Genomic DNA, 60,948 nt, shown 5'->3' with positions numbered 1-60,948 from the left:
AAAGATAAAAATGCCCTGTTCCACATTGTGATGTCATGTAGTGGTAGTTTTCAAGTTTAAAGTTTTTTAACAGCTACCTTCAACCTTTAGTTCAATAGAGATCATCAATTCCTGGGCCGAAATCATCCAAATGATGTGTATAGAGTTTAAAAAACACATTGGAGCATTACCATATAACATCACAAGGTGGAGTGCAGCATAATATGGGCCTTTAAAAGATTTTATATTTGTTAAAATTGTAACTATGGTCAAGGTTAGGATCAGTCTCCAAGAAATTAATTTTACTCAGTGTAATGTCCCCAGAAGCATAGAAACCCAGCATGTGTGTACCTAGCTGGACAGAACACATGGAGGATGTCTTTCTTTGCTGGTGTCCCTCCCCACTTCAACCTCCATCCGTCCGGGTAGATAAGACCTTTAATGGACAATGACGTGAATTTAGTGAGCGAGGGCAAACAGCACTGGAGATCCTCTACAAAATAAAACCAAACAATAACTCATTAATTATTATTAGTGTTTCGAAAATTACAAGAGAAATTAAGTACAATCACATACTTTATTTGATATGTATTAAATGTATAGTAACTAAGTAATGTTGTGCTTATTTTGACACCGTTCAAATTTACAGTGTTTTATTTTGAAAATCAGAATCCGTTCTACTTCCGGTGACGCTTTGCTTACTTGACGCCATGGTTACCCACGTTAGGTGCTCAAACAGATCGACGAGCTGACCACAAAGTCTTGCACTCCGAGGAGAGAACAGCCCATGCACGCCAGTAGGACAAAACAACACGGGTGATTGTAACTTGCAGGCTTCATCTCGGGATTCCAACATCAAGGAAGCCATTATTTTTTCTAGAATATTGATTTGGATCGGAACAAGTCCCTCTTTCCCACTGACTGACTGCCCGCTCGCTGGTCACTGCTGAAGGAGTCGTCCAAGTATGGTGAACTTTGTCCTTAGCACTTACCAACTTTTATCTCAGGGTATGTGGAGTAGTTTGCTATCCAGTCTTCGCTTTCACATAAGAAGACTATTTATTTAAAATATGACAAGAGTAAATGAGTTGCTAACGTGTTATAAATTAGCTTTTGTCGCGTTTTTGCTAGAGGCGACTTGTCAGGTGCACCAATGCTTCGTGCAAGTAACCGAACAACGACTTTGAGGTTCATTTGAAAAGTAGTGCACTTTTCGAAGCATTTTTAACATTAATTGCTCATTGTGACTTTTCTTTTTGTGGTAGAAGAATATTTGTTTGATTTTTTTCTTGGGTGTCTTTGTGAGCACTTCGAGTCACCAATGTTAACGGAAAGCCCAAAAGCTTCTCTATGACAAATCTGGACTCGCGCCTAATTTCAACATGGAAGCTTACCTCTGAAGACTCAATTTCGACAGGGAAACTTTATTTTAGTCTTTCAACGGCAGCTTTTTGTAAAGAAGGCAGCATAACCAGGAGTTAAACGGGCTCAGAAGTAGACGACAGCGGTCGTAGTGAAGTGACTGAAGCACGACCGGGGAAGCGCCTCTGCCATGGCCCTCTGCTCACGAGACAGCTGCCTCTGGTTGCTCTGGAGACGGAGCCTCCTCGTGCTCTGGCTGTGCGCGGCTGTGGGAGCGCGCGGGACGGAGGATGACAGCACGTTCAACGCGGAAGTAAGTAAACAATATTCACATAAAAAACAAAACGATACTCACATTGTAATAATGCATTATGTACAATGTAAAAATGTCATCTTATTTATTCTATGTATAAAGGACTCTGATTAAGTGGGCAGAAATACAGGGTTTCCAATCTACAACCAGATTATCATGTTCCCTCCCTGTTTCCAATGGCATTATTGCCAAGCATGTACAATTGTTGTACTAGCAGATTGTTCTTGCATAGCTAGTTAATTAAATAATAATATTATAACATAATAAGTTGCCCACAGGCATACACATTTATTTTGATATGATTTCTATAATTACAGACACACCCTGATTATTTCAAAACCATCCCACATTTCTCATCAATCAAGGCAAGGCAAGGCAAGTTTATTTGTATAGCACAATTCATACACAAAGTATTCATTCACAGAATAAGAAGGACATTAAAATCACACAAATCAAAACATCACAAATAATCATCATAAAATTAACATTAAAACAGAAGAGTGCAGAATAAAAACCTTTCAATCAAATGCCCTCACAATTTGCCAAATAGTGAAACAAATAATCAGACCATGTCTGCAACATTATATTGCAACTCGCAATTCAGAAGACTGTGCATTAATACTGACAAATGCAGGGGGTCATTGTCTTAAAAAGGGGTTCTGATGCAGAATTGACTTTTTGAGCTTCCTGCTATGTTATAACCTTGTTCCCTCATTAAACATGCCAGATGCTTATTTGAGTATTTTAGCAATCCTGCCCAGGCCCTATTCGAACCCTTCTTGAGGTACAAACATACCAAATGCGCATTGCAAGAGCTATTTCAATGTCAACTCTATGTAGAGGTGTGTTGACCCATGACTAAAGCGCTGTGGCGTGGGTCACACGGGCAGTGCCTGGCATTTTCCAAGTTTTGGGTGAATAGAGCATCGTGCAAGGGGCGAATGGCTATTGACGAGCGAACAACAAGTGTGAAGCATACTGTATAAAGTGAACTAATTGAGAGGAACGTCATGTCAAATGAAGCTTATCAAGGCTAGTTGTTACAAGGGCAAATTTGAAGCCAAGTTCCGACTGCGAGTATCATAGCAACCAAGGAGCCAATCCAGAGCAAGGCTGTTGAAGATAACGTCCCTTTCTGCCAACACCACTGGTTTAGCAGGGAGCCGGCGCTTAGAAATGCCGTCAATCATACATGTTGCTAATGGTAGCGGGAGCAACCTCGGGGAAAGAAGGTGCCTTATTTGTCTGTTATTAATATTCATATTTTGATTTACGGACAAAATTGCAAAATAAAAACAACAGGATCATGTAGAGCGGGTTAATATAAACATGAACGGAGGGGTGACAATTTTTCAATGTCAAGTGAATTGGAGCCAGAAATGTGTCACTACCACAAATGTACGTGTGATTACAAAACACTTAAACCGCTGTACAAAGTGAGAGCTTTCTATCACTGAAGGGTCACCTCAGGATATCCTAACTAAACTAACGTAACTCTGGCCAGATATCATCCATCAGACCAAGCTAATTGAATCACCTATAACTATTTATATTTCAGGAATAAGAAGAACAATTAACTCCTCCGGATGCTTGTCTGTCTGCTTGTTTGTTTTGAGAGTCCATTCAGGAGATAACAGAAATGGGTTGTTTTAATAGCTTTGGGGTGGTGATTAGTGATGGTGTTTTGTTTGTGTGTTTTGGTGGTCTGCAGGAGACTGCTGAGGCAGAAGTTACAAAACCCTCTGACCATGGTCCGCCAGGTTACAACACATTCTGCAGGGTATTAGCATAGCTGTGGTGTGTGGCCCCTGCTTGTGTGTGCTAATAGCTTTACACTTTATGGCACTAATGGATGCTCTATTGTTCTGAATGTGTTGAATTATGAGGCAGTGATTTTGTAAGGGGGAGACAGCTGATTATCTAGTAAAAAGTGCTTATTCTTTACTAAAATGGTATTCTGCTTTATGGCACTGAGGAGGTTGTAAAGGTATGGGAATCATTTTGGAGATAACTGGTAGTTAAGGTAATTCTGTGTCTTTCAGCAGTCTAGAATCAAAATCATTCTTTCAAAGGTTTTTTAGATCCGGTAGAAAAAATAATACAATTCTGAATGATGTTTTAAACAATAACTTAATTTGGCATTTCTTTTATAAAACTTTGTATCTGTTGTACTTATTATGCACCAATCCAGCTTTTTCTGTTCTGATAGCTATGTTGATACTTTGGCTTTAAGTATTTGCCAATACCCGATATCAACTGATACCACTGCAGAGACTGCAAATATTATTTATTCCCTTTAAACACAAAATACGTTTGGTAAACATGTGTTTTGTATCTGTTATTTATCATTTAGTAACTACAGAACAAATATTCCAAGGTGGTTTGGGCCAACCTTGTCCAGTAAATTACCTTATTTATTTATTTTTTTAAATCTGATAATAGGCCAAATTATATCGACTCAACTGATATTTTGGAACCGATATCCATTTTCAATACCAGTGCCGATATCCGATACAAATAACATTTTTATACAAGTCTTAACATTATGAAATGTTCTGCGTCAACATTTGCCAGGAGGAAGTCTTATTACATCACTTTTACAATCACTACACCCTCTATGTCATCTCTATGTGACTTGGCCAAGCAAAATAGTTGACACAAAAGGATCTAAGTCATTATCACACTATCAGTGAAAAACTTTGAATTGGCCAAGGCTAACTGACTTTATGGTTTTAAATTAGTGGAATTAAGCCCGCCACACACAGCAGGATCATTTGCCTGATTTAGGACACGATTTGCTTCTCCCTAACTTCAGGGAGGCATGACCTGACTTTGGATCTTCGTGCACAATTCTGAATCTGCTGCGCTCCTCATGTCAGTGCGATTCTGAGCTGCTCTTTCATATCGTAACCACATAACATCAGCAGCTCTATGGTAACAGCCAATAAGACAGAGCACCGGGGCAGACGGAATGACAGACATAGAGGCGCAAGATACAGAGTCAGGAAATAGCGAAAATAATTAAATGACTTTATCACTCTCATAAAATTGTAAAGTTAAACTGCAGCTTTCTCATCTATATTATACATTAGAATTTGTCCTCCGCAAATAATGACACCTAGTCTACAAAACAGCACTATAAATCCAGATTGAAGACTTACTCGCCCCTATAACTGCTAGCCTCAATGAAAAGTCAGACAGGAACGTCTGTTACCTTCTTTACGTGTTTTGATTATTTCCTATTCCCTTCCTCAGTAGTGTCATGTGATGGTGTAGTGATGTGTCTTGTAGGCTGCTTTACCTACCACTGTTGAGTGTGGCTTCAACCGAAGTTTTTGTGAACAGAGATACTACGTCACGGGATATGAACATTTCATCGGGTTTAATGGTGATGTGCTTTAGGGCCTCTGCCAGTTGCTTTGACTTCTTACGTTCCTGATCTCTGAGTCCGAGTAATGGTTTGATTATTTGATTACATATAAGTGAATAAAAGTAAAAAAAAAACAGGCACAAATACACACAATACCAAAAAAAAAAATTGCAATAATCACACTGCCATACATCAAGGGGGTCACAAAACACATACAGAGAACCATGAAGAAACACAACATTAATATTCTGGTCAAAACCTCTGCAAGGACCTGTCCAAGGAGAGTAAATAATGATGAGGGAGCATACACCTTATCACACATATGGGATGCAGTCCTGGAGAAGATGTCAGACAGTAGGGGGCGTATGCTTCCCCCTCCTGGAAAACCAAGTAAAGCAGCCTACGAGACACATTACTATCACATCTGGAAGTAACTGAAACATGTAAAGCAGGTAAACAAACGCTCTTGTCTGACAAAAAGAATCGGCAGTTCTAAGTTTAACATTGAAGATAGAATGAACCTTTAGCAAAGCACATTCTGCTTCTGTGCATTAAAAGCATTTATCTGAACTATTGCACCACATTTCACTAATAATAACACCATTTTTGCATCTAAATTTGAAGTGCAATGCTCTGATCTTTGGAACATTTTGGAGTGTCAAAACGAGTTGCTTTACTGTAGACAGGATACAGCTGATGCAAGGTGCGCTCACAACTTTTAACTTGTGGTGCGCAGTCTCTCCGCCGCCATATCTTGCTGCAGTCTTTGCACTCGAAGGATCATAAGATTAAAAATCACATATGGTTCTCTTCATGTCTTTTTGACGCACATTTAAAAAGACTGAAAAATCGTGTCGTGTGTGGCAGGCTCAAGATGACACAATGTGACAGGATCAAATATAACCAGACTGATCTCACAGTTTATACAAGCTTAACACCTAATGACAGTGAGCCAATCAATGTTTTATAAAGCCCAATATGCAACTGTATAATGGCATCGGAAATATACTCTTCTTTGCAGCAACAATATAGGAATTTCTATAACAGTTCCACCTCCTTTTGATAGTGGCACCCCTTTTATTCACTGTCTAAATACGGAGGTCATTAAGATTAGTGGGGAAATTGATAATTGCGATTATTCTGGTCACAATAAAATCATAGGGCCTAAAAAATAATACTAATCGTGAGAATTTATAAGCAAAAACAAGCCATTTAAATTCAATATACTCCCAAAAAGGTGAATTAAAATGTTTTGACTATTTAAGTCTCGCTTACTTTACTCTATCAATCAAAAGTTTTATTTCTTAAAGCTGGTCACATACAAAAGGAATGGTAATGTATTAAGACAATTTGAATGATTAGCAATTTCACTGTTGTTTTGGTCATGCTGTTAATAATTTTGAAAAGTGTATCACAATACTAAAACTCGAATTTCAATGCTAAGGAATAGACTCCATACTCAATATTCCATTACCACTATACTAGTAAAAACATTTTTATTTAGACAATAGAATGTGATTTTCAACATTAAATCATAGTACTTTCTTTTATATTACCACGCCTTAGTCCTTCAGTTGTCGAGTTATGTTCCATAGTGGTCAGTGGGCATATACTAGTCTATGTGGTCTTGTACTTGTCGTGATACAGCTCAAGAACATTCAAAAGCTGTTCAGGAAAGGTTCATTTCTGTCCCGTGAATGTGATTTGAATACTTGCTCAAATGAGCGTCTAGTTTCAATATTAGTTTTAATTATCGATTAGTATTTGATTTTCGGTATTTTTGACAACCCTAATTGTGAATAATCATTAAATTGTGATGTTTCTTCTCACAATAAGCGTAACAGCAGACTTAACATTACTTTATTACAAAACAAAAAGAAAACAAAAGAAACAATGAAAAGTTAAAGTCAGTGTGTAAATCTCAGCTGTATGTGCATGTGATGGCTGAATATGACAGCTGTTCTCTAACTGGGACACTCACACGCTGGGCCCGGCACTCCGAGGCATCTGACAAAGTACAATGGGCTCTCTTGTCTGCAAAAGGAGCACTGGTGAGAGGAAAAAAAAAATCCAAACCAAAAAAAGAAGTTGTGAATAAGCGAGAGGAGAACACAGGAAGAAACATGATAAGCAAGGTAGCGCCGGGAGGAAGCGGAGTAGTAGAGTGCAGAAGCGGCAGCCTGTAAGTTAAAGATAGTATTAAAAGAGAAGGCACCGTACGACATAGAACTGACTTAACTTCATGCGTCTATAGTGTCCATGTAATCTTCATCATGCCGGCTCTTGGTATTCCATCTGCTGTTCCCTGATTGGCTGTCAACAAGTCCACAGGAAACAATGCAGGGATAGAAACCAGACATTTTAAGACAGAGATTGCTAAATTGTTCAGGAAAGTCAATATGAAACCTATATAGTTTCATAATCACAGTACATTTTTGCCATCAAGACTAGACCAAGCTCAAATCAGGACTAAACCAGGTCTAAAGATTGAGGCATTTTAAATGTTGAATGTGGAAATGTGGATTGTGATGTTTTGAAATGGGAGAATGCATGGTTTGATTGTAAATGGATGGATGTTTGGATATATTTTACCATGCCACGGAGGGACTGCAGATGGAAACTCTAAATCTGGTGTAAAGCAGTGGATTGGTCATGTAATTAGAAAACATTCCCAGTTAAACCTGATTTACCTGGTTCAGTTCTGTTAGGCCTATCACAATAAAAAAAATTAGAAGCTTGATATATTGCTACAGAATATCGCGATAAACGATAATCTTGAAACTACTTGATGCCACTGACACAATAATAATAAAACTAGATACTCCCCGTAAACGTTCTTTTTAATGTCATAAGTTACTTAAACATCTACAGCTCCAATCTTGCATTACAATGAAGTAACAAGAATCTCCTCACATGTTCAAAGAAAAATTACACAATAAATTTTAAGTCCCAAAATATATTGTTCCAGCTATCATTTATTGAACGATAGGTCGACGTAGTAGTTATTGTGACAGGCCTAGTTCTTGTATTTTCCTGGTTTAATGGTATGATATACAGTAGTTCAGTGATAAACTACATAGCAATTTACAGCCCCCTCCCCCATTATTACTTGCTGTTTGAGCCCTGTTTTATGAGCTAATCAGTGCTGTGTGGATTTATTTTTCTACAATCAAAACAAGATATTATTTCTGAAATGTCTTTACTGATTCACATTTACCTTACCCAGATCTCCTGACTTAGAGGGGGGCACGTTGGCTGCAGACCAAGCCTCAGAATAAAAGCTCTGTTAGTACCTTGGCTGACATTGTATTGGACACACACACACAAACACACACATTCACTTCTGGCAGCTTTTACTACTTCTTGTATATAGCTGGGTCCACTCTTGGCAGGTAAGCTCAAGGACTCTCTGAAAGGCTATTTAATAGACGAGGTAACGTACACACATCCTGTGCATAACTCTTGTCCAAGTCTGAGATGTTGTTTAGTATGCGGCCCAGCTGATGAGAGAAGGGTGAGATGACCGCTCACTCTTCTAGATGAAGGTTCCAAGGTGGTAGGAGACTACATATTTATTCATAGAAGGACTGTAGATAACCAACGGCTAAATCACAAATGTGCTAACTGTTCTACTTCAGTTTTGTATTGTTGAGCTGAATGATTTGGGGAAATTATCTTATGAGAGCTTTCCAGAATATTCCATCGCAACAAGACTTTCCATTTAAATTCAGGATTCTGTTCACAATACACATTTTGAACATGTCCAGGGCTATTGGTGTTTGAGAGAAGACAGAGATATAAACTGCTAAATAAATACAATCTTGAGGTCAGGGTGAGCTTTTCTTTTGGAAATGTACTCTAGTCACTTTTGATTAGTGTTTCTCAAAGTGTGGTACAGGTACAAGCTCCTTGTGGTGGTACCGTAGACTGTATAAAGAAGTGGACTAAGTGAGTGTGACGTCATCCATAGCGTTTGGCTCTAGTCAAATGAAGCTCATCCAGGCTAGCAGTTATAGAGTCGAATTTGGAGCCAGGTTCCATATTTGAATTATATTATAGTATTATAGCAACCAAAGCCAACACTTTTTTGAAGTGGTACTTGATTTGAAAAGTTTGATTTATTGTTTATATCCGATTGTCTTGTTCTTAAGACACATTGATACAACAGGACAAAGTATATAATCCATTAGTTACATAGTCTTATCAGGCAGAGTTAAAAACATTGCCATTATCATAGCTAAACATTGACAGTTTATTGATTGAAGTATGTTCACGTTGAATGACCGGTGCATTATTATAATGTTTATCCTTTTTATCTCAGTCAGAGAAGGGTCAGGGTCATGTCCTGTTGTGCCTTAACTCGGCCTCTTCCTGCTCCTCCAAAAAAACACAACTGATGCAACCACCATATCCACAAGCAGCGGGGAACCAGCCAACTACTCAACGAAATATATTTGAAATCGTTAGAACTTGCATGCAGATCTTACGATGCATTTTATCTGAGAATACTTTGAACATAACTATGAAAAGAGACTTTAATATTTAGGCAGTCCAGTTTTGTAAGATGTTAGAAATAAATATGATTCTTTCTTTCTTACCTCAAGGATGGAAACCTTTGTTTAGTGACAAAAAGGATCAGTACATTCATTTTTAAATCACTAAATCTTTTTTTAGCCACAGTCATCTGTAATGTTTTGCATATTGATTTAGCAGATGATTGGCCAGATGTTTTCACCATAAAATCTAGTCTATGATTAAATTATAAAACCATAGACATATATAACAACATGCATTTATTTTATTTAAAGCCACAGAATGTAAAAAAGAAGACTAAAATAAAAAAGTGTACATTTTGCTCGTGTTTATTGCATAAAAGTTTACAACATAGAAAAACAGGCATCCTTACTCGGAGCAGGCTTGCATCCACAAACTTTCCTGCTTGTTTCTGTGGAAATGTTATTTCTTTGGCTATAATCTTCCAATTTATTGCCTGGGAAGAGTCTAAAGGATTAAATAAGCTTTTTCAAAATTAGAAAACACCTCAGTAGCTTATTGTGGAACTTTTTTTTGTAATTGTGTCTGGCTGAAAGGAACTCAAAAGCAGTTTGTTTTCATGGTCTCTTAGGGAGTGGTTAAGTAAATAAAGCTTTTTATCAAGTTAAGGTTCTATTGTAGAAGATGGGCGTGAGCTGTTGCACTGAGCACACATAGATGAACACAGGCTTGGACAGGCACACAGGGAGCCAATAGTGAAGGCATATCCCATATCTTAGGCAACCTCAGAGGAAAGTGCACGGTGCTCAAGGAGTAGTGGGTATTGGATTTCTACATAACAGGTGGGATAGACTCTGCGTCATCTGTGATTGGGTCAAGTTGCACATTTTCACCCACAAGTCTGTCAGTAGGTCTCAGGCCTCACTGAATGCAATGACCTAACACATGCTATAATTTGACTACCTCAAATATTCTCATGCAATTTTTGCAATAACCATGTTTGCTAAGGCAGCCCACATGGATAAAAAGGTGTGATCACAACATCACAAAATATTTAATTGCAATTTTTCTTACAGGAATTGTGAGTTATGCTTAAATAAGAGGATTCTGTTCAAAGTTTACATTTTAAACATGTCCAGAAGAATTGACAAAACAATTGAATTATGAACTAATACAAGAATCACATTTCAGAACATGTTTGTACAGATCTCAACTACTGGGTTAGCAGTTTTTATGCAGAATAAGACAGAATATTTTCTTGTTTATGAAGGAAAATGTGCTGCTTAAAAAGTGCAGCTGTTGTGATCTGTTGTGTTCATTCAAATTGGTATTTCAGTTTGATTGCAATTGTTCTTGCAGCCCTGTCACGTGGTATAACATTTTGTAAATAGATTTCACACTATGGTTGATTATGTCCTATTCAGTACTATCTACAGTGTTAAATGCATTTTGTACCTGATTGTCCACAGGCATGGCTGAGGATGTATGGTTACCTGCCCCAGGCCAGCAGGCAGATGTCCACCATGCGGTCAGCTCAAATCCTCTCCAGTGCTGTCAGTGACATGCAGAGATTCTATGGCCTGGAGGTGACTGGCCAAATGGATGCCCAAACAATAGAGTAAGCAACTACATAATAGGATTTGTGCAATAGCAATTTGGTTCAAATGGTTCATTAGACATTGTTTAGTCTGTATGTAAAAGTTTTCAGACTATGATGAAGCCAGTCTCATGTATTCGTTAAAGTTCATGGATTATCCCATTGGACAGTGTATCTTGTAAACATGAAAAACACAGGTGAGGGGGAAGGAGGGGCAGGGTCTGGAGGTATGAGTAGTGCGTGATGTCACTAACTACATGAAATTGTAGTGGCAACTGGAGGCAGCACACACTAAGTTTTTGACCAGAAAGCTGCAAATTTACCTAATATGTGCTAAAAAGGACTATAATAATGAGGATAATGCTAGTAAAACACCATGTACATAGGTAAGTAGTGAAAAAAATTGATTTAGTGTTTAATTCCACTTTTACGTTGGCATTTTCTTTTACAAAATGACATGAGATACATGTTAAATCATAGCTCAGCGTTTATTGCAATATTTAATACTAGTAAATGGATTCCTTTTTTTTTATATCTAAAAGCAAAATCCACCATCCAAGTGTCACTGCTCTTGGTGAGGCTGTCTGTTTTTCTTGTCAGATTATTAAATTACATCATGAGCATAGCAACCAAAAAACATACTATCTCTTGGGTAATTTATTCCTTACCACGCTCTTTGCTTCCTGTTTTTGACTTTTCTAATTCCTTTAGGGCAATGAGAAGACCTCGATGTGGTGTGCCTGACAAATTTGGAGGCCAGATAAAAACCAATGTGCGGAGGAAACGCTATGCCCTCACTGGACATAAATGGAACAAAAGTCACCTCACATACAGGTAGATTTCAAAATAACGTTGCCTAATGGAGGGATGGGAGGAATTTAAATTGGTCATATAAATCTTCAATGTATTTTTGTTACCATAGTATCCAGAACTATACTCCGAAAATTGGAGAATACAACTCATTTGAGGCCATCCGGCGAGCTTTTAAGGTCTGGGAGAAGGTCACGCCACTAACCTTTGACGAAATCCCCTACCAGGAGATCAAATATGGCCGTCGCAAGGAGCCTGACATCATGATCTTCTTTGCTTCGGGTTTCCACGGTGACAGCTCTCCTTTTGATGGAGAGGGAGGTTTCCTGGCACATGCTTATTTCCCTGGTCCTGGAATGGGGGGAGATACTCACTTTGATTCAGATGAACCCTGGACAATAGGAAATCAAAATTTACAAGGTGAGTGCGGGATTGTATAATGGGAAGTATTTATAGTGCTGCTGCTGTGTGACTTTTGACTGACACAACTTTAGGAATAACATAATGACTGTGAGTTTCCATAAGGAGGTTATTTTTCTGACAAGCATTGCAATTGTGATTCGATTTGCAAGTTATGTTTTGTTAATAGTTTCTGTTCAAGTTCATAATTTAAACACGTCCAGAAGAACTGACAAAAATATTGAAATATGAACTGCTAAACTATTACAAGAATGACATTTCAGAACATGTTTTATGCAAAATAAGTCAGAATATTTAGTTGTTTTTGGAGGTGGTACTTTAAAAATTACAGCATTTACGATTTGCTAATTGCATTCATTTAAATTGCGACTCAGATTCAATTAATCCTTCACCCATAGACATCTCAACTCATCTCTGACTTCCTTGCACTGAAATGCACACATTTGTAATATTTGTCACATATTTTGTTCTGGATTATTTCTCTGGAAACTTCAAATCATACCAAAACCTCATGATCATTATTACTGCTGTATTGGTTGATGTCGGGGTGGGCGATATCGAAAAATAAGAATGTCTTATTTCCAGGTTATCAGATGTTTTTGCAACCAGAAATGTGCTACAATATGCCTAGAAATGCATCGAGTGAAGTATCAGATAAATGCTGACTGCAAAATAGCAGAGAAATATAAATTTGTAACAGTTTGAAATATGACATTGCAGTCATTATTATATTATATTTATGTATTTATTTTGGATAGCTTGAGATGCATCATCTTTTCTCTTATTCTGCCTATTTAGTTTTATATTATCTTGTTGACACATCCCCTCCCCGAACCGCCACCTTAACGTGGTGGAGGGGTTTGAGCACCCGAATGATCCTGGGAGCTATGTTGTCGGGGGCTTCATGCCCCTGGTAGGGTCACCCATGGCAAACAGGTCCTGGGAGACGGGTCTGACTAAGAGCGGTTCAGAAGCCCATCATGAAGAGGAAAACAACGAGGCCGTTTACGTCGCCCAGACTGGCGTTACCGGGGCCCCACCCTGGAGCCAGGCCTGGGGTGGGTGCTTGGCAGCGAGCGCCTGGTGGCCGGGCCTTTACCCATGGGGCCTGGCCGGGCCCAGCCCGAAGGAACGACGTGGGGCCGTCCTCCCGTGGACCCACCACCTGCAAGAGGAGCCATGAGGGGCGGGTGCAGAGAGATCTGGGCGGCAGTTGAAGGCGGGGACCTTGACGACCGGATCTCTGGACATGGAGACTAGCTCTGGGGACATGGAATGTCACCAGAACCCGAGTGGTGTTTTGTTATTGGACTTCTGTGCTAGTCACAGTTCTCCACCTCTACTCTCCATCGGGTCCTTGAGGTTTCATGGGAGTTTGCCCAACCAGTCCACATGTGTTTTGTGGATCTGGAGAAGGCAATCGACCGTGTCCCTCGTGGTGTCCTTTGGGGGGTGCTCTGGGAGTATGGGGTCCGGGGCTCTTTGCGAAGGGCTGTCCGGTCCCTGTATGACCGGAGCAGGAGCTGTGTTCGCATTGCCGGCAGTAAGTCAGACCTGTTCCTGGTGCATGTTGGACTCCGCCAGGGCTGCCCTTTGTCACTGGTTCTGTCCATTATATTTATGGACAGAATTTCTAGGCGCAGCCAGGGGCCGGAGGGGGTCTGGTTTGGGAACCACAGGATTTCATCTCTGCTGTTTGCAGAAGATGTTGTCCTGATGGCTTCTTCGAGCCAGGATCTGCAGCAGGCACTGCGGCAGTTTGCGGCCGAGTGTGAAGCGGCTGGGATGAGAATCAGCTCCTCCAAATCCGAGGCCATGGTTCTCGACCGGAAAAAGGTGGTTTGCCCTCTCCGGGTGGGTGGTGAGTCTCTGCCTCAAGTGGAGGGGTTCAAGTATCTCGGGGTCTTGTTCATGAGTAAGGGAAGGATGAAGCGTGAGATTGACAGGCGGATCGGTGCAGCGTCTACAGTGATGCGGTCGCTGTATCGGTCCGTTGTGGTAAAGAAGGAGCTGAGCCCAAAGGCAAAGCTCTCGATTTACCGGTCAATCTACGTTCCTACCCTCACCTATGGTCATGAGCTCTGGGTAATGACCGAAAGGACTTTCGCGGATACAAGCGGCCGAAATGGGTTTCCTCTGCAGAGTGGCCGGGTGCACCCTTAGGGATAGGGTGAGGAGCTCGGTCACACGGGAGGAGCTCGGAGTAGAGCCGCTGCTCCTACACGTCGAGAGGAACCAGTTGAGGTGGCTCGGGCATCTGCTTAGGATGCCTCCTGGGCGCCTCCCTAGGGAGGTGTTCTGGGCATGTCCCACCGGGAGGAGGCCCTGGGGAAGACCCAGGACACGCTGGAGGGACTATGTCTCTCGGCTGGCCTGGGAACGCCTTGGGGTCCCACCGGAGGAGCTGGAGGACGTGTCCGGGGTGATGGAAGTTTGGGAGTCCCTGCTTAGACTGCTGCCCCTGCGACCCGGTCCCGGATAAGCGGAAGAAAATGGATGGATTGTTGACACATGTCCAGCCTCTATTTGGAGTCAAAAAGATACATTGAACACTACAAATGAGTCTATATTCTACATCTCATTTGTAAAAATAAGAGCATTATGTTTAAGTGGCCTGCAGTGGAGTCTTGGTTTGCACCGAGTAACCCTGCTGACCAGAGGGGATTTTTACAACAATGCTCCTTCCTGCTCTGTAATCTGCATAGATGGAGTGGCCCTCAGACAGCTGTGTTGTGTGTGTGATCAGCCCAGTGGAGGATGTGTTGCAGGACACTTCACAGGGACAGTGGAATGCCCTGTAAGTGGGACTGTGTTCCACTCCACCGCTCCTGGAGACTTGGCCTTTTGTTGCCTGACAGCATTTGATCTGCCCAGAGGCAAAGTGCAACCAAATTACTATCTCCGAACTGTACCCAAACATGCTCAGTCAGTGAAACAGTCTGAAAAACGCCCTCTACACTAAATTTCTGGAGTTCTACTACAGCTTTGTACATTTTTGTGCGATTGTCTCTGAAGATTTTTGTTTGATTATTTACTTTTAAGTTAAGCGGTAACTCTTTATAATAAGTACACCTTAATTTGCCTTGAAGGCCCTGGACCTGATTTTTCCCCATGTATTTGAGCAAAAGATGTCTGCATCTAATTACAAAGCATTTTATTGTATGCATAAAGTAAGTGAAGAATAACATTAGTTTGAACCACTGCAAACCATTTAAAATGAGCTGTTCTGTTTTTCACATTTTAAAACTGTAAAAAATGTAAATGAATACCATGATCGGACAATGCTAATTCAAGCTTAGTAATTATTTAAGTAGTTACAAAGCCTTAACTATTTATTCATTACAAAGTGTTACCAGTTAAGTCACTGCAATGTTAAAAAGGAAGAAAAAGAGTTGTGAAAACACTGTCTGATCTCACTGTCATGTGTTAGAGAAGTAATAATTGCTTGAAAACCTTGTGATGCAAAGTGTGATTAATCTGCCGCTCTGACCAAAACATCCTCCCAAGGCTTCCAATAACAGGTACTTTTTCTTATACACTACTGAAAGAAGTTGTTGGACACAGTTTAAAAGAGCTGTAAACAAAAACATTACAGATGTTTGTTGGTAGTGTGGTTTACTTTGTGTCCTTTTTGTCGAGCTGAATGGTTGTCACGGCGACTTCACAGAGACCTCTTTATTTGTCAGCACTATCTCGCTCCCCTTGACTTCACCCTCTCAAGTGCTTGTTGCAACTTAGCATAGCATGAGGGCATTCATGTGACTCAAATGAAAGATGGGAGGGAGAGGAACTGTGCTGCTGTCTGTTTGTGTGTGTGATGCTTATTCACTGCAAGGACATTCCCAAATACCAAACCCACAGTGAAATGATGATGTCACTGCCAAAATATTGACCAATCAGCACAGGGCATCGCAGAGTTCAGAGATTAACCAGCACATGGGCCAGGCTACAAAGGGGTCTTGACTAAGGGGAAGTCACCAACAGTAAGTAGGGTTGACTGGACTGATAAAAGCTATAGAAGTGAGCTACGTGTGATAAATCTAAAGTAAGTGGTGGACAGAGGCTGAAGTAGTGGTCAGTGTGCCATATGTGTTGGGACAACCACATTCTTTCTGGTTTGTGTGCTGATTCATATCCTGAGTTGACTAAAATGACCTTATAAGTTATGTGTAGGACTGTAGTTGACTAAAGACATATCAATTAATTGAGCAAAAAATGGGTATGGCAAAAAAAACTCTTAACTATTATGTTTCTCTGTGTATCTGACCCCAGCACTCACAGGACTACAACTGTACCAGAGTTGATGTGAAAACAAGTATTTATGCAGAAGAAAGTACCAGGAAACAATGTATTTATATAAAGACAGAATAAACTTGTGACTCATGAGTTTAATTTTCCCTTCTATAGATAAATACCAAAAAATACCAAATCTTCAGATAAGTCACTCATTCACTAACTTCTCTTTTCTGCTCTTGTCCCATATAAATCCTTATAATCTACATAAAATACAAATTGTGGTGGACTATTAAGACACCATCGACCGATTAATTGACTAAATTACTACAGACCTACTGCCCTAGTTAGAACTATGAATAACATGCATTAATAACCATGTGTCATCTTGATAATATAGCAAGTATTATATTTGGGTTGTCCATGTGGTTTTATAATTCCACCCTGATTTTAATCCCATACAGATATTGTAAAATATCAGTGCATTTAATTTATTTTAATAGTTTGACTGGAGTTTTCATCAAAATAATCACTACTGTTATAGTGCACAGTGAGACATTTAACAGTACAGTGAATTTATAAAGAAATGAGTAAATCAGCTGGGGGACCTTTCACACCTAAGTTGAACCAAAGTAAATTTAAATACTTGTTTTTGCATTGACCTTATACAAAATAGGCAGATAAACATTAAAAGGATTAATTGCAGTTTTTGCTTGTTTTTTGTAGTATAGATTTTGTGATAAAACAATATTATGCCCCTTCAATTAATATAGTCTTTTTTATTGTAGGTAATGACCTCTTCCTTGTAGCAGTCCATGAATTGGGTCATGCTTTGGGTTTGGAACACTCCAACAACCCCCTGGCCATCATGGCTCCTTTCTACCAGTGGATGGAGACTGAAAACTTCCAGCTCCCTGAAGACGACCGACGGGGCATCCAACAAATATATGGTACATTTACTCTTTTCCTGCATATAGAATATAAGAATACAAATAATATTTTTTTTTTTTCCCCAAGTATTTTTATTTGTTATTAAACTATAATATAAGTATATAATTATTTTACATTCTATTCACTGTAAACCACAATATTGATCTAAAACGGTGAAATTATAGAAACACGTCCACTGACTTTAAAAAGTTGAAGAGGGGGTATTATGAAGAGGTTTTAGATATCATCCATGTATCTTTCAGTAATCAAACCCTCCTTACAGTTCGTTGTAAGATTCTGAATAATGCTCAGCCCACAAACCTATGTCATCCATGCTCCATAAATATACAAAAGTATGATACAAAACTGTAAACAGTAACTTGACAAACCTGCCATGATGTGCAGAAGTTTCATTCATTGATGTGTTGTGATGGCGCTCTGAAGGGGGAGTGGAGAGCAAAGGGAGGGGAGACTCAGAACTTCAGAAACAAAAGAGAAACTAACATGTTAATGCATTGTTTTTGATGAATATAGCATATTCAAAACAAAAGGTAACATGGTGATTTATGGTTTATGTGTTTGCAATTAATACCACATAAAAGTAAAATACCCCCTGTTTAAAAACTTCAGAACTAACTCTGCCTCTTCATTGTGGCATTTCACAGTAGCAAGTAACAGATTTTTATTTCTCTATTTTTACTGTTGAAAAATGCCAGAATTGTATAAGTAATACAGAGCTGTGTGCAAAAGATCTGGTATATACTGGATAGATACTAGATTACTCAAACACGCATCATTCACTTTCTGTATAACTAATGATGAGGAAACATTGTTAGAACATGATTCAAATTAGCATTTGATATGATATAAATCCCCTTATGAAATATATATATTGAACATAATCTTCTCCTGTATAGGTCAACCTGACAGCAGCCCCACACAAGCACTGCCCACTGTCACACCTCGCCGTCCGGACCCCAGACCCCCTCAGAACCCCCCACAGAACCCTCCTCGCAACCCAGAGCGGCCCAGGACCACAGAACGACCGGACCACTATGGACCAAACATCTGCGAAGGAAACTTTGATACTGTCGCTATGCTCCGAGGAGAAATGTTTGTTTTCAAGGTAAATACTTTTCATGACTCAGCATTTTTTTTAGCCGGCATGGCCTTGTTTGGACTTTGACTGGCTGTTAGCTGGAGGGCTGCGTCCTGACAAGTTAATTGTGTAGATAAATTGGTTATCCTTTTATGGATGTACAAGATTAATGCCACGTGCTTGGTCTGTTTTCAATCAGGTCTCGCGGATTGTAAACCAATACAGCCTGCGTTTTATGAGGCAGAACACTGGTAAAAGGGTGCGGTGTGATCAGGTGCTGGCCTTAAACAGCCTCTAGTCCAACAAAACATTAACAAGGCCTGACTCAGCGGGTTGCTTCCAATGGTTTCCTGGTTAGTATGCTGCAATGAAAGGAGCCAAATTAGTAAACAGTTAGACTGCAGCCCACGCTTTTGTGTGTGGAAGTTTGATGCAAATATAACTGGGTGGGTATTTAACTGGAAACTACATGGTAAGGCTGCAAGATTAATCAAATCAAAATCGCAATTTGAATGGAGATAAATAGCAAAGCAGTTTTCGAAGTACGATAATTTCCTCCACAAACACCAAAATATCCTATCTTATTCTGCATAAAAACAGCTAACCCGGTTATTTAGACTTGTACAAACATGTTTTGAAATATGATTCTTGTATTAGTCTGTCAGTTCATGTTTCCGTATTTTTGTACTTTTATTGATGTAATGCACTTAAAATGTGATCTCTGAACAGCATCCTATCATCAAAGTATAAATCGCAAATTTAATTGCAAATTGCAATGCTTGTTAAAAAAAAAAAAAGAAGATATTTTGCTCACCTCTACTACATGGACTTTATTAATTAAATGTGAAAATCGATAATCAAATTAAAGAATCCATAAAACCTCTTACTTGGATCTATAAGTTCCTAGCTGTCGCAAACCTTTCAGCACATTTTTAATATTCACATGCAGTCTCTTACTTCTGGGCCTGAAGTCGATAGATACTGGGGAAGGCTCCAGACATGCACAACCTGAAAAAACATTACCTCATATGAGCGTTTTGTATTCTACCTTTTTTGATACAATGTTTTTGCTAAACAAGAGGACAGGGTCAATAAAATAAAACCACACCATGTTCTTCAGAAAAACTTTGTCTTCTTCCATATCCACACAGCACTGCATCGCTAAGAGAATACGCAGATTGCGGTTTAAAATAATTTAAGCTGTTTAATTAATCAAGTTTGGGATAAAAGATGCTACAAAATTATGTAAAAAGTAACTTAGAGTAGTGTTTTTCTTTTTTGTCTTACTTACTTGGCATTCAAATTGACAAAACACTATACTTTGTACTAAAATGACTCACTACAGAAACTTGCTTTGATGAGGGTGATGGATACAACTTATTCAAGCATAGAACTGCGGAATTTCAAACATTGCTGTATCCAAAGCATGAGATGAACACACCCACTTGGTCTGTAAATAGTGACTGCAATAAGTGTGCCTGCCTGTGATCAGTAGCAGAGATGTCCAGCTGTCCGGACGTGCACATGGCCAGAGAATTATATTTGCACTCTTAGATTTCATGTCCGCCTGTAACATCTCTATTCTGGGGTTTTTCCCTTCAGGCCTGAACAAGGTCTGGAAAGCATTTATCATATCACTAAAATTACATTACGGCCTTCATGCACAAGTTCTTTCAAATGTCATTAACTGGCTTTAGAAATCAAATGAAGCCCCGGCATGTGCAATAGTCTGTTTAATACGAACTTGTCAGCAGCGAAGAAAGACTTTGAATAGGTTGGTAGTTATTGGAATCTTGGCAGACTTCTTTATTCATCTGCGGATAAATCACTCGTTAATTTGGAAGTAAAACCCCACCCTCTGCTTTATACCCTGCGTTCTGGCTGGGATTTGAAGTGCCAACAACACCACTTCATAGAAAGGGTTAGGAGACGAAAATTACTTGAAATATGTCTTCGGATTTCACACAAGAAAGCATGCAGAGCTATCTTCAATCTCCCACTGTGAGATGAGTTCTCCAGACAACTAATACAGCCAATTCGTCCTCAATCTGTTCACTGTAAGAAGGGGGCTGTCAGACCACACAAATCGGGGTGCTTGTGTAGAGCCATTCCCATAGCAGGATGAGTTCTGTTCCATTCTGTGCTGTGCTGACAGACTGCCAGTTTGTCCGGAGTGAAGGACGAAATTCCCCAAGCGTGCCAGAAAAGAAGCAGCGTTTTACCGTTACATTATCCAGGACAAGACGGGCCACTGACTCACCGCTTCTGAATGAGCACGGTGTAAATCTGTCCACTGGCTCAAATGAAAGAACAACCACTGATGTGCCTCTCGTTGCCCTTGTGGTAATGTGAGTTTTAGGATTTTTGGGATTTAGGGATTATTATAGTCATACTGGGTTAAGTAGCTAGCAAGTTCAAAGTTGTGATAAAATGGAAGGCTTTTATATTTTTTGTAATATTTATTTATAATATTTATAATTTACTGTATAAATATTTTTATATGTACCTTGAATGACAATAAAGTATTGTTTTGCGATAAACAGCTAAATAAATAGTAAATTAAAAGTGCACTATGTAACTTTCCTGGTGGGGCGTCTGCTGCATCCTTGGAGATGTTCCCACAGTTTGCATGCAATGTACCGTAGTATGTCATTTCACATATCTGTCTTGCAAATACAGGTGTTTGCCTTCCTCAAAATACTTGAAAAGCATGCATATGTTACATAGATGACTTTTAGTGTTTTTGTGATATATTCATGTAGATTCTTGCAATATGGATACTGCTTTTGTTGATATCGCAATAAAGACAAATTATACATAGTGTAGCCCTAATGCAGAAGCAATAGAAAACACTAAGTCTCAGCAGTGCTTGGGAATGTATTTTAGAATTATTTAATAATTTTGCAGAATATAACTTGTAGGAAAATACTTTACTTACTTGGTTCTCCATTGTCTTCTCAGGGCCGGTGGTTCTGGCGGGTCCGCAGAAACAGGGTGCTAGATAACTACCCCATGCCCATCGGTCACTTCTGGAGGGGTTTGCCCGGAGATATAGATGCTGCTTATGAGAGACACGACGGAAAGTTTGTCTTCTTCAAAGGTAAACAAACTTTATTGCTATTCATTTAGTGTATTATTTGTTGTTAACCATCTTATGCAGTGGGTCTATGAGACACAGTTTAGAGAGCACAAAAGCTCTACGTTGCATATTGTCGCTAATGGGGGCATTCAAATTTGCCAACAAAGCTTATTCCAGGGTAAAAGGTAATATCTGGCCTACAAGTTGCAAATTAAGCTGCTCTCACTGTTTGTTTCCGGTTTTCTCAAATTTAAAAATCGTTTAATGTGCATCCTCTATCTTCTGCATAACAGACAACATAGAAATTCTTTGCTCCTTGCTGACACACCAGATTTGACAAAGAAGGCTAGTGTTTAGAGCTTCCTTCCAGGGAACCCTCACTATTTACTTTGCTCTGCCAGTACATAGCCGTAGTTGGATTTGGAGCCTTGGATGATAGGACATGTATAGAAAGCCAGTGTCCACATGTGAACACTGTTTAAGGTAAAATATGCTCTCCCCTTCATCTTTATAGCCAGATAGTTTGATAGAGCAGTTTAGGCTTAAGTGGCCTTTGCAAACTGTCCGCCATCTGGGATTTTCCTTGAAGTTATATTGTTCTATTTCTAACGTAAGAGCTTTTTCATATCTCCCAGATAATTTCAGATATCCATACACCCCCACCTCTTAAAGAAAATAGGGCCACATAATGTATTCTACACGCCAAATGTAAATCTATTTTAGTGCGACTCATTATTTATACTCTGTCAGTGAGAGCAGCTTGTCTTTTACAGTGCTGGATGAAGTTGTTGCTGTTGAATGAAAAAGAACGCACTCAGCCTTTGATGCAGTCCGGGCCCGAGCTCCAAGCTCTGGGCAGCTGGAGATGATGGGTGGGATGATGTCATCTCTAAGCCTCTCAGTGCGACACTTGGCCGAATGCCATTAGGGAAGGAAGAGAGGAAGAAGTGAGAGAGGGAAACTAGTACCACAGTTTGGAGCGCACAAGAAGCAGAGTGCTACGTGTTTAGCCTTACGATTGCTGACATTTTATAATTCATTTTAGTCATGTTGGCTTTAGCAAATGACAGGATAGATAGCACTAGCGAGCAGTATGGACGTGGGCTTCATAACATAATAGGGATTAATGGTGCAGGATGTAACATTTGTGGTGAGAGTTGTCTCTCCACAGATCTGACCTGTAACTTAGCCTGATGGTGTCACCCACTTGTCTATGTCTATAAAGAAATAACATCTTAATAAAGATAAGCAGATGGCATACTCCGCCAGAAAAGTTACACAGTGTTCCTTTAAATCTAAACTTCAGATCGTGAGTTCAGCTGCTAACTGGTGTACTGCACTATGGGCCAATAGGCTAGTACAGATGGGTCATATTTTGTGAATCATTTCAGAATTGTTGGGGGTTTTTTTAAGGAAGGCAAAATTCATTGTTTAATTCTGTTTATCCTCTAAACTTGTTTTTTTATAAAAAATAAAAATAAAAAAAAAGATCAGTCTAATCTTCCAAACAATTGTATTTAAGGTAATATACTTCTATATCTTTCTGCTTAGATTGCTTTTGTGAAATACTTGAATCTCAATCAGGTCCTTACTGAGATTAGTTATGATCTAATGATTGTCAGCGGAAGAATCACCCACTCCTTTAGCTAGCTTAGTTTCCAGTCACCCATGAAATGCCAATACATTTATATACAATGTAATTAGGCAAGTGTGTAGTGTATTCAAATTTACTTTTAATCCAGTGCTGAGCTTGTAAAGCCACCCAGTAAAGGTCTAGTAGTGTATTCCTAGACCATTCTCCATTGGTCTATTCTTAGGAAGGCATACAATACCTGACATTCCTCACATCACATTTGTCATCGAACAATAAGTGATTACATTGTTGCTTATTTGTAAAATTAAAAAAATAAATCCATTGTAATTCTTTTAAATTGGAAAACAAAAACAAAATAGGATGGAGTAGTGCCTGTAACTGTGCTGTAGTTTGCTTCTGCACTCTTCAAGTCCAGAAATTCATAGGCTAGATCATGTATTTGTAATAATGTCATGCAGATAACAAAGTGGGAATTCATTTTCTATCAAACTTGCACAGCTGCTTGCATTTATGTTTATATTCTAACAGTCCTAACATTAACAATAACAAAACCCATACATTTTTCCAGCAGGAAAGAATCAAACTTTGAGGTCACAGAAACATCAAGTTGGAAAGTCATGGATGTAGTCATGGGGATTTTTAACATGGGGAGCGCAGCACAGCGGGATCTCTGGGAAGCTTTGCGTCAAGACCCCTGCCCTTTCCAGATGCCGAGTGCGGGGCTTTCATTTTAAACTTGGAGCTCAGGCCTAGAGGAGGTGGGCGGACAGATAAATGGGTGGGATAGGTGGATCTACGCCAAGAACCAAGATGTAATTGTACCAGAAAAAGCGTATTCGCCAAAACAATAAAACCTTTTAGGAATTTTGCTCGCGTTTGACATAACACAAGCTGCTGCTAATAGCTCATTACCAAACCGCCAAGTCCACAAGCAATGAAGCTGTGCACATTTCTACAGGCTTTCTTTATTGCTGGCCAACAAATCATTATTGCATTGGTGTAATTTACAAGTGTGTGTAAACGCTGGTCGGGTTTTCTCTGATTGTTCTGATTATTGTTCATTCCCCCGTTATAATTTGTTTTATTTCATGCCAGCAAAAATATAAGTGTCTGTTACTGTTTATAGCCCCATTTTCTAGTTCATAAAGGATACTATATGGATTTGGGTGTGGAGGGTCATGTTGCTAGTATTCACCACAGTCCTAAGGGAGAATGAACTACAGTAGAAGGGGATGTCCAAGGAGCTTAACCAATTTTGTGATGTCTTTTTTGCAGGGAATAGATACTGGGTTTTCAGGGAGGCCAATCTAGAGCCGGGCTATCCACAAGAACTGGTCCACTATGGCTCTGACATTCCATATGACAGAATAGATGCAGCTATCTGGTGGGAGCCATCGGGCTACACCTATTTCTTCCAAGGAGACAGGTAAGAATAATACAACAGTATTTTTATCTAAAGGTAAAATATTAGATAATATTTACGCTTTTTAAACTACCTTTGAACATGTTAGCATTATATTAATTTTGTAAAAAAAAAATAAAAAGGAAATTCAGCTTTTTTTCTGATTTGTGAGTAAATAACGCGTCATTGTATGTCGTGTTTTTGAATAAGCAACATTATAACTAATATTATTTTAAAAGGGGGACCATTTGAGCGTTCTTACCTCAGGCCCCAACAAAATCTGTCTACTGCCCTGATAAGCTACATTTTATTGTTAGGAATTTTAATATTATTTATGGGATTAAGAACGTTGTGGCTTACCAAAAGCTTTACCCATAGGAAGTCTTGTTAGCAGCATTCCTTTTTGTTGGCTAATTAATAATCTTACAGGCATGGTTATATCCGCTTACACAGTGCTGTTCTCTAAAAGGTGAAAATAAACAGTGGACCAAAGTTATTTAACTGTATTTTTGTGGTCTTAAAGCAAAATAGTTTCTTTTGCTGTTATAACATTGTTCCCACGTTGTAATTTGTCATCACAAACATGCCTCAAGTGGTGTTAGATATCGTCGTCCGAGCCCTCCTTTACGGTTAGGGGGACATGGTGATCTAAATATGTTATGTGTTAGCAGTTAATACCCCACAGAATTAAAATACCTCCTCTTTAACATTTTGTGCAAACATAGCAAAGTACATAATAGTCTCACAAGTCATTTTCAAATAAAATGGAAGCAGAAAAGGTCACTCACTTAGTTATTTATGGTTGGAGTGGGACTACATGAGCCAATTGCTGGAATATTACAGACTTGAACAACAGGCACTGTAAGTTTTGAGTAATTCATAAGCCAATTTATATTAGACTATAAAAATATATCTTGAGAACGCAATACGCACTGTGCTATGCTTTGAACAAATCTCATTAAAGAATATTTACACTTCTCCGAATCTGAGCTGACATCAATATATGAATAAACAGACAGAAAGGAAAGAGAAAGCAAGCTTCAATTCAAATTCATTCTTTTTTTAGTATTTTTGTAGACTGCATGTGAAATTATTTGGCGAATTTCAGACAGCTAATAAACTGTAACAACCATCTCCTCCGCTTCTGTCCACAGGTACTGGCGTTTCAACGAGCAGAGCCGATCAGCTGACAGCGGCTACCCGAAACCCATCAGCGTGTGGGGCTCATCGGTGCCCCAGTCTCCCAAGGGTGCCTTCCTCAGCGATGATGGAGGTGAGCCACAATGTGCAGCGGAGTTTCACTTTTATGGATAGGGAGTTATCAAGCAAAAAGGAGGGGGCTGGGGCTGGGGCAGGCAGATAGGGCTGTAAAACAAAGGATGCGGGTGTGGCTGTTCACTCATCAGGGGAATGGGGATGGATATGAGCTTGTGGAGGGATGTTAAACAGAGGAGCAGTTTTGTTTTGATTTCCAGTCAGAGAGTTTTTGTTAGATATCTGGCTTTCTTATACTGTAGCCGTGGGAGTCTAAACAGGTTTGAAATTATATTGAGGCTTGTCATAATAATGAGGGAAATGTGAGCTGATGAGATAAAACAGAACGAAGAGAGCTATCTTGTCAACTGTTTGCGCAGCTGAAATAGTGATTACGAGAGCCAAATTGCATTGTGCGTTTTGAATGACTTAATAAAGTTTTGAGGTAGACAGGTTATGTTTTTTTTCTTTATGGTTTGTGTATTTAACCCTTTGAATACTGCTTTGTTTCTCTTCTCTTTTGCTTTTTTCAAGTGCTTGGTGACATCACACAGGACCGCCCAGATTAGACAGGTGTTTCTGATTACAAATGTTAGACCAATCATGCTGTTCCTTATTCTTGAGCCCTCCAGGTGCTGGCCAGTTTAGCAGCCATGTTTGAAATGTGATTGTGGGTGGAGTTTAGGTGTTCCCAAACACATTTTTCCACAAATTAAAATGCTAATGTGGGCTCAAATTGTGTAGCAGTAAGGAATTTAATAGGGATGCACCGATCTAACTTTTTCCATTCCGTTATTGATACTTTGACTTTAAGGATCTGCCAATATCCGAAATTAACCAGTGTAGGGACTAACAGGGACTTATTTCCTCAAAACACAGTTGACTTACTACACAAGAGATCCAGTTGTGTTATGTAACTGTTATATATCCTTCACATAACTACTGAACATCTTCTTATGGATAAAAGTTCAAACATTATGAGACGTTCCAGGCCAAAATAGTCTTATTACATTCAGTTAAAGAACCTACCAGGATATCAGCTTAACCGGTATCATGGAACCGATACCCGATACAGCTAATTTTTTCGGTATCGGCACCGATATTTAGTACAGTACCATCATCACTACAATTTAACATACAATATACTTTCTTCCTATCTCATTATATTTTTCCTTCTTCCTGTTGCAGCCTACACCTACTTTTACAAGGGCTCGAAGTACTGGAAGTTTGACAACCACCGGATGAAGAGCGAACCTGGCTTTCCCAAGTCCATCCTGCGGGACTTCATGGGCTGCAGCGTGGACCTGGATCCGGACAGAAACACCGACACCGACACGGAGCGCAAATACCCCGATGTAAACAGGCCACCCTTTAACCCCGACGCGGGACGAGACGGAGACAAGGGCAAGGACCGTGACCGAACAGACAAAGAGAAGGATACAGGTAGAGGGAAGGATAAGGACAGAGAAGAGGAGGAGAGGGAGGGAAGAGAAGAGGAGACCAACGAAGTCGACGTGGTTTTGAAGGTGGACGACAGTGAACAGCGGACCATGAATATCCTAATGGTGACTATACCCCTGGTGCTGGTGTTGTGTATCTTAGGACTCATCTATGCGATCATCAACACACTACAGAGCAAAGGAGCGCCCCGCCTGCTGGTTCACTGCAAGCGCTCGCTACAGGATTGGGTCTGACCTCTGGACCCTGTGGGCGGTGGACTAAGAAATAGTGAAGTTTTTTGCATATGTGGTTTTATAAGCTACGTTAAATTAGCTTTAGCATCTTGATACATAAACCGCCAGACCGTACAACATACGCAATAGAAAGATCAATTAATGTTTGTTCAAAGACCCAAATTTGCCAAATATTTTACCAACACCCATTCAATTTTATGATGATAAGACTCAAATATTACAATAAAATCATCACATAAAAAATCTGTCTAACTGTATGCTTAACTGAGCTGTAATGGGTCTTAAGACTTCTTCTGAAATAAAAAAAAAACATTTTTGAAAAAAAATATTAAATTTCGCCCAGAAATATTGTAGCATTTTTTTTCCAAGCAGGTTATATTAATGATTCTCTGGAAGTAGCTGAAATACAACCACATATCCAAAACTTCCTTCAAATGAATACAGATGCCCACCCTGTACGCTTGTCTAATCAAACTTCCTCCCAGTGGTCCACACCAATTTCTGTTCAGTGGCTCAACATTTCATAAACGTGGTAGCTGATCCATGCAAATACCATTTTCAAAAACACACACCCTCTCGTTTTTCATGGTGCTACAACACGGACACTGTAGTATATTTATGAGAGAAGTTTGCACATGTTCTTTTTTATTCTTTTGTTTTGTGTGATCTTTGTTATTTTATTTTATTTTATTTTATTTTTTTTAAATCATTTTCTCACAAAGAGAAAGACTGTAACTCATCCTCCGTCTCTACACCACATGCATTCTCCAATCTCAACAGAGGCTTATAACATTACCCTTGCAGAAAATGAGGAAATTCGAGGAGCTGGGCGATGATCACACCTCTTATCATATTGTAAACCACATTCCTATTTTCTCTTTCCTATCTCTACAAATTGGATACATGTTTGGTCCCCTGGGGTGCTTAAGAAATGTTGCATTTTCTTGCAATTTCTACCAAAGATTACTTCAATTTTTATGGTAATATTCCCAGTAAATTCAGCTAAGAAAAATAGTCAAAAAAAACATATGGGTAATGTAATGTGCAGAATCCGTGGTGAGTCTTGAAAAAGCATAGATATTAGTGATTCATTCAATAATTTTTACATACAGTAATTAGTCCCATAGCCTCTCTAATGTAGGTTTTCCTGGCCAAGCTAATTGCTATTACAAAAGTCCCAGTTCGTAGACTTGTTTAAAAAGGTACTTGTAAATTCTATTTAAGTTCATGCATGTAGTTACTTCCCATTACTAGTTGTAAAACTGTCAACAGCAAGTTGCCTTTCCTTCCCTTAATAGGCAACCCATTCTAAAGCTCTTTCAGGGCTAAAGTAAACCAATATTACAAGGACTTGTCCCATTAACCGGCTAATTCTTAGCATACTTCCTTCATGTCAACATTTGACATCCTTTGCAGAGCTTAGACGAATTGTTAATTTAGGAAGCTAGCTCACTGTGAAATTCCATTCATCTACCACTAGTAAAGCCAGGTTCAGGAGAGGAGACTATCACACATGCACGTAGAGGCTAATGTAGCGTGTAGTTAGTAATGGATTTTTTACTGCTCATGTTTTTAAAAGGGCATTTTCAGTGACCTCATCTGTGACCTGTGGCTGCCTGATGTCCTAGTGGGGCTAAACTAGTGTGGGCTGAAGCTAATCCGCTTCATTAAAAAACAGCAGGTGTGCGCCAATGCTGTTAACCCCCACGACCCCCAAAAGCAAACCTTGAACTCAGAGGAACTAAAAACTCCCTGTTTCTTTTTATCTCACTGGCCGGAGGAAAGGATGAAAGGGAGTGTGCTATGTCTCTATTAGCCTGGTAGGAGATTAGCAACTGTTTGTAGGAATCACAGGTCTGTCCAGTTTCATTAAAGAAGTCACACAAGTCAAGACTTGGGTTTTGAAAAAAAAAAAAAAAAGCATATTTAAAGCTTTATTTTAGGATCAAGGAAGACTCCAAATGATTTGAGGTTTAGATTTTTTTTGAAAGTAGCTGGATCATTACTCTATACCAATTTCAGCATGACAATGATAACAAAGAAACATTTTTGGACAATAGAATGTATTTTTCAAAACAAAATTGTATTTTTTTAATATAGCCATGTGGTCTAAAACTAGTTCTGGTATAGATATAATCATTCTAAAAACAAAGGCCCACTTTTGACTATAGGACAATGTTTTATCTGTGTTATTTTTTGTTTTGGTATACATACTAGTATCGGTGAATTAGTAGTATGAGTAATATATGAGTAATGAATTTGTTTTTTAGACAACCCTATTCACAAACCTGAGACATCGAATCCAAAATGCCGCCTTAAACTCCCCTATTGTCTATGTTGGTTCTATAGTTGTGTGAAAATATTTTGTGGACTATATTTCCCATAGTACATTGTGGTCACATAATTTGTATACATATAATGACTTTGCTGATGGCTGCAGGGCTCCAGTCACAATGAGCTCTTTTTGTTCAGTTTAGTTGACATTAGCTTCCATACGCACCATTACCACATGATTAACAGACAGTTGCATAGTGTCCACAACTCTTCACTGCTGAGTCGACTATAGTGCTGGCATTGACAGGGCTTTTATTGGAGAGTAAAATGTATGACCACACTTGCGCACATTGCAATCATTTGGTGTAGTTTCTTGTGACTGTGACTTGAGTTTCTCGGATTTGGCTAAACCACTTTTCGTAACAGCCTGATAGAAAAGGGCTTAGAATGCAGAGATTGTACAAAATTATAACTTATCTAAAACATTAATTACAGTATAGGATTATAGAGTTTGATAATTGCTGATTAGGTGTTAGGCATTTTGGTTTATATCCGTGATTAGGGGTGGCAGATATTGACAAAAATGTATTAATATATATTTGGCAATCCAACAGAAATGTGTTATAATGGGTCTTTAAATGTATTTGTGCAGATGCCAAAATATCACTCTATACCATTGTTTTAAATATTAAATTTGTTCTGTTTTTATTTTTAATTAGCTTTTTAATTATAATATTAACAATATACCTGATATTCAAATTCAAGGTTTAAAATATTATCGATAGTTCGATATGTTGCCTGCCTTTATCAGTGATGGCACAATAGTTTTAACTTAGAGTGTTTCAAAATCCACATTGGAATGATATTTGTTTATGGAAGTGAAAAAAGAACATTAAAAATATCTTGTTTATTTAGCTTCACTTCATCAGTTTGAATTATTATGCAGATTTGCTAAATTTCAAAGGGGTCAATAGGATATCAGTGCCAGCTTAAGTTCTATCTCGTCTTGTATAAACAATGTGGTTGCCAGTCTGGCCGGAGGAGGTCAAACCAGCCAGCTCGCGTTACACACATGTGGACTGCGGGGGGATGTGAGGAGAAATTGTATTTCCTGAAGCTCAGACGACAGCAAAGAGAGAGCGAGGGGGAGAGCAAGGGGGGTGAAGAGTAGAGGAAGTCTGATCCCTCCGTCCCAGGGCCGGCAGTGTGCAGGGGTGATGTGCAAGGAGGGGTGGGAAAGTCAGAACCAGCAGACTTTGATGGCCCAAGCAAGAACTGGCTGCAGCCCATGTGACCCAGATTCTGTTATTAGCATAGCAGTAGCACTGGCCAAATAGGAAACTTTAGCTTACAGTAGGTGACAGCCCTCCTTTATAAACCACACTTACTATGTTACCAGTTTTCACTTCCTACATAGGGATTGAGTTGCAGTTCAAATACTTTTCCAAAACTCTGTGTGTCTGGCTGCTTCTATAGTCCGTAGGCTGTTTGAAACCACTTACTAATCACTATAGTGCGCTAGTGATTAAGCCGATTTTGAAGTGGTGTTTGAATATCTAGTGGCTGAAAAGTAGTTCACTCGAAGTTTCCCACACTCCATCTAGGTAAAAAGTGAACAATAGGCCATAGAATATGGTACATAATACTTTGGACCTGGTCTTTAAATTGTGTTTGTGCTTAAATGAAACTGGCTAGACTAGTTTTATAGCAGCTTAATCTGTATATTTTCCTCTATTGCAAAGGTATGCAGAGTAGATGGTTCAGGTCTGGACTATCTTCACACCAATGACTTGGTGGAGGTCAAAGGGCTTCCTATTCATTGTAGGGCTGCCCAATTTCAGACAAACAAATCTAGTTGTGATTTTTCTGAATTGTTTTGAGTAGCCTGAAGACTAAAATATGAACTGGAAACTAATGTGTCCGTCCCATGTTTGTAGAGGTCTAAACTGGTAGCCTACAACATGTTTTTTCTACAGAGACGGGAAGATATTTTGTTCTTCGCAGAGGACATTTTATCATCCAAATAACTGCAGTCTTTGCAATTTGATAAATGCTCCAAATTGCATTTTTGATTCAATTGCAACCTATTATGCAGCCCTTGTATAGTATGTCCAGTATCTCTAATATAAGTTTTCAGTACAACTTCATTTCTACCACAAGTCATAGTAATTGAGATACCTAGAAAGTGACTCCAGACACTGCCTATGTTTTCTAATGTATTCCACTCCTGTGGGTGAAGACAGGACAGGGCCGCCTTACAGCTAAGACACCTAACTAACAGATAGCGAAAGTACAGTGAAAGGATGAGAAGCTAACGCATAATCGCCCATCACAAGATGTCTGGCCATTGATCCCAGCACAGTCGATAATGGTTGCCGGGAAACTGTGTCCGGTGTCCATCACTCACCCCGTCCACATCTGCGGCCCAGTGGTGTCGGGGGAGGGAGGGCAGGAGGTTGGGGGGAGGGATTTAGCTAATCAGCGTTAAAAGCACCCGGACTCCCACGTGGTCGGCTCCTATCTCCCGCTATTGGAACATCAGTGCTTAGACAGCTTTGTGTCTGGACAAGCTCACGTGGAAAATGTCGACTCATACAGCATTGTCAGGGCTGGCCTGTGGGTAAAAGCTAAAGGCTATAGAGAGGTAGCATATCAGAGCTCAAGTTACCGCTTAAAAAACATTAAGTGGTGTAAGTGTGCTGTGAAATGAATCAGCAGTTTGTTCCATTCTTTTGACTATTCTCAAAGCATTTAGCTGTACCTGATTTTGATTTTCCATGAACCAGGAAGTAAATGGTGTGCTGTTAGCATGCTAGTTGTTGTTAGCATTACCGTGATGACAAAAAATCTGATCCTTTAAACTGTGTAGATGGTTGGCGTTCACAATGCCATTCCATTTCCATGAGTTAAAATGTCGAGTAACACATTTACTTATAAAATCTATATAATCAGTATAATTATCCTCACTAGGTAAAAACATTTCATTAGGACATTCCCTAATCATGTGACTCAATGTTCCCTGCAGTTTGCCCAGGCAACCGATAGTCTGTCCCCAACTTATTAATGAAGTTCTTTATCATCTCATCTTATGTTTTAACCCAAAGCAGTGACCTAAGGCGTTTGTCAAACCTGATTATTTCTATTGAGGATAAGTGGGTACTACTCTTTGGATGTGCGTGTACTGCTGAAATAACAAGGTGCTCATAGTGCCTCTTCTCCGATTTTGGCCTGAAGCAGGGTATATCCTAGACAATAGTGGTTTATTCACTGGTTCAGCATTTAGAGACAGATTAAGAGACTCAGCATTCTCGCCATGTGGGTGATTTTAATTCATCAAGTCCACTGACAGCAAAATAAGCCAAAACTTATACGGAAAACCCCTCATTACTTCAAGTTGTTTTGATCATTGGAGTGTGCAACTCTATGGACTAGACCAAGTTTAAAAAGTGTTAAAATAGGCATAAACCCAGACTATTCTTTTAAACTATAGGTGTAAACCAGGGTCTTTACCAGGAGATGTCATAACTTCACTGCAAAAACCATATTTTTAGATCAGTTTAGACCAGTTAAGAACGAATTACTTGATGTACCTAGATTATTTTACTTGTTTCAAAATGTTTCTGACTAATGGGGGAAAAAATATTTGTATTTTCTTATTTTAAGTATCTTGTAACCTTGAAACTAGGGAACTATAAAATATTTTACACCATATAAGCAATCATCATCAGCACTCATCTAGTCAGCTAGTCAAATTGATATAAAAATGTAGTGTTAGACCTAATATAAAAGATTAACCTTACACAAAATACACCAATTGCACTTGTACCACAGTTTGAGAACCGCTGGTGTTCCTGCAGAAATGCCACCTCAGATTACAACAACTGAATTCATTTAACAAAACCCACTCTTGCTAAGTGATCTTCTTTAGCTGATTGCAGCCCGCTTGTTAGTGTATGTTTACCGTGAAGCCCTTAGTCTCTTAATCAAACCTCTTCTCCGTCAGCGAGCCTTTTCAGACTGTAAATCTCCCACAGCCCGGCGCATACTCAGACCAGCCCTCCACGCACCCAGGGGCATCATAACATCAACAATGGCCTTTCTCTCTCTCTCTCTCCCTCCCCCTCCTCCTCCTCTCCTTCCCTTCTGCTTTTTATTCTCTCTCACATACACAAGCATTTCATTGTCTTCCCCTATAGCCTCACCTTACCCCTCCCTCCTCCACTCTTGTCTCCACGGGACAAAGTCTAGCCACTTCACAACCCCCTCAGCTGAATCACTATTTAAAAGCAGACAGCATGACACTTTTACATTTAAAGTTGCAGAGGTGGATGGATTTTTTTTAACTTCCATCTTCTTTGTGCCCTCATGCCTGAAGAATTTGGCAAGGTTAAGGCATCGCTCAGCTTGTCGGAGCTTTCATCTCACCCAGGTTGTGTTTCCATAAACAAAAGTCTTTGCATTTACGTTTTAACTGCAAATACTCACTTTATGCCGTGTTGTTTATGTTTTGGGAGAAACATGCTCGGTGACACTGACAACACTCCATTAAACAAGTATGCTATGGAAGTCTTGTAGAGACACAAAATTATATCTAAATGAATATTTTTAACAATCCTACGTTGCTCAGTTTGTTCCTCCTGGGCACTTGTAGGATCCAGAACTAAATTGGTGTCAATATAATAATATACTGTACTACTAATAAATGCATAACAGTGTTGTCAAGTATGAGTCATGTTTCTATCGCTTTGTTGCCCATATTTGGATTCACCGTATGTAGTACCATCACTACCAACACTGCCAAATACTCACTGAAAACCTGGTCATTGCATCATCCTTGTGCAAACTTTCATACTGGGAGAACAAAAAAACAAGAACAAAAAAGATCGATACAGCATACAACATGGAAACAGGTCGGTCATGGCTCAGACTATTTGAGTTTCTGACCAAAACGACAATAACCTTCAACCTAGTGGACTGTGGATCGCCCTGCCTACATTTCCCACAATGCATCTCACCTTGCTTCTACTGAGCCCTCTGGAAAACCACTAATTTTTGAAAGCGCCACTCGGTGAATAAAGACTTTTTGGACCTATCGCAGGCGAGCTCTCACTACTGTGGCTTCCGTGTGACTAAAGACAGGCATTGACTAAACTGTTGAGCAGACCACTTACAATACAAACTGTCCATCCACTAACTGCAGCTACAGTAGAGGTAGTAGACCTAGAATTGAGTGGATACTTTTTTTTTTTATTTAACAAGACTTGTGTAAACATCGGCATTCAAGTGTCTAAGTTATTGCATCTCACACAATGCTCTCTTGAATTTCACTACTTGAGTAATGCTTTGACTTTGTCCCATTTGGGGGGAAAGCAACAATTAGGTTGGTGTTAACACTTTATGATGACTACACTTTAATTATCCTTAATAAAACATGAACAAAGACTTAATTCATAATGAACAAATAGATTAATAAGAAGGATTTGGGCTTAGCAACTGCCCTAACCCCATAATTAAAGCCACTGTACCTGATTTTTACGATCTTTAAAAAATAGAACTAGTTCATCTGGTCCCAGTGCTTTCCGAGCGTGCTAATTATTCACCACGATGAGTTAATAAGAACGTCGCAACTTTCAGAGGCCAGAGCGGAGTGTTGTCATCACAGTTAAGGTATCAACAACTAGCATGCCAACTGTGCACTTCCTGATTATTGTACTGTAAAACGCTTTATAATTAAACAGCAGACAGCGCTTTTAAGCAGTTGCTAAGCCTGAATCAGTTCTTAATAAAGTATTTGTTCATTATGAATTAAGCCTTTGTTGAGCTTTATTAAGGATAATTAAGGTGTAGTTATTATAAATTGTTTTGTAATGATTTGTTAATGATTTGTCTTATTTTTGTTGGTTGATTTTGTGCATTTTATTCTTTCTGAAATTGATCTGTTTGTAACATTCCATTTTTTTGTGTAGAAGATTGAAGATTTTATACATTTGTGTTGTGTGATCACCTCTAGTTGAGTGTGTTAACAAGCCATGCTGGACATGTACACATTAAAAAAAAAAATCTAAAACATTTAAAAAGCTGTGTGTCTGTTTTTTTTTTTTCCTTATTATTATTGCAACCACAGCACAATTGTCTTTATTTAAACAAAGCGAGCAGCTATACACACATCTACTGTACGTCCACACTCCACCAGCTTCCTGCGCTGAGGTCACCCTACTTCCTGTCTCACACGGGATCGGCCGGCCAATGGGAGGGGACTTTGGCCAGGTGCCAGGAAGCCGCATGAGCGATGGTGGAAGCGAAGCATTGACACTACACCCATAAATACAAGCCTGATAGTTTTATGTGTAAAACAAATGGGCAAGGAGAGTGCCAGTAGATTTCTTATTCACGGATATTTATTTTCATTTGTAAAGTTTAACGGGGCATTATGTAACTTTGTGTCTCAATGGAGATGTCATTGCTTTCCATGTTCCACAGTATGGCATCTCCAGACCACGTTACAGGTCAGATCTGTGGAGATGCAACCCCGCTGCCAGTAAGAATGCATGTTTTACAGGGTTAGTGGAATCTTTCATTCGTCCAGGAAAGATCCACGGTAGAAAGGGTTTGAAAGAGCAGTTTCAAGTTATAAAGAGCAGTTTGAAGTTAGAGCTCCTTCCCTAGAGCAGAACTAATCTAGCTCAAGGCACAGTACATTCGAGCTTTTCAGACCAGTACCTTCAGACTGAAAATGACTTCCAAACGGTAGTCAAAATGTATCAGTTTCCAAAACAGTGTCGAGATGACTACCTTTGAAACCACACTGAGGGACATCCCAGGCGTAGCAATGACATCTCCACGGTGACAAAGCCTCTCACCAGAATAGTTACATAACAAACCTTTAAAGAAAATGGGAAATGCCTACTCACAGGAAGTGTATGGTAAAAAATGTAAGTCAATTTTCCACAAAGCAGTAAATTCCATAAATGGGATTGAATACTAATTTGTTTTAGCGCTTTAAGCCAGCGTATACATTTTTACATCATGTTTTCCAATGTCTCTGTCTCTTTGCTGGGTATAAGACGACATCTCAATATCATAGGACTAATGTTATATGGTATAGTTGGCATTTGGCAGATAGAAGGCAATTTTGGTGCCCTTTTGTGTTAATTAATAATGACTAAAGCTAAATATTATCTCCTTTCCCTCATTTAAAGGTGTCATCAACACATTCTAGCACCCGAAAGTATATGGTCATACAAGTTTATCAATTATATCGTTTGAATGGTCATATTCGGAAATACTCAAAATACCATCTATAATAAGAAACTGGACCATGTAGGGGAGGCGACACACTGATTCATACTTTTAAATATTTCAATTTTTATTTTTTATTTTTTTTGGCAGTCCATTTTGAACCAGAATGTGTAAGGGGAATTCACTTTGAGCTCCAATAAACACAATTTCCACTGGCACCCCTCCATGCAATTTAGTCCAAAAATCCATTATTTAGTACATGTGCCAGAATGGTTGCACATCTGAACAGTGGGTGGTCACTGTTCAATTATGAATACAAAATGATAAAAGAGTTCAAACTGCACCGGTGTACTGTCCCCAACAGCCAGGTGGGTATGGTGGGTAGTAGTCAGTTACCTTTACTTTTACTCCTACTATTTTTATTTTTATTTATTTATTTTTTCATTGAAGTAACAGTGCTCTTGTTTGAATAAATGTTTTGGTTCGTCTTCCCACTGTAAGTAAGTCTACAAGTAACAAAAGCTTTATGTTGACAATATGAAATGATTTGAACATTTGTGTTTTATGTCTCCTTCAAACATGATTTAGTTTCTCATTTTTGTGTCTCTGTCCAGATTTTGCACATTACTTAATATTTTGTCCGTCCAATTACATTCACTTATAAATCAGATATTGGGAGTGGTGGATCGTAACAAAGTAGAAGTAGTAAAGTACTGTATTTAAGTATACATTTTAGGTATTTGTACTTTACTTAAGTAGATTTTAAAGTGGATACTTTTACTTACCTACATTTGAGAGCAGGTACTTTCTACTCCACTCACTTCTTGAGTATTTTTCATTACTGTTTGAGAAAGATAGAGGGTGTATTTTTAACATATTCATAGTTTGAGCAAATAAAAACAGCCAGGAAAAACAATTGATTCAATTGTTTCTGTTGAACAAACTTCAACACAAATCTATCAAAATAACTAAATCTGAAGCTTTATAGATCTCAAAATCTGTGTGACTTTTACTTTTTTACTCTTTAAGTACATTTTTAAACAGTTACTTTAATACTTTAGCTTTTTTTCATGTGATACTTTTACTTTTAGCATTTTTGTGCTTTGGTACCTGTACTTTTACTTATGTAACAAAATTGAGTGCGTCTTCCACTTCTAGATATTGCGTTCTGACAGTTACTCTTTAAATTACTCTTACTTTTGAAATTTCTTGGACCACTACTTTGTATTTCTACTTGAGTAACATTATTTTAATACTTTCACTATTACTTGAATACAATTTTTGGCTCCTCTACCCACTTCTGCAGATATGAAACAACACAAAAATTCACCATATTGCCATTTCCCATTGCTTTCCTAGTCACTGTCAAACCCAAACCTCTCTGATAATGGATTATTTATGATATTGTCAAAACACTTGTAAGTCTCTCAGGCATGTGTGTGTTCCCAAAACGATTGCACAAACTCACATCGACCTACTTTTTATGTGTTGCTGTCAACCATTATCCCCACATCGGACATACCTCAGTACACTTTGTAAACAAACAACTTTAATAGCGACATCGTGCTTATATGTGGTATTTCGCAAATGCCATTCCGGCTAATCTCACTGTTTACATATACACTCTATATAACGTCTGCCTGCTGCGTGTGCGTGTTTGGTTGCTTGTTAAACCTACGCGTGCACTTATCACTCGGTACGCCCGTGGAGTTTAGTAATTATTCACAGTCTTCTTTCTGCTCTTAAGGCTGAAAATAACTGACTTTCCAAGCATTTGCAGTATAGTGCATAGAGGTAATGGTTTGCAGAAAGGGCTAGAAAGCGTTGCAGTTTACCACCTGCTTTGGGAACACCTTTGCATTGAAACACCTGTTGGGCTTTTCCCTGTGCTGTTTATGTGCTGCGAGTTATAGAAGAATTTAATGGAGTCACGGTGTAATTAGTGCCCAGGTGGAGGTGAGTGCAAACATCAGGAGTGAAACTGCTCTGTGTGTGATGTTCAGTGAGTCATCTGGGAGAAACTGTGATGAATGAGGGGTTTTCAAACTTATAAAGGTCAAAGTACCGTTGATTGAGGTAGACTTTTATTCTGCATGTAGGGAAGATTGTTCACTGGGTTTGAATCGTCCCTGAATGGAACTGACAGGAGCAGTGGGTTTGTGGAGACTGTATATATAAATGGACTTAGCAAACCTGCTAGCCGCCGCGTATCAAATAGGAAGTGATCATGAGCGCGCTTCTGGCTCCATCAACTCAGCTCCAATTCACTTTACATTGAAAAATTGTCACTTCTCTCACTGAAACTGCTGCAGTGAGCCTCATTATTTGATCTTAAAATGTTCGTATTAACCCACTCTACATGATCCTGGTCTTTTTATTTCACTCTTGTGTCCGTAAAACACGATATATACTTTAATAACAGACAAATCAGGTGCCTTCTTTTCTTGAGTTCACTCCCGCCAGCATTAGCAACAGGTTTGATTGACAGCGTTGCTAAGTGCCCGCTCCATGCTAAACCAGCGGTGCGGGTGGGAAGGGCCTGCATGCATTACCTGCATCAGCCTCGATCTGGATTGGCTTTGTGGTTGTTATGTTACTTGCGGTTGGAAATCCAAATATGGAACTCGGCTCCAAATTCGCCCCTATAACCGCTAGCCTCGATGAGCTTCATTTCGCTGGAGCTGAAAGCTGTGGGTGATGTCAAATTCTCTTAGTCAAGTTCTTTTATACACTCTATGGCACTCATAGACCGTTTCTCTAGATCAGTCTGACTCGATAGCTGTCAGGAGAACCCCCGACGACTTAAAGCAACAATGCATAACAAAGACGAAATTTAAATCTATCAACTGGACAAATTGTAGGAGTGAAGACATTTTGCTGCTCATTCAAGCGGGATTACGCAGACAACATTGTGTAACTTTCTGGAGGTGGCGCATAACTGATGACACATGTTTTTTTCAGTAGAATAAAAATGTCAGCAAAAAGCTTTTATTTTAGACCATTTTTGTCTAAACAGTTGCATGGTGGAGCTATGATCATGATTCATTTTGTCTTTCAGCAATTTACCAAGTAGGTCCTGTGGTTGATTTAGTTTATTTAAAGATACAGTATGTAACTTAGAGGTGGAACGTGACCCTCATGATTCAATGTAAATAGAACGTTAAAGCCATACTTTGTAATATTCTCCATGGAGATGGCTACGTTTCATGCCATACTGTAGATGGTTATAGTGAAAGCATAAATAGGCCCTCTTCCAGCCCAAATAAGAGTCAGATTTGTGGATAAGCTCACCCAGAACAAGAACTTTTTTTCCAAGTAAACACAACCAAAATAATAATACAACATGTTTTTAATTTAGTGATATTGGCTAAAAATGACACACTGTGGCTTTAATGTGATGGCAAAAAGGGACAAACTGACTGGACCAATAATGCAGGGTGGTTTCCATACAAACTTGTCCTAAAACTGCAGCGCTATCTCAGTTGAACATTTGATTTCTATTGCAGTCTCTTGCAGTTTTCCTCTGAGCAGGCAGGTCCTCAGCGTCTGGGTGGTGCCAGACACTTTACAGGTGCATATTGTTAAACACAGGCAGATAAACTTTAATAGGCAACATCCTGGTTACCACGAGTAGTAAGAAGGTGTGATATGGTTAATTGCAACTGTGAAATTGTTGCTCCCTCTGTGAAACTTGGACTATAAAATCTACAAAATCCAAATTTCATGACAGATGTGCGCAATTTTCAACTCACAAATGACCTATAAACGTACCATTATTTGGGATTTCAAGGCGTAACATTTTGCATTTACACAAAATGATTATGTCAGATGGAACTTTAACAGTTTATGTGCTATTGCAAAAAGTAAAACTGCTTGTCGGAGAAAAGTATAACAGTTGACTTGGGATTTGGGGTTAGGCTGACTATTACATCATTTGAATGCGCACATGCTAGTTTGAAGCTGGCACCTTTCCCTTTAATTCAATAAAACACATTGGACTCTCCTCTCTTGTCCGCCTGTCACTCCTCCACTGTGAGGTAATGCTGACAACATCTGGAGTGGAACTGGGGCTAGGTCCACTTGTGTATTCACTGGTCCTTGGCATAGATTCCCAAACAGGCGTGATGTAGCATGTTCAGAGTAATACAATGTGGTGGGTGGTTGTGCTTGTGTCGACAGAAATATATACAAAAGTCCAAAGGATTTCTGTAAGGTAATTAAGGTCGCAAAGGGGCTTTCCAATGCTCTTTTGCTCACTGCACTGCATTAGATGGCTGACAGAGTAATCGCAGCTACCGGAATAACATACTGACATTGTGTCCTTGGGCAAGACACTCTGATTGTGTTTTGTCTAGTGCTTGGACATATGATTGCCAAAGAACGGAAGTTGCACCTTTTTCAGTTAGCCTTCACATACGTTGTTTACTACCATAGAGTGAGACTTTTCAGCTGAATTCTGAACAATAATTATTCATAATTTTACTGGTTGTACTGTCCCTTTTTCCAATGGTATTATGTAAACTATAGCACATTTTTTATTTAATTGCGTTAGAAAAATGTAGTAAGAAAACTAACTATTGGGCTATGAACTTTAAAAGCAAACAATAAAAAAACTAAAACAAATAAAGTGCCAAAGCTAGCTTGTGCTTACTTCCCACACTGCCATAAATTGTACTTACTTTCTTAAAAATGCAGTTTTAAAATCCAATTCAGGAGGAGCGATGATATTGATTGCCTCTCTACACGAGTTTTGATGCATTGTGATACTTGCCACAGCATTTTTCTGTATCAGATCGAAATAAAAATCCCTGTTATTGCCCTTCAGTACTTGCGTTGTCACTTTTGGATTAATCTATGTTAAGAGAGATTCAACTAACAAATAAATCAATGCAAAAGACAAAAAAAAAACCTTGAATCTTTGTGTACAGAAAACAAATGTAGAGAAAGACCACTGTCCATGCTTCATCCAAAACACTATGTTGTCCACATCTCCACCTTATAACCATGGGTGAAAGTGAGTCGTGACCCCCTAGCGCTTCAAAGAGGCAGAGGAATGTTTGTTGCTGTAGTGTTAAAGCCATCCATCATGTTTGGTCACTTCGTGCAGGATAACAGCCCCCACGCCCTTGAACCTGACCTGGGCATGGTGCTGCAGAGGAGCCCAGCTGGACCAGGGCATGTAAAAATAACACTCCACTCCCATCTGGACCCCTCACATACACGAACATGACTGGAATGTTTGAATGGAGAGTTAACACAGTCCAACGCAGGTGCATCTCTTCTACAGGCTGGCACCTCCACACCTGAGCAGAATATAGTAAGTGGTAAAGGCCAAAGTGGAAGCAGATGGGTGCAAATTTATTGTTTGTACACTACAAAAGTTAGAATCTACATGGGTACAAATGGCTTCATAAAAATTGCTATTTAATGTCTTTAAAGACCCTGTACCTGATTTTTTTCCCAAGTATTTGAGCCAAATTTGTGTTGCCCCAGTACAGATATATTGTATAAACAGCTCTTGAGGTCAAAATATGTCCACTGTGTACTGTCTGCCTCTGATTATAAAGCCTTTTATTGTCTGGTAATCAGGATGTACATGTTAGCATACTAGTTGTCATTAGCTTTACAGTCACAGCAAAACTTTGCTTTGGTCTCTGAGGTCGCTTTCACACATGTTGGTGGACTCTGTGGAGAGACCCCAGTGCACACTAGATATAGTTCTGTTTACTTTAATTTTGGATTGGTCTTGTTCACGTTCACCCCAAACAGACACCATGAGCCACATGAGAGGCATCAGCTGATCATCAAACTTATTTCTATGACAATGCGCTTCAAGGAGACAAAACCCCATGAATACACACACGAGCACTCTCTTCCCTTATGTGTGATAGATATACCGTGAGGGTGACAACTCAGCTGTGCAGACAGATGCAGGAGCAGACGTTTAGCTGATATAAAGTTGATCCAAATTGCCTCGTCAGACAAATGTGTCAAACAGCAGCTTTGCAGCACCCATTCATACAAATATACGTGATCCAAAAACTTTTTTTTTTATCCCAGTCCAAGCACTTTTACTGTCACACTCATCTCAAGCCAGAGTGCGAGTGGGGCCACTCCTGTTTGAAGCCTGTTTACTGAGGTGTGACTGTTGGGTTCATACATGCAGGTCAGTTAGGATTAACAAAATTATTTTATTATATTATTTTATATATTATATTATATATTATATTATTTGCTAAATGCCAGAATAATGAGAGAAGGATTTATTTATACAATTTTTCATTACTTTCTTCAAAGTCTGAAGTTTACATACAGTAAGATTACTATGACTTTAAACTATTTGGATAAACCAGATGATGATGTCATATCTTTGGAAGCTTCTGATTGGTTTACCGACAACATTTCAGTTCATTAGCGACACACCTGTTGATGTGGGCGGCCCAGCCAATGAACAGACTAAGCAGCTGTTTAGGGCCCAAGGCCACCAGAGGGCCCCCAAGAGCCCATACATTTATATTGAAAATGATTGAACATTTTTTCTGAAAACTAAACGGCGCTCGGGTGTTTATACTAGTCTAAATATCCTTCTTAAACGACTAGATGTGTTTTATTTCCAGAAGCTAAATATTAGCTGCCTACATTTGTTTTTGATTGGGCAGTGGTGTGGACAGCTCCGTGTTTACACCGGTGTGAAGGACCCCTCCCCTTGAGGTGTGCTCTGTGTGCACTGAGGCAGCAGAGGGACATTTGAATGGGTGTTTTACAGACTAAAATACTTTAGTTGGTGAAGTTAAGTTTATCTAAAGTACGGGACAATGTATGAAGAGCCCAGAGGAAGATCGTTTTGGGGACAGGACTTTTCAGAGAAGACTCGAAATATATCCCCACTTTACACCATTGGACCTGCAGGATAAAACTGTGAGACTGAACATGTATAATTCTGCAGACAGGACACACCTCAGAGGAACAGAGGACAGAGAGGACACACCTCAGAGGAACAGAGGACAGAGAGGACACACCTCAGAGGAACAGAGGACAGCAGGTGAGTCTGTTTATTACACTGGCTGTTTTTGGTTGTGGCTCGTTCTTTTGTCTCTAAACATCAGATGATGTGAGTGAAGTTAAAGCATCACTGCTCCTGTGTCAGATTAATAACGTTAACGTATCTGCTGAACGAAAGAACGACATGTGAACGACTCCTGAATGCGCTGTGAATGCTCATATAGATGCACAGATACCACTTGTTGCAAATTAAGTACTCGCTGATACTGAGTAAAGATACAATTTCCAGACATTATTTTTACTTGAGTTTGATTATAGTAGTAAACCTAAATCACTTGTTTGGATTTGTATAATATAGACTACTTTTTCATCTTAGAATACTTCTCTTATCTACTGAAATCACTGTAGTTAGGTATAATTCAAATACAATTTATTTAGATAAGAACCTAGCTTTAATATTTACCACTGCTTCTTTGCAGACAACACTTCGTGCTAACTGCTAACGCGCTAACGAGCTAACTGCTAACGCGCTAACTGCTAACGCGCTAACTGCTAACGCGCTAACTGCTAACGCGCTAACTGCTAACGAGCCACTGTTAGCATAACAGTAACAGTTGTGTTACTTTTACCACAGTCACACTTTCACCAATATGGACATGTTACACCTCTTTTAAAAGCTCGGAACCTGCTCTAGTCGCTAAATGTTTTTGACAGTTAGAAGTTAAAATGCAGCACAAGCAAATAAGTAAATAAAGCACGCTACTATGTAAACACAAGCACTGTGCTGGTATTCTCTGTCAACTATATAAACCTTTTAGAGTCCTAACTATTTGTATATTTCATGTGACAGTCACATATGGTCACAGCTGTGCTTAATGTGCAGCTTTATGTCCAGAGCTCACTGCTCTGTGGAGAGATGAGCTGTGAGTCAAACAAGAGGCAGCACCGCTACAGCTGGTATCGGCTCTTGATATCGACAGCCCATTGACGAATATGATTACTGGCACCCAATACTGTTATCAGTATCCGTGCATCCTACTCTTTAATATGCGCATTTAGGCGAAATCTCGCATCCAAAGCCTGACAGTAAACATAAAAATGATGTAATCCTGAAATCCTCTTATTTATTTCCATTTTCCAAATGATCTGATGATTATAAATCTGATGTTATGTCCAGACTGTTTCTCTTATGCAACTCTTAACGTGGATCACTACTTTGTATTTCTTGAGTGATATGATTTTGAAGTGTACTCTTGCTTAAGTACATCATTTGGCTAGTCTATCCAGTTCTGCATTTTATGACATAAAGATTTGAGAAATGTAAGCCCACTTTAGTCAACTGGAACTCATTAACATCCACCAGAATTTAAAATTCCTCTGGCAGACCCTCCTTCCTTGCACGTTTTTATACTGTTATACTTGTGGCTATTGGTGTTGTTAGCATCTAGAATTTTCAGTCTTTTAACAAGAGAGGGCCCCCGAAGGCAAATTAAGCTTAAAGCCAACTAAAGGCTACAGCTGGCCCTTTGTGGATGTATTTGAAGGCGCACCTGAAACACACTGCTTCTTTGTGTAACATCATGGGGAAATCAAAAGAAATCAATATATCAGGAAGAGAATTGTAGATTTGTGCAAGCCTGAACAGAAGAATGTGGAAATTGCACCCAAGGATGAACCAGACTTGTACAAGTCTGGTTCATCCTTGGGTGCAATTTCCAGATGCCTGAAGGTGCCACGTTCTTCTCTTCAAACAATTATACACAAGTATAAACACCATGGGAATGTCCAGCCATCATACCGCTCAGGAAGGACATGGGATCTGTATCCCAGAGATTACTGTGATTTGGTCCAAAATTACCGAGATTACAATTTGCAAGTGCACACAGGGATAAAGACCTGAATTTTTGGAGACATGTCCTGTGGTCTGATGAAACTAAAAGTAAACTGTTTGGCCATAATGAGCATTCTTATGTTTGGAGGAAAAAGGGGGAAACTTGCAAGCCTGCAAGCCGAACAACACCATCCCTACTGTGAAATAAAAGCGTGGCATCATGTTGTGGGGTTGTTTTGCTTTGTTGTTTTGCTGCAGGAGGGACTGGTGCACTTCACAAAATAGACGGTATCATGAGGACATAACAATTAGGTACAGCACCACTAACTAACTTCAACTACATTTATTTACTTACTTTTTGCGACTGATTTCAAATGATTTAAACGCAACTTTATGCATAGCAAATTCCAGCCATTGTAACATTTGCAAACATTCATTTTTGGTTGAAGTAAAATGATTTGAAGATTTATATTTTTAGATTTAGAGAAAGTTATGACCTTTAGTCTGCACAAGCTGCCTCCAAACTAGACACTTTTCCCATAACCCTTTTGGACTTTAAGACCTTTGACCTCCCCCGGCCCAGGAGAGGAGCAGCACAGTATAGTGATTCTTAAAACTGTCTCAAGTGTGCAATAACTTTATAGGTCAAACTCCTAGATTTAAATAATATGTTTTATCTGTTTCTTGCATCATCAAAAGCATACTTAACCTACGGGTGGCACCAAGGCCAGCCCAGGTCTTTAAATCATCATTTTTGAGTATTTAACCCTTACATTGCTGATTTTTGTGAATAAATAAATTGAAATTATAAGAATTGTAGATATTTATCTCAATTTCCTCTTTTTTGGGTGCAGTATTATAAGAACAATTAAATGAAAATCCCCCTCTCCCCCTCCCGCCAATCAGATTTCAGGGCCACTTCCTAGACACAGCCTTTTTTCACCTTATTCTATGTATTTAATGTGTCAATGCTTTGATTAATTACTGTCAGTAGTTGTATAGTGATGCTTTTTACATTATCTACAATGCAACAGATAATCACAAAATGAAAGCTGAACCCATAGAGTGTATATATATAAATGGACATAACTGCTAGCCGCCATATTCCAAATAGGAAGTGATCATGGGCGCACTTCCAGCTCCATCTACTCTGGCTCCAATTCACCTTACATTGAAACATTGTCACCCCTCTCTCTGTAAGTGTTGCAGTAAGCCTTAAAATGTTTGTATTAATCCATTCTACATGATTTTGGTATTACTATTTTGCTATTTTGTCAGTGAATCAAGATATGAACATTAATAACTAACAAATCAGGCGCCCTCTTTCTTCGAGGTCGCTCCCGCTAGCAGTAGCAGCAGGTTTGATTGACAGCGTTGCTAACCGCCTGCTTCCTGCTAAACCAGCCGTATGGGCGGGAAGAGGCGTTACCTTCAACAGCTATGCTCCGGATTGGCCGTTTAGTTGCTATAATACTCGTGGTCGGAATTCCACAGATGGAACTTGGCTCAGAATTCACCTCTATAACTGCTAGCTTCAATGAGCTTCATTTGACTGGAACTGAATGCTATAGGTGGCGTCCCTTAATTCACTTCTTTATACAGTCTATGGTTGAACCCCCCCAAAAATGCTATTGAATCCTTTAGCTTGCATACGTCTTGCATCCTCGTTGACCACTTGAAACACAATAAGTATCTATTTGATACATACTACAAGATACACCCTTTAGATCAACCTCTGCACAATCCACTCCACTCCTGTGCTAAAAACCTCTTGCTGTTCCCGTCCTCCCTGACTTCATCTCTCTGTCTCTCACTTTTATTACAGTATACATCAAACTGTGGTTAATATTTAGTGGTGCGCATTGAAGTGCACTACAAAGCGGCCACTACAAAGACAACCTGGCTTTGGTAGAGAGTTTGAAATCAGGCCAGCTATCTGTTTTATAGCGATATGCAGTTACCCCCGGCTGTACACTAAAAGCCAATATGTCTGTGCGAATGCGTAGACGATGTTAATGCACTAGCCAAACAACAGGATGGAGAGATCATAAAATTATGGGAGGTAATAAAGTAAACGAGTGGGGCATCACAAGAGAAAGGTGTAGATGTAATGAAGAAGGTGTGTAAGAGATTCACAATGCAGTTAAACACATGTGGGAGATTATATGGGCTGCTGTCTGCCAACTGGAGTGGGCAAATGAAACGCTGCCCATTCACATCACTTGAGTGCTCAATATGCTAATACCGAAAATATATTAGCTGCTAGTAAAACCATACTTTATAAGTCACTTGGTGTATTGATTTGTGGTTGGTTTCCAGTAATGAAACAACGGTCATTTTTGACATTAGAAACTAAGACTTTAAGGTGTACTGTGTAACTTTTCAGGGGCTGGGGTTCGTAACCTGCTTGTCTCCATGGAGATATTATTGTTTGGCCTAGAATTTTTTTTCAGTGGAGACAAGCAGGTCATGTCACCAGGTCAAGATACAGGCCAGGTCTGTGAAGAGGCAACCTGTCTCACAGTTGGAATGCATTGGAATGAATGCACAATAGATAAGAGAAATGCCATATTGTGAAACATTCAAGGCAAAGCATTGATATCTCCATGGAGACAAGCAGGTGATGTACATTCTACCAGAAAAGTGACATAGTGCATCTTTAAGATTATGCAATATGGCCAAATTCTGTACCATACAACATACTTTATACTTTTCAAATGTTGTAGCTGTAATGTTTCATTTGTTTGCAAAGGAAAGACTTATTAGAAATGCAAACTGCCAAACATTTGAATATGCAAATTCCAAGATTGTGGTTTTACTGAAGGAAAACAAGTAATTTCATACCATGGTATCACATATGGAAAATCATCTCAAAATATACTGCCCATATATAGAGCCTATATTACCCATTATATCCTAGTACATTGCATCATATACTGTAATAAAGCATTTTTAAAGGCAAACCAGAGGCCAATGTTATCCAGAGTGATAAAAAAAGAAATTCAAATCCAAATATTCCTCAAATTACATCTTTCAAAAGTCTTCAGAGAATCTTCCTGATCAAGAGATTATGGAAATTAACAAATTAGTGGATGCACAAATTAGTGCCCAAGCTCACTAAATTGTTATCTTTCCAGTCAATACTTCACACATATGGGTATGGGTCACTATAACAGTTGTAGTTACACTGTTATTGGACATGATGATACACAAGTAGTAGTCAGTAGACCTATGTATGCCATAATAAGTACATTTTTTCATGTGATGGTCATTATTTAAGTAAAAGTATTTCACACAGTTTTGAGATCTAATGAATCTTCAAATGTAGTGATTTTAATAAAGATTAGTGCTGAATTTTGTTCAATAGAAACAATTGAATCAATAGTTTTTTTCTAGCTGTTTTTATTTGTATATTTTTGTAGCTCTGACTATGAACTTGTTTGAGACCTGCTGAAAACTTAGAGGGGTTTATTTTTAACAACAATAAAAAAAATAGTTTTACTTTTCAGCCCTGGTCAAAAAATGTAGAAAGAAAAAAAGTCTCCTAAATGTATACTTGCCTACAGTACTTTACTACTTTTACCTAGTAATTATCAGTGGTGTAATGTAACAATCTTCTCAACTACTTATTACAGTTTTATGGACCAAACATGTACGGCAACACTCCATTGTCCGATATCAGTTAATTACACCATACTGTACATTCATCCTGTAAGAAAAGGCTGTCTAAATTTACCACAGCACGAGATATTCTGAGAGTCAACTTATCTGATGTTTACTCATTCATAAACACATTAATAACAAATAACCTTCTTCTCCGCATAGCTCCATCTGGTAAACGGTGGCATCGACACCATAATCCTCCATCTTAATTTACCTGCTCATTCACTGCTACAAAACTGTTTTCAAAGGGCAGGACTGTCAAGGCAAGCCTCTTTGTTTTCATGACGTGGGCTTATTGCTGACTGTTGAGCTGATAAAGCAGAAACGCATTGGGCATCTGGAGACAACATTAGTCAAAACATTGTCTAATAGTCAGGTGTGTGTGCGCCTTACAGCTGGTGAGGTGGCAAACAATAACACGTAGCACCAGTATATATTTGTTAGGGCTGGGGCAGTTAAAAGTAGGTTATGGAGAGTCCCCATGGGAGGTTGGTCACTGGTTTTGGAATGCTTTTGGAGATGCCATCATGTTTTCCAAATGGTGGTGTGTGTGTGCACGTGTGTGTGTGTGTAGTGGGCATAACATAAACAGATGGCAAGCTCACAGGTGCAAAGTGTGTGTCTTAGCAAGTTAAAGGAAATTAGCAGATTTTACACACCAGCTGGATTTTCAAGTCCTGTACTCTCATTAGGGTTGCCAGTGCCAGTGTGTTGGTTGAGTGCAAAAGGACAAATATGTGGGTGATTTGAAAATTGCTAATTGGACAAAATAGGCAAATCAAGACAACAATATTTAACTAACTTAATTAAAATGGCATTATTTAACGTTACTTTTTTCCCCTCTATAATGTTTAATAGCTGCTTAAAACTCTTAATCTTCCAGGGTGTGTTTAGCAATGTGCACTGAACACATTTTTATATAGCTAAACGACACAGGGGGATGAGGTGGGTTAAGTGTCTTGCCCAAGGACACAATGGCAGTATTCATCTGTGGGAACTGGACCACTCTACCATTGATGTTTGTCGAGAGCGGTTTCGAACCAATCTTTCTAACAATAATGTTTACAGATGGAATGGACCTGCAACTGAGTGTACCTTAACTTTAACCTTCATAGGGTGGTAATGGGTAGAAATAGCATAAACAAAAAAAACTTTGTCAATTTTTGCCTGATGTATTATTTTGAATTGTCCATGCTTTATTTTGACCCAGTGTAGTATTTGTTATATATATATATATATATATATATAATATATATATATATATATATATATATATATATATATATATATATATATATATATACTATATATATTATATATATATATATATATTATATATATATATATATAACAAATACTACACTGGGTCAAAATAAAGCATGACAATTCAAAATAATACATCAGGCAAAAATTGACAAAGTTTTTTTGTTTATGCTATTTCTACCCCATTACCACCCTATGTAAGGTTAAAGTTAAGGTACACTCAGTTGCAGGTCCATTCCATCTGTAAACATTAATTGTTAGAAAGATTGGTTCGAAACCCGCTCTCGACAAACATCAATGGTAGAGTGGTCCAGTTCCCACAGATGAATACTGCCATTGTGTCCTTGGGCAAGACACTTAACCCACCTCATCCCCCTGTGTCTGTTTAGCTATATAAAAATGTGTTCAGTTCACATTGCTAAACACACCCTGGAAGATTAAGAGTTTTAAGCAGCTATTAAACATTATAGAGGGGAAAAAAGTAACGTTAAATAATGCCATTTTAATTAAGTTAGTTAAATATTGTTGTCTTGATTTGCCTATTTTGTCCAATTAGCAATTTTCAAATCACCCACATATTTGTCCTTTTGCACTCAACCAACACACTGGCACTGGCAACCCTAATGAGAGTACAAGGACTTGAAAATCCAGCTGGTGTGTAAAATCTGCTAATTTCCTTTAACTTGCTAAGACACACACTTTGCACCTGTGAGCTTGCCATCTGTTTATGTTATGCCCACTACACACACACACACGTGCACACACACACACCATTTGGAAAACATGATGGCATCTCCAAAAGCATTCCAAAACCAGTGACCAACCTCCCATGGGGACTCTCCATAACCTACTTTTAACTGCCCCAGCCCTAACAAATATATACTGGTGCTACGTGTTATTGTTTGCCACCTCACCAGCTGTAAGGCGCACACACACCTGACTATTAGACAATGTTTGACTAATGTTGTCTCCAGATGCCCAATGCGTTTCTGCTTTATCAGCTCAACAGTCAGCAATAAGCCCACGTCATGAAAACAAAGAGGCTTGCCTTGACAGTCCTGCCCTTTGAAAACAGTTTTGTAGCAGTGAATGAGCAGGTAAATTAAGATGGAGGATTATGGTGTCGATGCCACCGTTTACCAGATGGAGCTATGCGGAGAAGAAGGTTATTTGTTATTAATGTGTTTATGAATGAGTAAACATCAGATAAGTTGACTCTCAGAATATCTCGTGCTGTGGTAAATTTAGACAGCCTTTTCTTACAGGATGAATGTACAGTATGGTGTAATTAACTGATATCGGACAATGGAGTGTTGCCGTACATGTTTGGTCCATAAAACTGTAATAAGTAGTTGAGAAGATTGTTACATTACACCACTGATAATTACTAGGTAAAAGTAGTAAAGTACTGTAGGCAAGTATACATTTTAGGAGACTTTTTTTCTTTCTACATTTTTGACCAGGGCTGAAAAGTAAAACTATTTTTTTTATTGTTGTTAAAAATAAACCCCTCTAAGTTTTCAGCAGGTCTCAAACAAGTTCATAGTCAGAGCTACAAAAATATACAAATAAAAACAGCTAGAAAAAAACTATTGATTCAATTGTTTCTATTGAACAAAATTCAGCACTAATCTTTATTAAAATCACTACATTTGAAGATTCATTAGATCTCAAAAACTGTGTGAAATACTTTTACTTAAATAATGACCATCACATGAAAAAATGTACTTATTATGGCATACATAGGTCTACTGACTACTACTTGTGTATCATCATGTCCAATAACAGTGTAACTACAACTGTTATAGTGACCCATACCCATATGTGTGAAGTATTGACTGGAAAGATAACAATTTAGTGAGCTTGGGCACTAATTTGTGCATCCACTAATTTGTTAATTTCCATAATCTCTTGATCAGGAAGATTCTCTGAAGACTTTTGAAAGATGTAATTTGAGAATATTTGGATTTGAATTTCTTTTTTTATCACTCTGGATAACATTGGCCTCTGGTTTGCCTTTAAAAATGCTTTATTACAGTATATGATGCAATGTACTAGGATATAATGGGTAATATAGGCTCTATATATGGGCAGTATATTTTGAGATGATTTTCCATATGTGATACCATGGTATGAAATTACTTGTTTTCCTTCAGTAAAACCACAATCTTGGAATTTGCATATTCAAATGTTTGGCAGTTTGCATTTCTAATAAGTCTTTCCTTTGCAAACAAATGAAACATTACAGCTACAACATTTGAAAAGTATAAAAGTATGTTGTATGGTACAGAATTTGGCCATATTGCATAATCTTAAAGATGCACTATGTCACTTTTCTGGTAGAATGTACATCACCTGCTTGTCTCCATGGAGATATCAATGCTTTGCCTTGAATGTTTCACAATATGGCATTTCTCTTATCTATTGTGCATTCATTCCAATGCATTCCAACTGTGAGACAGGTTGCCTCTTCACAGACCTGGCCTGTATCTTGACCTGGTGACATGACCTGCTTGTCTCCACTGAAAAAAAATTCTAGGCCAAACAATAATATCTCCATGGAGACAAGCAGGTTACGAACCCCAGCCCCTGAAAAGTTACACAGTACACCTTAAAGTCTTAGTTTCTAATGTCAAAAATGACCGTTGTTTCATTACTGGAAACCAACCACAAATCAATACACCAAGTGACTTATAAAGTATGGTTTTACTAGCAGCTAATATATTTTCGGTATTAGCATATTGAGCACTCAAGTGATGTGAATGGGCAGCGTTTCATTTGCCCACTCCAGTTGGCAGACAGCAGCCCATATAATCTCCCACATGTGTTTAACTGCATTGTGAATCTCTTACACACCTTCTTCATTACATCTACACCTTTCTCTTGTGATGCCCACTCGTTTACTTTATTACCTCCCATAATTTTATGATCTCTCCATCCTGTTGTTTGGCTAGTGCATTAACATCGTCTACGCATTCGCACAGACATATTGGCTTTTAGTGTACAGCCGGGGGTAACTGCATATCGCTATAAAACAGATAGCTGGCCTGATTTCAAACTCTCTACCAAAGCCAGGTTGTCTTTGTAGTGGCCGCTTTGTAGTGCACTTCAATGCGCACCACTAAATATTAACCACAGTTTGATGTATACTGTAATAAAAGTGAGAGACAGAGAGATGAAGTCAGGGAGGACGGGAACAGCAAGAGGTTTTTAGCACAGGAGTGGAGTGGATTGTGCAGAGGTTGATCTAAAGGGTGTATCTTGTAGTATGTATCAAATAGATACTTATTGTGTTTCAAGTGGTCAACGAGGATGCAAGACGTATGCAAGCTAAAGGATTCAATAGCATTTTTGGGGGGGTTCAACCATAGACTGTATAAAGAAGTGAATTAAGGGACGCCACCTATAGCATTCAGTTCCAGTCAAATGAAGCTCATTGAAGCTAGCAGTTATAGAGGTGAATTCTGAGCCAAGTTCCATCTGTGGAATTCCGACCACGAGTATTATAGCAACTAAACGGCCAATCCGGAGCATAGCTGTTGAAGGTAACGCCTCTTCCCGCCCATACGGCTGGTTTAGCAGGAAGCAGGCGGTAGCAACGCTGTCAATCAAACCTGCTGCTACTGCTAGCGGGAGCGACCTCGAAGAAAGAGGGCGCCTGATTTGTTAGTTATTAATGTTCATATCTTGATTCACTGACAAAATAGCAAAATAGTAATACCAAAATCATGTAGAATGGATTAATACAAACATTTTAAGGCTTACTGCAACACTTACAGAGAGAGGGGTGACAATGTTTCAATGTAAGGTGAATTGGAGCCAGAGTAGATGGAGCTGGAAGTGCGCCCATGATCACTTCCTATTTGGAATATGGCGGCTAGCAGTTATGTCCATTTATATATATACACTCTATGGGTTCAGCTTTCATTTTGTGATTATCTGTTGCATTGTAGATAATGTAAAAGCATCACTATAAAACTACTGACAGTAATTAATCAAAGCATTGACACATTAAATACATAGAATAAGGTGAAAAAAGGCTGTGTCTAGGAAGTGGCCCTGAAATCTGATTGGCGGGAGGGGGAGAGGGGGATTTTCATTTAATTGTTCTTATAATACTGCACCCAAAAAAGAGGAAATTGAGATAAATATCTACAATTCTTATAATTTCAATTTATTTATTCACAAAAATCAGCAATGTAAGGGTTAAATACTCAAAAATGATGATTTAAAGACCTGGGCTGGCCTTGGTGCCACCCGTAGGTTAAGTATGCTTTTGATGATGCAAGAAACAGATAAAACATATTATTTAAATCTAGGAGTTTGACCTATAAAGTTATTGCACACTTGAGACAGTTTTAAGAATCACTATACTGTGCTGCTCCTCTCCTGGGCCGGGGAGGTCAAAGGTCTTAAAGTCCAAAAGGGTTATGGGAAAAGTGTCTAGTTTGGAGGCAGCTTGTGCAGACTAAAGGTCATAACTTTCTCTAAATCTAAAAATATAAATCTTCAAATCATTTTACTTCAACCAAAAATGAATGTTTGCAAATGTTACAATGGCTGGAATTTGCTATGCATAAAGTTGCGTTTAAATCATTTGAAATCAGTCGCAAAAAGTAAGTAAATAATGTAGTTGAAGTTAGTTAGTGGTGCTGTACCTAATTGTTATGTCCTCATGATACCGTCTATTTTGTGAAGTGCACCAGTCCCTCCTGCAGCAAAACAACAAAGCAAAACAACCCCACAACATGATGCCACGCTTTTATTTCACAGTAGGGATGGTGTTGTTCGGCTTGCAGGCTTGCAAGTTTCCCCTTTTTCCTCCAAACATAAGAATGCTCATTATGGCCAAACAGTTTACTTTTAGTTTCATCAGACCACAGGACATGTCTCCAAAAATTCAGGTCTTTATCCCTGTGTGCACTTGCAAATTGTAATCTCGGTAATTTTGGACCAAATCACAGTAATCTCTGGGATACAGATCCCATGTCCTTCCTGAGCGGTATGATGGCTGGACATTCCCATGGTGTTTATACTTGTGTATAATTGTTTGAAGAGAAGAACGTGGCACCTTCAGGCATCTGGAAATTGCACCCAAGGATGAACCAGACTTGTACAAGTCTGGTTCATCCTTGGGTGCAATTTCCAGATGCCTGAAGGTGCCACGTTCTTCTCTTCAAACAATTATACACAAGTATAAACACCATGGGAATGTCCAGCCATCATACCGCTCAGGAAGGACATGGGATCTGTATCCCAGAGATTACTGTGATTTGGTCCAAAATTACCGAGATTACAATTTGCAAGTGCACACAGGGATAAAGACCTGAATTTTGGAGACATGTCCTGTGGTCTGATGAAACTAAAAGTAAACTGTTTGGCCATAATGAGCATTCTTATGTTTGGAGGAAAAAGGGGGAAACTTGCAAGCCTGCAAGCCGAACAACACCATCCCTACTGTGAAATAAAAGCGTGGCATCATGTTGTGGGGTTGTTTTGCTTTGTTGTTTTGCTGCAGGAGGGACTGGTGCACTTCACAAAATAGACGGTATCATGAGGACATAACAATTAGGTACAGCACCACTAACTAACTTCAACTACATTTATTTACTTACTTTTTGCGACTGATTTCAAATGATTTAAACGCAACTTTATGCATAGCAAATTCCAGCCATTGTAACATTTGCAAACATTCATTTTTGGTTGAAGTAAAATGATTGAGATTTATATTTTTAGATTTAGAGAAGTTATGACCTTTAGTCTGCACAAGCTGCCTCCAAACTAGACACTTTTCCCATAACCCTTTTGGACTTTAAGACCTTTGACCTCCCCCGGCCCAGGAGAGGAGCAGCACAGTATAGTGATTCTTAAAACTGTCTCAAGTGTGCAATAACTTTATAGGTCAAACTCCTAGATTTAAATAATATGTTTTATCTGTTTCTTGCATCATCAAAAGCATACTTAACCTACGGGTGGCACCAAGGCCAGCCCAGGTCTTTAAATCATCATTTTGAGTATTTAACCCTTACATTGCTGATTTTTTGTGAATAAATAAATTGAAATTATAAGAATTGTAGATATTTATCTCAATTTCCTCTTTTTTGGGTGCAGTATTATAAGAACAATTAAATGAAAATCCCCCTCTCCCCCTCCCGCCAATCAGATTTCAGGGCCACTTCCTAGACACAGCCTTTTTTCACCTTATTCTATGTATTTAATGTGTCAATGCTTTGATTAATTACTGTCAGTAGTTGTATAGTGATGCTTTTTACATTATCTACAATGCAACAGATAATCACAAAATGAAAGCTGAACCCATAGAGTGTATATATATAAATGGACATAACTGCTAGCCGCCATATTCCAAATAGGAAGTGATCATGGGCGCACTTCCAGCTCCATCTACTCTGGCTCCAATTCACCTTACATTGAAACATTGTCACCCCTCTCTCTGTAAGTGTTGCAGTAAGCCTTAAAATGTTTGTATTAATCCATTCTACATGATTTTGGTATTACTATTTTGCTATTTTGTCAGTGAATCAAGATATGAACATTAATAACTAACAAATCAGGCGCCCTCTTTCTTCGAGGTCGCTCCCGCTAGCAGTAGCAGCAGGTTTGATTGACAGCGTTGCTAACCGCCTGCTTCCTGCTAAACCAGCCGTATGGGCGGGAAGAGGCGTTACCTTCAACAGCTATGCTCCGGATTGGCCGTTTAGTTGCTATAATACTCGTGGTCGGAATTCCACAGATGGAACTTGGCTCAGAATTCACCTCTATAACTGCTAGCTTCAATGAGCTTCATTTGACTGGAACTGAATGCTATAGGTGGCGTCCCTTAATTCACTTCTTTATACAGTCTATGGTTGAACCCCCCCAAAAATGCTATTGAATCCTTTAGCTTGCATACGTCTTGCATCCTCGTTGACCACTTGAAACACAATAAGTATCTATTTGATACATACTACAAGATACACCCTTTAGATCAACCTCTGCACAATCCACTCCACTCCTGTGCTAAAAACCTCTTGCTGTTCCCGTCCTCCCTGACTTCATCTCTCTGTCTCTCACTTTTATTACAGTATACATCAAACTGTGGTTAATATTTAGTGGTGCGCATTGAAGTGCACTACAAAGCGGCCACTACAAAGACAACCTGGCTTTGGTAGAGAGTTTGAAATCAGGCCAGCTATCTGTTTTATAGCGATATGCAGTTACCCCCGGCTGTACACTAAAAGCCAATATGTCTGTGCGAATGCGTAGACGATGTTAATGCACTAGCCAAACAACAGGATGGAGAGATCATAAAATTATGGGAGGTAATAAAGTAAACGAGTGGGGCATCACAAGAGAAAGGTGTAGATGTAATGAAGAAGGTGTGTAAGAGATTCACAATGCAGTTAAACACATGTGGGAGATTATATGGGCTGCTGTCTGCCAACTGGAGTGGGCAAATGAAACGCTGCCCATTCACATCACTTGAGTGCTCAATATGCTAATACCGAAAATATATTAGCTGCTAGTAAAACCATACTTTATAAGTCACTTGGTGTATTGATTTGTGGTTGGTTTCCAGTAATGAAACAACGGTCATTTTTGACATTAGAAACTAAGACTTTAAGGTGTACTGTGTAACTTTTCAGGGGCTGGGGTTCGTAACCTGCTTGTCTCCATGGAGATATTATTGTTTGGCCTAGAATTTTTTTTCAGTGGAGACAAGCAGGTCATGTCACCAGGTCAAGATACAGGCCAGGTCTGTGAAGAGGCAACCTGTCTCACAGTTGGAATGCATTGGAATGAATGCACAATAGATAAGAGAAATGCCATATTGTGAAACATTCAAGGCAAAGCATTGATATCTCCATGGAGACAAGCAGGTGATGTACATTCTACCAGAAAAGTGACATAGTGCATCTTTAAGATTATGCAATATGGCCAAATTCTGTACCATACAACATACTTTTATACTTTTCAAATGTTGTAGCTGTAATGTTTCATTTGTTTGCAAAGGAAAGACTTATTAGAAATGCAAACTGCCAAACATTTGAATATGCAAATTCCAAGATTGTGGTTTTACTGAAGGAAAACAAGTAATTTCATACCATGGTATCACATATGGAAAATCATCTCAAATATACTGCCCATATATAGAGCCTATATTACCCATTATATCCTAGTACATTGCATCATATACTGTAATAAAGCATTTTTAAAGGCAAACCAGAGGCCAATGTTATCCAGAGTGATAAAAAAAGAAATTCAAATCCAAATATTCTCAAATTACATCTTTCAAAAGTCTTCAGAGAATCTTCCTGATCAAGAGATTATGGAAATTAACAAATTAGTGGATGCACAAATTAGTGCCCAAGCTCACTAAATTGTTATCTTTCCAGTCAATACTTCACACATATGGGTATGGGTCACTATAACAGTTGTAGTTACACTGTTATTGGACATGATGATACACAAGTAGTAGTCAGTAGACCTATGTATGCCATAATAAGTACATTTTTTCATGTGATGGTCATTATTTAAGTAAAAGTATTTCACACAGTTTTTGAGATCTAATGAATCTTCAAATGTAGTGATTTTAATAAAGATTAGTGCTGAATTTTGTTCAATAGAAACAATTGAATCAATAGTTTTTTTCTAGCTGTTTTTATTTGTATATTTTTGTAGCTCTGACTATGAACTTGTTTGAGACCTGCTGAAAACTTAGAGGGGTTTATTTTTAACAACAATAAAAAAATAGTTTTACTTTTCAGCCCTGGTCAAAAATGTAGAAAGAAAAAAAGTCTCCTAAAATGTATACTTGCCTACAGTACTTTACTACTTTTACCTAGTAATTATCAGTGGTGTAATGTAACAATCTTCTCAACTACTTATTACAGTTTTATGGACCAAACATGTACGGCAACACTCCATTGTCCGATATCAGTTAATTACACCATACTGTACATTCATCCTGTAAGAAAAGGCTGTCTAAATTTACCACAGCACGAGATATTCTGAGAGTCAACTTATCTGATGTTTACTCATTCATAAACACATTAATAACAAATAACCTTCTTCTCCGCATAGCTCCATCTGGTAAACGGTGGCATCGACACCATAATCCTCCATCTTAATTTACCTGCTCATTCACTGCTACAAAAACTGTTTTCAAAGGGCAGGACTGTCAAGGCAAGCCTCTTTGTTTTCATGACGTGGGCTTATTGCTGACTGTTGAGCTGATAAAGCAGAAACGCATTGGGCATCTGGAGACAACATTAGTCAAACATTGTCTAATAGTCAGGTGTGTGTGCGCCTTACAGCTGGTGAGGTGGCAAACAATAACACGTAGCACCAGTATATATTTGTTAGGGCTGGGGCAGTTAAAAGTAGGTTATGGAGAGTCCCCATGGGAGGTTGGTCACTGGTTTTGGAATGCTTTTGGAGATGCCATCATGTTTTCCAAATGGTGTGTGTGTGTGCACGTGTGTGTGTGTGTAGTGGGCATAACATAAACAGATGGCAAGCTCACAGGTGCAAAGTGTGTGTCTTAGCAAGTTAAAGGAAATTAGCAGATTTTACACACCAGCTGGATTTTCAAGTCCTTGTACTCTCATTAGGGTTGCCAGTGCCAGTGTGTTGGTTGAGTGCAAAAGGACAAATATGTGGGTGATTTGAAAATTGCTAATTGGACAAAATAGGCAAATCAAGACAACAATATTTAACTAACTTAATTAAAATGGCATTATTTAACGTTACTTTTTTCCCCTCTATAATGTTTAATAGCTGCTTAAAAACTCTTAATCTTCCAGGGTGTGTTTAGCAATGTGAACTGAACACATTTTTATATAGCTAAACAGACACAGGGGGATGAGGTGGGTTAAGTGTCTTGCCCAAGGACACAATGGCAGTATTCATCTGTGGGAACTGGACCACTCTACCATTGATGTTTGTCGAGAGCGGGTTTCGAACCAATCTTTCTAACAATTAATGTTTACAGATGGAATGGACCTGCAACTGAGTGTACCTTAACTTTAACCTTACATAGGGTGGTA

The 60,948-nt window shown here is 38.9% G+C and overlaps 1 protein-coding gene across 1 annotated transcript; it reads left to right on the top strand.

Annotated features, from left to right (window-relative positions):
• Positions 1–708: 708 nt before the first annotated feature.
• mmp15b (matrix metallopeptidase 15b) lies at positions 709–29,542 on the top strand. Its single transcript, XM_033991202.2, has 10 exons — positions 709–1,654; positions 10,988–11,136; positions 11,827–11,949; positions 12,038–12,345; positions 17,367–17,528; positions 18,426–18,634; positions 21,569–21,707; positions 24,556–24,706; positions 25,837–25,955; positions 27,125–29,542. Exons 1-10 carry the CDS (start codon positions 1,532–1,534, stop codon positions 27,628–27,630), a joined length of 1,989 nt encoding a protein of 662 aa, XP_033847093.1. The 5' UTR covers positions 709–1,531; the 3' UTR covers positions 27,631–29,542.
• Positions 29,543–60,948: the final 31,406 nt, after the last annotated feature.

The sequence above is a fragment of the Periophthalmus magnuspinnatus genome, chromosome 3 (genome assembly GCF_009829125.3).
Source record: "Periophthalmus magnuspinnatus isolate fPerMag1 chromosome 3, fPerMag1.2.pri, whole genome shotgun sequence".
NCBI lineage: Eukaryota > Metazoa > Chordata > Actinopteri > Gobiiformes > Gobiidae > Periophthalmus > Periophthalmus magnuspinnatus.
Note: the sequence above shows the minus strand (reverse complement) of the source record. Positions and strands in the feature narration are given on the sequence as shown.

What these genes read in the sequence shown, in the direction of transcription:
- mmp15b (XM_033991202.2), top strand. Translation starts at nt 1,532, where the DNA reads ATGGCCCTCTGCTCACGAGACAGCTGCCTCTGGTTGCTCTGGAGACGG. An exon ending in TATTTCTTCCAAGGAGACAG is followed by an intron (nt 24,707 to 25,836) that starts GTAAGAATAATA and finishes TTCTGTCCACAG; the next exon opens with GTACTGGCGTTTCAACGAGC. An exon ending in CTTCCTCAGCGATGATGGAG is followed by an intron (nt 25,956 to 27,124) that starts GTGAGCCACAAT and finishes TTCCTGTTGCAG; the next exon opens with CCTACACCTACTTTTACAAG.